The sequence below is a fragment of the Oncorhynchus keta genome, chromosome 34 (genome assembly GCF_023373465.1).
Source record: "Oncorhynchus keta strain PuntledgeMale-10-30-2019 chromosome 34, Oket_V2, whole genome shotgun sequence".
Taxonomy (NCBI): Eukaryota; Metazoa; Chordata; class Actinopteri; order Salmoniformes; family Salmonidae; genus Oncorhynchus; species Oncorhynchus keta.
The window spans coordinates 19,053,982-19,126,070 of record NC_068454.1 but is presented as its reverse complement, the minus strand read 5'-3'; the positions used below and the strand labels follow the sequence as shown (position 1 = coordinate 19,126,070).

Sequence of the window (72,089 nt, the reverse complement as noted above, 5' to 3'; positions counted from 1 at the left end):
TATATATATATATATATATATATACACTTGAAGTCGGAAGTTTACATATACCTTAGCCAAATAAATGTAAACTCCGTTTTACACAATTCCTGGCATTTAATCCAAGTAAAAATTCCCTGTCTTTGGTCAGTTAGGATCACCACTTTATTTTAAGAATGTGAAATGTCAGAATAATAGTAGAGAATTATTTATTTCATCACATTCCCAGTGGTCAGAAGTTTACATACACTCAATTAGTATTTGGTAGCGTTCCCTTTAAATGGTTTAACTTGGGTGAAATGTTTTGGGTAGCCTTCCACAAGCTTCCCACAATGGGTGAATTTTGGCCCATTAATCCTTACAGAGTTGGTGTAACTGAGTCAGGTTTGTAGGCCGCCTTGCTCGCACATGCTTTTTCAGTTCTGCCCACAAATGTTCAATGGGATTTAGGTCAGGGCCTCATGCGCCATCTATTTTGTAAAGTGCACCAGTTCCTCCTGCAACAAAGCACCCCCGTGCTTCACGGTTGGGATGGTGTTCTTCGGCTTGCAAGCCTCCCCCTTTTCCCCCCAAACATAACCATGGTCATTATGGCCAAACAGTTCTATGTTTGTTTCATCAGACCAGAGGACATTTCTCCAAAAAGTACCACCTTTGTCCACATGTGCAGTTGCAAACCGTAGCCTGGCTTTTTTAATGGCGGTTTTGGAGCAATGGCTTCTTCATTGCTTAACGGCCTTTCAGGTTAAGTTGATATAGGTCTCGTTTTACTGTGGATATAGATACTGTTGTAGCTGTTTCCTCCAGCATCTTCACAAGGTCCTTGCTGTTGTTCTGGGATTGATTTGCACTTTTCGCACAAAAGTACGTTCATCTCTAGGAGACAGAATGCATCTCCTTCCTGAGTGGTATGATGGCTGCGTACTATTGTTTGTACAAATGAACGTGGTACCTTCAGGCGTTTGTAAATTGCTCCCAAGGATGAACCAGACTTGTGGAGGTCTGCAATTCTTTTTCTGAGGTCTTGGCTGATTTCCTTTGATTTTCCCATGATGACAAGCAAAGAGGCACTGAGTTTGAAGGTAGGCCTTGAAATACATCCACAGGTACACCTCCAATTGGCTACAATTATGTCAATTAGCCTATCAGAAGCCTCTAAAGCCATGACATCGTTTTCTGGAATTTTCCAAGCTGTTTAAATGCACAGTCAACTTAGTGTATGTGAATTTCTGACCCACTGGAATTGCGATGCAGTGAATTGTAAGTGAAATAATCTGTCTAAACAATTATTTGGAAAATGACTTGTGTCATGCACACAGTAGATGTCCTCACGGACTTGCCAAATCAATAGTGTTTTAACAAGGAATTTGTGGAGTGGTTGATAAAGAGTTTTAATGACTTCAACCTGTATATGTAAATTCCTGACTTTAACTGTATACAGTGTCAGTCACGTCTTTGGTCATGTTCACATTGGTCCCTACTCCCCCCACAAAAGCACCCTAATTATTGGCTGACAGTAGAGCCTACTGCAATGCAACCAAAGACGGTTGAGAAATTATGTTCCACTCAGGCCGTTTACCAATGGAAAAAATGGGCATTTCCGGTCTGCTTAATAGTGGGGTGGCTCTCCAATAGGCACTAATGCATTAGCAGCTGGGTCTGGTCATATTAGTTGACTGTATAGATGGGTTGCTTGTTAAAGGATTTTTAAGCCTTGAGACATTGAGAGGGTGAATGGGCAAGACAAGAAATGTAGATGCCTTTGAACAAGGTATGGTAGAAGGTGCCAGGCGCTAAGGTTTATGTCAAAGAACTGCAGCGCTGCTGTGTTTTTCACGTTCAATAGTTTCCCGTGTGTATTCAGAATGGTCTACCACCCAAAGGACATCTAGCCAACCTGAAACAACTGTGGGAAGCATTGGAGTAAAAATGGGCCAGTATCCCTGTGGAACACTTCGACACCTTGTAGAGTCCATTAGGAAGTTGTTCCTAATATTTGGTATACTGTGTATATAGGGGACCCAAGGGGACCTATATATAAATACACATGTGCTTTGAGTTGCATGGCTCTCGTTGAAGTGCAAAGAAGCCCCCTGTGCACATCCTCATGACAACAAGCACCTTCATATGATCAGACAAAATCACATTTCCATGTGTTTCCATTACTAATGGAAATCTCTCCCCCAAAGGGATGTCTGTATTTGTTTTTCATTTTCCTCCCATCTCCTGTATTCAGAGAGTGACCTTTCACTGGCATGCAGGGATATGAAACCAAAACAAGGGAGGGCTTTTCACTCCAAATGGATGTGAGATCAGAAACCGTTGTAGACCTACAGCACATAATGGCTTAGAATGTCTTGGTATCCAACGGGGATAGACAAACAGTGACAAAGCATTGGAAAATGTAACTGAAATGAAGCCACAATGTACACTGCTAGCTTGCCTACAACAAGACTTGTTTTGTTGGATAGGTCTAAGTGACTGGCTTGTAGTAATAAACACTGACCTTGCCTTTCTGTAAGCCTTTTATTCATCAGGGGCTGAGGGTGAGATATCATCTTAATGAACAGTGTGAAAAGGAACAACTGTAAAATGGTGGCAAACAGAACAGATCCAGAATGCAATTCAGCAATTAATCGTTGCTCCACTCCATTGAGCCTGACACAATGTGAAGCCCCCGCTCGAGCTACAGCGGGGGAGAGAGCAGTAATGATACACACACACACACACACACACACACACACACACACACATGCATGCAAATGGGCAGAAGTCATCTCATTCCCCTTCATCATTGTTTACACAGTACCTGAACCAAACACTTATCAGCCATGGACAGAAATTGGTAAAACTTTATTTGGGTGGTCCGTCTGTGTATGTGCTACAGACTATCTACATCAGTAACATTTCAACTAACTGCTGTATCTCCTAGCCCTGACCTTAGCCCTGACCTTAGCCCTTATCCTAGCCCTAAACTGAACCCTAAGCCTAACAGTAACCTTAGCAAGCAGTTGCTTATCAACAGATAGTTTGTTGATAGTATGACCATGTACAGATGGACTATCCAGACAATAAAAATAAAAGGGCACCCAGAAATGTTAAACAAACATGCCTGTTTGTTTTTATGCCCTTGAGAAATGTAGAAACAGAGAGAGCGTGAGTGTGTGTGCAAGAGGGAGAGAGAGAAAGGTAGGGGACAGAAAATGCATTCCTCTCTACCTTGTAGCCCTACCCAGTATCGAGGGCTTGGCTTGACAATCTCAGAATTAAATTCAACTTTTTGGTGTTTTGTAACAGATGTCTCTTTCCATTCATCAAAAGACAGATGTACAGATTGGATTGATTTATTGGTTTTATTTGTCAGAAGAAATGAAAATCCATGTATACATTCAGAACATTATTATTATTTTATTTTTTAATGTCCTGGATTGCACAATGAAGTTGGGGACTTAATTCCATTGTGGTCCCTATTTTCTGACATAAATAGATATACAATTACATAGATACATACAGACAGATTCCAGAGATATAGACAAACAAAGGCTTAACTTCCAGATGAGCATGAGGGGGGAGTTTGAGTCCAATTCTTCCAAGCTTGTTTTGGCTGGTCTGTAGCTTATTCTTTAGATGTTTGTGGCTGCTGGTGAACCATGACGAGCAGGCATAATCAAAGTGACACTGGCCTAGCACACTGCCAGAGTCTTCATGTCTCTGGCTACTGTGTTCTTAGGGACCTTCAATGCTGCAGAAACTTTGGGGCACCCGTCCCCAGATCTGTGCCTCGACACAGTCCTGTATCGGAGCTCTATGGACAATTCCTTCAACCTCATGGCGTGGTTCTTTCTCTGACATGCACTGTCAACTGTGGGACCTTATATAGACAGCTGTGTGCCTTTCCAACATGTCCAATCAATTGAATTTACCACAGGTGGACTCCAATCAAGTGTTAGAAACATCTCAAGGATGATCAATGGAAACAGGATGCACCTGAGCTGAATTTTGAGTCTCATAGCAAAGGGTCTGAATATTAAGTCTTTAAATGTCTTTGAGTGGCCCAGCCAGAGCCCAGACTTGAACCCGATCTAACATCTCTGGAGACCTGAAAATAGTTGTGCAGCGATGCTCCCCATCCAACCTGACAGAACTTGAGAGGATCTGCAGAGAAGAATGGGATAAACTTCCCAAATACAGGTGTGCCTCGCTTGTAGCTTCATACCCAAGAAGACTTGAGTCTGTAATTGCTGCCAAAGGTGATTCAACAAAGTACTGAGTAAAGGGTCTGAATACTTATTTAAATGTGATATTTTCTTTTTTTCCTTTTCATAAATGTGCAAACATTTCTAAGAACCTGTTTTTGTTTTGTCATTATGGGTATTGTGTGTAGCTTGATGAGGGAAAACAACTATTTAATCCGTTTTAGATTAAGGCGTAACAAAATGTGGAAAAAGGCAAGAGGTCTGAATACTTTCTGAATGCACTGTATAGCGAATGTACCCACTCTGGTCATGGCACTTGTGCTCTAGCCAACAGCTCACAGATAGAGTGTGAGTATAGACTACATGAGATTATTATGGACAAAATAACAATATTATTTGTATTTGTCAAACTGCAGCCAAGCATCGATGAAAACATCAAGACCATCAATATTTATTGAAAAAGAGCATCAAGCTCATCACCCTGCATTTTCACCACCCTGCGAAGTTCATCATAATTTGTTTCATCTGTAGCCTAATAAACCACATGCTTTCCCGGGTCGTAGTGGCAGGACTACATGTCATCGCGTGACTACAATTTTACTTTGATATGATGGTAATTATAACAAAATGTGTGCATAAAGGCATTTCTACCGCCAATTCTCATATAATGAATTTTACCGTCACAAAAAGATCTCTCTTTGTCTTGAGTATTTTGTTTCGTCAACATTTGGAAAGTTTACAGACACAAATGCTGTTTCCATCAGGCCTGTCATTTTTCAACCGACATGTGCTGTACTTTCATAAAAAGGTTGAATGGGAACCTGGTTAGTGTTCAAGTGTTTTGAGGATGCTGGAATTAGATTTTGGACAAACTTGTACATACCTACAGGAGACTTTTGAAGTAGCCTAATCAGATTAAAACATTTGACTGTTTGGCCACATATAAAATGTAATAGATTTGAAAAGTTACATGATAAATATTTAGGTTCTAGGTTCCAGGTGTGTGGTGAATAGCTGGTCGGATTGGAGAGGAGGCAGAGCGGCAGTTAAAGCTGTTGAAATCGCTCTGCCATTTGCCTGGTTGCAAAAATTCTAATTCAAATTTCTGTTTTTGTGACAAAACAAGCAAGTATAGTGTAGATAATCATTGTACAATCTAAACCGCTGTGAAATATATTTTCCATAACCAAAAATATTGTGTTTTCAGCTGGTTCAAGCTGGTGAAAAAATCCGGAAGTAAAAGATGCAAAAACAAAACTTAGAACACATAGAACAGATCTACTGCTTCATAGACTCGCTTTCAATCAGAATGACAGATCTATAACTCACATTTCTCTGCAAATTTGTTTAAGGCGCCCAAAAAGTTACATATTGCATCTTTAAGCTTTCATGGGCAGGGTAGCCTAGTGGTTAGATTGTTGGACTAGTAACCGAAAGGTTGCAAGTTCAAATCCCCGAGCTGACAAGGTACAAATCTGTCGTTCTGCCCCTGAACAGGCAGTTAACCCACTGTTCCTAGGCCGTCATTGAAAATAAGAATTTGTTCTTAACTGACTTGCCTAGTAAAATAAAGGTAAAAAAAAAAAAAAGCTTCCATGAATAACTCTGCCTGCAGGGGGCATATGTGGCCACGTTATTTCAGGATGGCTTGATGATCTGCAATAGGCAGCGCATCTCAGTACCAGAAGTAAAAATACAGCCAGACTGGCCTGCTACTGTGCCTTTCTAGACGTTATATACTGTCCAGAGTAGACTCACTACTTATCCAAATGTAAGGAAACATTCACATCACAGGGATTTCTGCACCGTTATTCAAATGACATTTTCACTGCAGCCTAGAGTTGAATTTTGTACTCACTTGAAAACAATAAACGCATATATTCATTGCATTGTGGTGTTGTAGGCTAGTCTACGTTATTAATAGGGGAGCTTTTTGAGCTGTGTGTCTCATGTCTTCACTGTTCTTTCATGCAATCTTTCATGGACACAATCCACCTACTGCTATTGTCATAGATAGACAGTTAGACTGGAAGACTATATTGACCTGTGGTATAGTAAAAGTTAGCACACGGAAAAGTGTAGTGCAAAAGGGAAGCACCAAAACAGATGAGGAAATTTGGCTAAGATGGAAGAAACTATCTAGTAAACCTTTTGGTAGCAAGATTACAATATTGTTATATTTATGCACCAAATTGTTGTTTTATTTAACAGACTAAGGTTCTTAGGACACTCTCTCTCTCCTTTCCGAGTTAACACCTCCCTCTGCAACTGGATCCTGGACTTCCTGATGGAACTCCCCCAAGTGGTAAGAGTAGGCAACAATACGTCTGCCACCCTTAACACTGGGGCCCCTCAGGGGTGTGTACCGTCCCCTCCTGTATTCCCTGTTTACCCACGACTGTATGGCCAAACACGACTCCACCGCCATCATTAAGTTTGCTGACGACACAACAGTGGTAGGCCTGATCACATCAGAGTGAGCTTCCTCAATGTGAGCAAGACAAAGGAGCTGATCGTGGACTACAGGAAAAGGCGGGCCGAACAGGCCACTATTAACATTGACGGGGCTGTAGTGGAGCGGGTCGAGAGTTTCAAGTTCCTTGGTGTCTGCATCACCAACAAACTATCATGATCCCAACACACCAAGACAGTCGTGAAGAGGGCACGACAAAACCTTTTCCCCCTCAGGAGACTGAAAAGATTTGGCGTGGGTCCCCAGATCCTCAAAAGTTTCTACAGCTGCACCATCGAGAGCATCCTGACCAGTTGCATCACCGCCTGGTATGGCAACTGCTCAGCATCTGACTGGAGGACGCTACAGAGGGTAGTGCGAACGGGCCAAGCTTCCTGCCATCCAGGACCCATATAATAGGCGGTGTCAGAGGAAAGCCCATAAAATGGTCAGAGACTCCAGTCACCCAAGTTATAGACTGTTTTCTCTGCTACCGCACGGCAAGTGGTACCGGAGCGCCAAGTCTACGACCAAAAGACTCCTCAACAGCTTCTACCTCAAAGCCATTATACTGCTGAACAATTCATAAAAATCGCCACCGGATCGCCATTGATTTACATCCCACTCTCCCCTCTCGTACACTGCTGCTACTCGCTGTTTGTTTGTTACTTATGCATAGTCACTTTGCTCCCACCTACATGTACAGATGTACCTCAAATAGCCTGTACCCCTGCACACTGACTCATTACCGGTGCCCCCTGTATGTAGCCTCGTTATTGTTATTGTGTTACTTTTTATTATTACATTTTATTTTAGCCTACTTGGTAAATATTTTCTTCTTCTTGAACTGCACTGTTGGTTAAAGGCATGTAAGTAAGCATTTCACAGTAAAGTCTACATTTGTTGTATTCGGCACATGTGGCAAGTAAAGTTTGATTTGATAACTGAGAGGAGTGTTTATGGAGCTTGGGCTGACAAATGATTAAGTGATGTCTCGGTGATAAAAAAAAAACTAAACAAACCTGATGAAAGGAAAATTCCAATCTAAAAGAATTCAGTGATGTAATTTTTACAATTTTTAAATTTCACCTTTTATTTAACCAGGTAAGCCAGTTGAGAACAAGTTCTCATTTACAACTGTAACGTGGCCAAGATAAAGCAAAGCAAAGCAAAGCAGTGCGACACAAACAACAACACAGAGTTACACATGGAATTAACAAGTGTACAGTCAATAACACAATAGAAAAAAAGAAAGTCAATATACAGTGTGCAAATGGTGTGAGGAGGTAAGGCAATAAATAGGCCATAGTAGCAAAGTAATTACAGTTTAGCAAATTAACACTAGAGTGATAGATGAGCAGATGATGATGTGCAACTAGAAATACTGGTGTGCAAAAGAGCAGAAAAGTAAATAAAAACAATATGGGGATGAGGTAAGTAGATTGCGTGGGCTATTTACAGATGGGCTATGTACAGCTGCAGCGATCGGTTAGCTGCACAGATAGCTGATGTTTAAAGTTAGGGAGGGAAATATAAGTCTCCAGCTTCAGCAATTTTTGCAATTCGTTCTAGTCATTAGCAGCAGAGAACTGGAAGGAAAGGCGGCCAAAGGGGGTGTTGGCTTTGTGGATGACCAGTGAGATATACCTGCTGGAGCGCGTGCTACGGATGGGTGTTGTTATCGTGACCAGTGAGCTGAGATAACGTGGAGCATTACCTGGCATAGACTTAGAGAGCTGGACCCAGTGGGTTTGGCGACAAAAATGTAGTGAGGGCCTGCCCACTAGAGCATATAGGTCGCAGTGGTGGTAGTATAAGGGGCTTTGGTGACAAAACGCATGGCACTGTGATAGACTGCATCCAGTTTGCTGAGTAGAGTATTGGAAGCTTTTTTGTAAATGACATCGCCGAAGTCAGTGGTGACAGTGTTACCTAGCTTCAGTGCAGTGGGCAGCTGGGAGGAGGTGCTCTTATTATCGATTGACTTTACAGTGTTCCATAAACTTTTTGGAGTTGGAGCTACAGGATGCAAATATCTGTTTGAAAAAGCTAACCTTTGCTTTCCTGACTGACTTTGTGTATTGGTTCCTGATTTCCCTGAACAGTTGCATATCGTGGGGACTATTAGATGCTAGTGCAGTCTGCCACAGGATGTTTTTGTGCTGGTCGAGGGCAGTCAGGTCTGAAGTGAACCAAGGGCTATATCTGTTCTTAGTTCTACATTTTTTGAAAGGGGCATGCTTATTTAAGATGGTGAGAAAGTTACATTTAAAGAACGACCAGGCATCCTCGGCTGACAGGATGAGGTCAATATCCGTCCAGGATACCCGGGCCAGTGATATAAAGAATCATTACCTCAATACACCAGAGTATTGATGACAGCGTTCTATCAGCATAATCGCACTAATGGTACTATTTGTGAAGTAATTTGAGTATGGACATTGTTAAATGGGGTACTTGATAAATTCGCTCAGGCTATTTTGTTCGGATTTTAGAGCACTGGTTTGAATGTTCCAGAGCGTAGAATCGCTGATGAATTCATGAATGCTCAATGGCTGTTGAATATGGCCGGTGTCAGTAAATGTTAGGGAAATAACGTAATTTGATTTATTTCCAGCAGCACAGTTAGTCACCAATGTTTTGAATAAATATGTAAAGAGCCTAACCAGCTCTGTTAGGTGAGTAGAATGGAGAGTGAAGAGGTGTTTCTTGTTTGTGTCTGGAAGTAGCATTAGCTAGCAAGCTAAGCCAACTTTAGCCAGTTAGCTTGGGTGTGAGGCAAGAAAAGTATTATAGTTTTGGGAGAATAGTGAGTGAAAGGACCCGTGTGTACCATTCACAAACGGACGGGCTCGTCCAACTCTTCAATTACACCCTAAAGCAGATGTTGAAGAAGGCAATCGAGAGAGATGGTAGGAACTGGGACCAGCTGCGGCTCCACTTGATGTTCTTGGTGCATGTGGTACCCTAAGTGTCTACTGGATTCTCCCCCTTTGAGCTCCTGTATGGCCGTCAGCCCGCGGATTGCTGGATCTAGCTAAGGAGGTCTGGGAGGACCAACCGACACCCCTTCGCAGTGTGGTGGAACATGTGGAAGAGATGAGGGAGAGGATGAAGGCGATTTGGGCAGTGGTGAGGGAGCACAAGGTGCAGGCACAACACACCCAGGAGCATGTATACAACTGGGGGGCCCTACCATGAGAGTTCCTACTGGGTGAGAAGGTCTTGGTTCTTATCCCCACAACAGAGTGGGGATGATCCCCACAACCGCTCAACATCGTCTGCCAACCGGGGCAGAGAAAACCCCTTCAGCTTGACCATGTGAATCTATTGAAGAAGTGGCACGCGCGAGAGCAACTGTGCGCAACGTGGACCTGGCCACAGCAGAATCTACCCTCTGTCAACGTTTCCATGGGGGAAGACCTCAGTCCGAGCCAATGACAATCGCTCCTAGAGTTGGTCCAGTGGAGTACAGCAGTGTTAGGTGCCAGAGCATACGGATTTCATGGAACATCATATCCACTAACGCCCGGAAGAAAAAGTCGGTAAATGATCATACCGGATACCAGAAGCCTGGAGGGCGGTTGTCCAGTGGGAAGTGACTCCAATGCTAGAGATGGGGGTACTGGAGGAGTTCCACAGTGAGTGGTCTAGCCCTATAGTAAACCGGAATGGAGCTCTATGTTCACACCCGGTACTCGTCACCCCGGACTATTCAAAAAACCTCCTGGTTTAGACAGACGCGTCTGACACGGGTAAGGGCCCTCTTGTCCCAGGAGCAGGAAGGTGAAGAGCACCCCATCATGTATGTCAGCAGGAAGCTCCTCCCGAGGGAAAATAAGTACTTGATTGTCAAGAAGGAGTGCCTCGCCATGAAATGGGCGCTGGACACCCTCAAGTATTACCTCCTCGGGAGTAAGTTCACCCTAATTACTGACCATGCCCCCCTTGTGTGGATGGCAAGAGGTATGGACACAAATGACTGCGTCACCGTCTGGTTCCTGTGATTGTTTTTCTCTTTCAGTCACAGGTTGGGGGCTTGTCATGCCAAATAGTGTCCTTCTGCCAAATAGTGTCCCCCTCTACGTCACAATGGGATTCGATGAGTTCTAGCTTCTGTTGCAACATTCTGACCGGATCACGTAATGAACCAAAGCGGGCAGTTCGAGTTCTATTTCAGCACATAAAAGCTTGCTCAGTCCGTGCAAAATTATTACCTCAGTATTGCTCTCCAAGGACGGTGTTTTTGACAGTGACAACCTGCTGCTTCAGAGCACCGAAAAGACTGGAAAGAGAACAATTTCTTTACCATGTATTTGTCTTAAGTACGTACATATTACATTTACATTTAAGTCATTTAGCAGATTTGACATATTGTTAAATAGGAATACATCTTTAAGCTGTTTTTATAGATTGACATGGCTAGCTACTGTACTTTTTACCTCAGCCTGCCTAGCTAGAAAACAAGCTACTGTAATTGTTATTACAGCTTTCAGTTTTTATGTAGTTTATGTAGCACTCCAATGGCATCCCTCGAGGAGATTTACTTTTCTCTTTCCAGGCGAAGTACTATGAAAACACCCCTGATCTCGACAAGAGGCGCAACATTCAGAGAAATTCACAATTCAGGGTAACGTTAAGCAGTTAACTTCAATTAGATAACTGGATGGATTTAGCTATGTACAAACATTTTTCAAACACCATTTTCCATCTAACGTTAGCTAGTTGCTAGCTATACATATAATTCAGTGGAGAATGCTGAGGGGAGGATGGCTCATAATAATGTCTAGAATGGAGTGAATATAATGGTATCAAACACGTGGTTTCCATGTGGTTGATACCATTCAATTGACTCCCTTCCAGATATTATTATGAGCCATCCTTCCCTCAGCAGCCTCCACTGATATAGTTATGTCTGTCATATTGAGGTGCCTAGCTATAAGTTAAACCTAATCAATCAAATGGATAGGTGTAAACTAAGTGTCTTCGAGAGACAGACACAGAGAAAGTGGGGGGGGGGGTGAGAAAGAAAGGATGCAAGTGAGAGAGGTGGGAAGAGGGTGGAAGACAGACAAAGAGAAAGACAGCAGTGCAAATATACTTAGACTTGAGTATTTCAACAACTCTTCTCTTCCAACTTGTCTAGGCAATCATATCTACCTACGGGGAAGGATGGCCAGCCACACAGGAGGGTGATTTGTATTAAGGAGAAGGAGGCTGTGCTGACCGAGATGCATGCTGGCCATTTCGTGTGAGTGAAGCGCATGAACGCCAAAATCAACCTATGCTTTTTCTGACGGGGAATTGTCTAGGAGGTGGACAGCTGGGCAAGTGAAATAAATAACATTTAGTCAGTTTTTGCTTAAAGGTCTGAACCCTGTGTAGTCTGCCAGAAGTTTTAGATCACTGAAACCCACCTGATGTGGTGGAAGTTGTCGATCCAGATCAGAACGGCTTCGAGTACTACCTTCAGGCACAGACTGAGAAGGATGTGGAGGTTTTTGACCAGGTAAAAATGATTGCCCGCTGTTAATTTATTTTATAACACTGCACTAATCCATCACATTTTCTCACAGTTAAGTGTAACCTGTGTGTTTGCTTGTTTAGGTCTCTGTCTCCTTCCCTGTTTGGGATAGTGGGCAGCATTTTCACGTTCGGATGAAAAGCGTGCCCAGAGTAAACTTCCTGCTACTTAGGCCCAGAAGCTAATATATGCATATTATTAGTGTATTGGATAGAAAACACTCTGAAGTTTCTAAAACTGTTTGAATGATGTCTGTGAGTATAACAGAACTCATATGGCAGGCGAAAACCTGAGAAAAATCCAACCAGGTAGTGGGAAATCTGAGGTTTGTAGTTTTTCAACTTATTGTCTATCGAATATACAGTGGCTATGGGGTCAAATTGCACTTCCTAAGGCTTGCACTAGATGTCAACATTGTTTGAGGCTTCTACTGTGAAGTGGGGGCGAATGAGAGCTGATTCAACCAGAGACCTGCCAGAGTGTCATGAGCTGATCACGTGAAAGCGACCTGCGTTCCATTGCAATTTTAAAGACAAAGGAATTCTCCGGTTGGAACATTATTGAAGATTTATGTTAAAAACATCCTAAAGATTGATTCTATACATCGTTTGACGTATTTCTACTAACTGTAAAATATATTTTTGAACTTTTCATCTGAACTTTCGCCTGGACTTGCCCGCGCCTTGTGAGTTTGGATTTGTTTACCAAACGCGCTAACAAAAGGAGGTATTTGGACATAAATTATGGACTTTATCGAACAAAACAAACATTTATTGTGGAACTGGGATTCTATGTTTCTAGTATGGCCTAGTATGGTTCTCAATCAGAGGCAGGTGTCATTAGTTGTCTCTGATTGAGAATCATACTTAGGTAGCCTGGGTTTCACTGTGTGTTTGTGGGTGATTGTTCCTGCCTCTGTCTTTGCACCAGATAGGACTGTTTTGAGTTTTCACATTTCTTGTTTTTTTGTAGTCAGTTGTTCATGTGTACCTTAACGTATTAAAAAGAACCATGGACACTTACCACGCCGCGTATTGGTCCTCTGATCCATTTCGCCTCTCCTCTTCAGAAGAAGAGGAGGAAATTCATTACACACGATGGCTAGATTAACAATAAGTGTATCTTTAATTTGGTGTATTGCACTTGTGAATGTATGAAAGTTACATATTTAAAAAAATAAAATTGAATTTCGAGCTCTGCCTTTTCAGTGGAATGTTGTCGAGAAGTTTTTAAAACTCTGCTCCTGTTCTCCAGGAGCTAGGGGTTCTGCCCAACACCCAGACGTGGATTCACCGGATGTCCTCCATTACCAACCACCCTCCAACTTTTCATTACATCATCTACAGCTACTGTTGTTGTCATGTTGTCATTATCTGCTGAGAAAAGTTTCTTGCTCTATCGTATTGGGCACATAATGTGTGAGATGCACAGATTAACTAAAAACACTAGCACTGCAAACATTCAGAACAGAGAGAGCAGCAGTGCCTAGACTTTGCAGTCTCCCTTTTATTCAAGTTCCCCTTCTGAGACTGGCTGCCTGTTGAGAACAAGTGACAGGCAGAATTCCACACACCTTAATTCAGTATTTTTGTCTATGATTGCCATGTTAGTGCGCAAAAAAATCTGTGAAAATAAATTAATGACACAACTGTACCAAAAACTATCAACGTTTATGTATTCGGATCTTAAAAATTGCCAGGTTGGTTTTCACAGCTGTTTCACAAGGTGTTCATTTTTGTAAGTTGTAAGGTATCCTTTGATGGCATTTATTTGTTCCACATTATTCATTGTTGTATCCTAGGACCTACAATAGATACATATATGAGCTATGTGAGATAGAAAAAAAGAATCATAAAAGAGGACCTCTGAAATGATATTTCAGTGTAGATAAGGGAAGGGCAGGCTAAAATAAAAACATGACATCAAATCCAATTTTTTTTAGTCATATGCGCCGAATACAACAGGTGAAATGCTTACTTTACAAGCCCCTAACCAACAATGCAGTTTAAAAAAATGAATAAGAAATAGAAGTAACAAGTAATTAAATAGCGAGACTATACACAGGGGGTACCGGTACAGAGTCAATGTGCGGGGCCACCGGTTAGTCAAGGTAATTTAGGTAATATGTACAGTGAGGGGAAAAAACAAGAATACTTTTTCCCCCTGCTGACAAAGAAATGATCAGTCTATAATTGTAATGGTAGGTTAATTTGAACAGTGATAAACAGAATAACAACAAAAAAATCCAGAAAAACGCATGTCAAAAATGTTATAAATTGATTTACATTTTAATGGAGGGAAATAAGTATTTGACCCCTCTGCAAAACATGACTTAGTACTTGGTGGCAAAACCCTTGTTGGCAATCACGGAGGTCAGACGTTTCTTGTAGTTGGCCACCAGGTTTGCACACATCTCAGGAGGGATTTTGTCCCACTCCTCTTTGCAGATCTTCTCCAAGTCATTAAAGGTTTTGAGGCTGACGTTTGGCAACTCAAACCTTCAGCTCCCTCCACAAATTTTCTATGGGATTAAGGTCTGGAGACTGGCTAGGCCACTCCAGGACCTTAATGTGCTTCTTCTTGAGCCACTCCTTTGTTGCCTTGGCCGTGTGTTTTGGGTTATTGTCATGCTGGAATACCCATCCACGACCCATTTTCAATGCCCTGGTTAAGGGAAGGAGGTTCTCACACAAGATTTGACGGTACATGGCCCCGTCCATCGTCCCTTTGATGCGGTGAAGTTGTCCTGTCCCCTTAGCAGAAAAACACCCCCAAAGCATAATGTTTCCACCTCCATGTTTGACGGTGGGGATGGTGTTCTTGGGGTCATAGGCAGCATTCCTCCTCCTCCAAACACTGCGAGTTGAGTTGATGCCAAAGAGCTTCATTTTGGTCTCATCTGACCACAACACTTTCACCCAGTTGTCCTCTGAATCATTCAGATGTTCATTGGCAAACTTCAGACGGGCATGTGTATGTGCTTTCTTGAGCAGGGGGACCTTGCAGGCGCTGCAGGATTTCAGTCCTTCACGGCATAGTGTGTTACCAATTGTTTTCTTGGTGACTATGGTCCCAGCTGCCTTGAGATCATTGACAAGATCCTCCCTTGTAGTTCTGGGCTGATTCCTCACCGTTCTCATGATCATTGCAAGTCCACGAGGTGAGATCTTGCTTGGAGCCACAGGTCGAGGGAGATTGACAGTCCTTTTGTTTCTTCCATTTGCGAATAATCGCAACAACTGTTATCACCTTCTCACCAAGCTGTTTGGCGATGGTCTTGTAGCCCATTCCAGCCTTGTGTAGGTCTACAATCTTGTCCCTGACATCCTTGGAGAGCTCTTTGGTCTTGGCCATGGTGGAGAGTTTGGAATCTGATTGATTGATTGCTTCTGTGGACAGGTATCTTTTATACAGGTAACAAACTGAGATTAGGAGCACTCCCTTTAAGAGTGTGCTCCTAATCTCAGCTCATTGCCTGTATAAAAGACACCTGGGAGCCTGAAATCTTTCTGATTGAGAGGGGGTAAAATACTTATTTCCCTCATTAAAATGCAAATCAATTTATAACATTTTTGACATGCGCTTTTCTGTATTTTGTTGTTGTTATTCTGTCTCTCACTGTTCAAATAAACCTACCATTAAAATTATAGACTGATCATTTCTTTGTCAGTGCATAGATTGTAACAACAGAGAGTGGCAGCGGTGTAAAGGAGGGGGGCAACGCAAACAGTCTGGGTAGCCATTTGATTAGATGTTCAGGAGTCTTATGGCTGCTTAGAAGCCTCTTGGACCTAGACTTGGTGCTCTGGTACCACTTTCTGTGCGGTAGCAGAGAGAACAGTCTATGACTACGGTGGTTGGAGTCTTTGACAATTTTTAGGGCCTTCCTCTGACACCACCTGGTATGGAGGTCCTGGATGGCAGGAAACTTGGCCCCAGTGATGTACTGGGCTGTACGCACTACCCTCTGTAGTGCCTTGCGGTCGGAGGCCGAGCAGTTGCCATACAAGGCAGTGATGCAACCAGTCAGGATGCCAAAACTTTTCAGTCTCCCGAGGGCGAATAGGTTTTGTCGTGCCCTCTTCACGACTTTCTTGGTGTGCTTTGACCCTGTTTGTTGGTGATGTGGACACCAAGGAACTTGAAGCTCTCAACCTTCTCCACTACAGCCCCGTCGATGAGAACGGGGGCATGCTCTCGTTTTCTGTAGTCCCCAATCATCTCCTTTGTCTTCATCACGTTGAGGGACAGGTATGCCGGGAGGTCTACCCCGGGGGTTGGTGATAGAGGGGAGGGACGTGCTGCGATGGTGGCTCCCTATGCTAGGAGTACACGGGCTGGGCAGCCCGACACTGATGGCCCCAAGTAGAAATAATTAGGGGAGAGTGCCAACCAGCCGTCCAGGCTACATAAAGGGAGCACCGTGGCACACCGTGAGGGAGACAAAGAGAGAGGCAAGGAGTGAGCCTAGAGATGGGAACGAAGCTCCCGGAGGCTCAGAGCAGAATATAAACAGATCAGAATATAAGGAGGACAGAGCCAACCCTTAGTTATTTTGTTGTTATGTTTATTTTGTTGACTAGTAAAGTCGTGTTTTCTCACTAGAACCTTCCAGTCTCTGTGTCCATCTATGCATGCTCAATCCAACACAGTACCTCATAACGATAAAGTGAAAACAGGTTTTCAGAAATTTTTGCAAATGTTTTAAAAATAAAATAAAATACCTTATTTACATGAGTATTCAGACCCTTTGCTATGAGACTCAAAATTTAGCTCAGGTGCATTCTGTTCCCTTTGATCATTTTTGAGATGTTTCTACAACTTGATTGGATTCCATCTGTGGTAAATTCAATTGATTGGACATGATTTGGAAAAGGCACACACCGGTCTATAAGGTCCCACAGTTGACAATGCCTGCAAGAGCAAAAACCAAGCCATGATGTCGAAGGAATTGTCCATAGAGCTCCGAGACAGGATTGTGTCGAGGCACAGATCTGGGGAAGGGTACCAAAACATTTCTGCAGCATTGAAGGTCCCCAAGAACACAGTGGCCTCCATCATTATTAAATGGAAGAAGTTTGGAACCACCAATACTTGTCCTAGAGCTGGCCGCCCGGCCAAACTGAGCAATCGGGGGAGAAGGACCTTGTTCAGGGAGGTGACCAAGAACCCGATGGTCACTGACAGAGCTTCAGAGTTTCTCTGTGGAGATTGGAGAACCTTCCAGAAGGACATCCATTTATGTGGCACTCCAACAATAAGGCCTTTATGGTAGAGTGGCCAGAAGGAAGCCAGTCCTCACTAAAGGCACCTGACAGCCTGCTTGGTGTTTGCCAAAAGGCACCTAAAGGACTCTCAGACCATGAGAAACAAGATTCTCTGGTCTGAAGAAACCAAGATCGAACACTTTGACCTGAATGCCAAGCGTCACGTCCGGAGTAAATCTGGCACCATCCCTATGTTGAAGCATGGTGGTAGCAGCGTCATGCTGTGGGGATGTTTTTCAGTGGCAGGGACCCCAGGATCAAGGGGAAGACGAATGGAGCAAAGTAAAGAGAGATCCTTGATGAAAACATGCTCCAAAGCACTCAGGACCGCAGACTGGGGCGATGGTTCACCTTCCAACAAGACAACAACCCTAAGCACACAGCCAAGGCAATGCAGGAGTGGCTCTGGAAAGACCTGAAAATACCTGTGCAGCGATGCTCCCCATCAAACCTGACAGATCTTGAGAAGGTCTGCAGAGAAGAATGGGAGAAACTCCCCAAATACAGGTGTGCCAAGCTTGTAGCGTCATACCCAATAACACTCGAGGCTGTAATCACTGCCAAAGGTGCTTCAACAAAGTACTGAGTAAAGGTGCTGAATACTTGTGTAAATGAGATATTTACGTTTTTTAATTTAATTACATTTTTGGACAAAAACAAACTGTTTTTGCTTTGTCATTATGGGGTATTGTGTGTAGATTGATGAGAGGAAAAAACAAATGTAATCAATTTGAGAATAAGTCTAACATAACAAAATGTGGAAAAGTCAAGGGGCCTGAATACTTTCCAAATGGTCTGTATATGTAACTATCATCTCACTTGTGGCACTGTCATACCTCCACCCTTATCTTGGTCTTCCCCTCTTTATCCCCCTCTCCTCCACACTCTTTCTATATCTCCTTTCTTTTAACCCCCTCTTTCTCCTGTAATATAAACCTGTAGTATTGTTTTTAGTTTAGTTTATTTATTTTATTTTTATTTTTACAGGGACAGTGCACATTAATCAACGTTTCAGTAAAAGTGCCGGTTTTAGCCAGCCGGCTAATTTTCAACCGCAGTCCCTGGGCAGGTTATTAAAAACAATTACAATATAGACAATAGCACCATAGACATAGCAACATAGGACAAGAAAGACATAGCATACAGACAGAGCAACATAGAACAAAAAGCAGCAAGACAAAATTCATAAAAGCAACAAAGTGTTTCCATACCTCACAAGCTACAGACAACATGGAAAGCGACAACACACAGCTAGGGACCATGTTCACAAATCTGATTGACCTTTAGCCATGTCTTCAAGCATTTTGTGAAAGTGTGATATGTGGTGCAGTTATGTGTGTCTGATGGCAGTGTATTCCAGACATGGGAAGCTCTCACAGAGAATGCAGATTTACTAAAGGTGCTTTTCCTTAGGGGAACTATACAGTCACCTCTCATGGCAGACCTTGTGGATCTGCTGCCATATGTCTGGGTTTTCTGTTTAACAAAAATATTGAGTGGAGGGGGAGCCAGGCCATTAAGGATCTTGAATACAAGACATGCGTCGGTGTATTGCACAAGATTTTCCCAACTCAAGAGCTCATGTTTTCTAAGGATGTGACAATGATGATGGCTATTGGGCTTCCTATCAAGCACTTTGAGAGCCTGTTTGTAGACAGACTGAATAGGTTTTAATGTTGTACAGCAAGCTTGGGCCCAACTAGTCAAGCAGTATGTTAAGTGGGGGAGTATCATAGATTTGAAGTACAGTTTTGCTACCTCTGTAGTCAAACAATTTCGTATAAATCGGAAATTAGCTAGATTGAATTTAGTTATTTGAATTACCTTTTTCACATGCTTTTTAAAAGAGAGGTTGGAATCAAGTATGATGCCAAGGTACTTAAAATCGGATACCACCTGGAGCTTCTCCCCTGACACATAGACATCTGGCTCAGTAGCATCTGTTGCCCTCTTTGTGAAGAACATGCAAACAGTTTTTTTCACATTGAGATGCAAACACGAGTCACAGAGCCACTTTGTAACCTGGACCATTACAGTAGTGAGTTCTTGTGCAGCTTGTTGTTTGCTCTTTTAATTGTTTTTATTTCACCTTATTTTAACCAGGTAGGCCAGTTAGGAACAAGTTCTCATTTACAACTGCAACCTGGCCAAGACAAAGCAAAGCAGTGCGAACCAAACAACAACACAGAGTTACACATGTAATTAACAAACGTACAGTCAATAACACAATAGAAGAAGTATAAATACTACGTGTGCAAATGGCGTGAGGAGGTAAGGCAATAAATAGGCCATAGTAGCGAAGTAATCACATTTTAGCAAATTAACACTGGAGTGATAGATGTGCAGATAATGATGTGCAAGTAGAAATACTGGGACATATAACATCAGCCATTTTTGCAATTCGTTCCAGTCATTGGTAGCAGACAACTGGAAAGAAAGGTGGCCAAAGGGAGTGTTGGCTTTGGGGATGACCAGTGAGAAATACCTGCTGGAGCGTGTGCTATGGGGGGTGTTGTTATCGTGACCAGTGAGCTGAGATAAGGCGGCGCTTTACCTAGCAAAGACTTATAGATGAGGCGAGGGCCATCTATATGTAGCGAGGGCCAGCCTACGAGAGCATACAGGTCGCAGTGGTGGGTAGTATATGTGGCTTTGGTGACAAAATGGATGGTGACAAAATGGATGCCACTGTGATAGACTGCATCCAGTTTGCTGAGTAGAGTGTTGGAGGCTATTTTGCAAATAACATCGCCGAAGTCCAGGATCGGTAGGATAGTCAATTTTACAAGCGTATTTTTGGCAGCGTGAGTGAAGGAGGCTTTGTTGCGAAATAGGAAGCCGATTCTAGATGTCATTTTGGATTGAGATGTTTAATATGAGTATGGAAGGCGAGTGTACAGTCTAGTCAGACACCTAGTTATTTGTAGTCCACATATTCTAAGTCATAACCGTCCAGAGTAGTGATGCTAGTCAGGCGGGCGGGTGTGGCCAGCAATCGGTTGAAAAGCATGCATTTAGTTTTACTAGCGTTTAAGAGCAGTTGGAGGCCACGGAAGGAGTGTTGTATGCCATTGAAGCTCGATTGGAGGTTAGTTAACACAGTGTCCAAAGAGGGGCCAGATGTATACAGAATAGTATTGCCTGAGTAGAGGTGGATCAGGGAATCGCCAGCAGCAAGAGCGACATCGTTGATATATACAGAGAAAAGAGTCGGCCGAGAATTGAACCCTGTGGCACCCCCATAGAGACTGCCAGAGGTCCGGACAACAGGCCCTCCGATTTGACACACTGAACTCTATCTGAGAAGTAGTTGGTGAACCAGGCGAGGCAGTCATTTGAGAAACCAAGGCTGTTGAGTCTGCCGATAAGAATACGGCGATTGACGGAGTCGAAAGCCTTGGCCAGGTCGATGTAGGCAGTGTCTGGTTAGCTAACATTAAAGCAGATAAAAATGGTTGATGCAAGAGTCAAAACCACTATCTGTATGTGATGATAGAACTATGATGCATAGGTGGAGAATTTGATTTGAATCACAGAAAGTTTACATAAGTCAACTTTTATAGTTTACTTCAACGTTATGATTGTGTGTGTTTCTGTGGTTGTGTGAATGGTGTACTTAAGTGAACACGTTTACTGTTTGTTCCATGTGCATGAAGTATGCATTACTTGCTGCCCCGCTTACAAGTGAACTTTCAGTGTTTTCAGGAAGTGACAAACAGTTACTTCCTCTGACCTGAACCCATTAGCTCTCCACAGATGCCCATCTCTCTGTCAAAGTCAAGGCAGCACCTGAATGGAATTGATGAGTGCATGTTCCAAAATGTAACCTCACACCCTTTATTTACACTGTGGTATTTCCTCAGAACACTGTTTCAAAGAAGAAAAAAACACACAGAAAAACATTCTCTCTCTCCCTCAGTCTTACACTCTCTCTCTACCCCCCTCTCTCTAAGACCACACAAACACATCCTGTATCAGTTTGACTACCCCAGCCACTCTTATGCATGATTGTCTCACACCTCTGTATGTTAGACTAACAAAAAATTGTCAACAGTTATTTGGGACAGTACACACATAAACTAATAAAATAGCAAAACGAATAGTTCCCCATGGATCGCGTGAGTATATAGGCAGACTCTTGAGTTGATCATTTCATGCCAAATGTAAAGATCAAAAACCAAAACTAAATGGTCAAAAGCATTGAAAAACACCAAGTGATTTAATGTGATTGAGCCAATGTGAAACTGATCTTAATGTCATGTACTACATTCTACACTGAGGTAGTTCAGAATGTCGTATGTTCTGGGGTGTCAGACCTCTTACAGTTGCAATACTTTGTGGTTTCTTTTATGAAATGACTGTGAGAAATACAGAGAGGTTAGATAGAAGGGCCTTAGATAATACATCATTTAATATAATCTATTTCTATGGCTCAGACAGAGTGGCCAAGACAGGGCTCAAATCCCTGTTGCCAGGGGGATGTGTGATATGGAGTGGGCAGCGCTACCACTAGGCCAGACTCCTGCACTCTCTTGATGCATTTCCACTGAGGATTTACCCCAGTGTTTTACCCAAAAGGCTCTGACTTTTCTGTTTCCAACTGCCTGGGCTGGCACCCGTGTCTCACTGGGCCATGGCTTCGGCGGACACAATAACAATAGAGTTAACATGAACATAAAACACTGGTGACACCCTGGTGTGTGGGTAAGTTCAGGTGGCAGGTGGGGGACAGGGGAAGCAGATAGCTGCTTAGTGGCTATTCAGCAGCCTGATGGTCTAGGGGAAGAAGCTATTGGCCAGTCTGACAGTTTTTGGGGACGGGATCATTAATGGGGGATGGGGTTTTTGGATATGAAATCCACCTTGAAATCTAACTCTGAGCACACAGCAAATCACTCAGTAATAAAATGCTGAGTACCTGTGGGATGTTACGGGAATCAAAACATTCTCACACTGTCCTTTAAAGTAAAATACTTAAAACATTGTCTTTCTTGTTTCCTTTCCAATAGAGTCAGCAGGTGACTCAACAAAATATCTGAAAAATAAATCAGCTTCTTTGGGAGAAATTGTTACTTTGGTTTGCAATAACTCAGAGACGAATGCATCATACATCTGGAAGAAGGACACAGTTCTTATTTTCTCTCATAGTGACACACTGAATAAATCTGAACGAAAATTCACCTCTGACAGGATGAGTGTTGATCCACCTACAAAGCTGACTATCTTTAATGTAGAGTTAAATGACACCGGGAGCTACAGCTGTCAAATAACAGATGATCAAAGTGGTGTACGGACAATGGAGTGGAATTTGACCATCACTAATAACCTCACAGGTAATGGAAGTAATGTTCTGTTTATACTGTAACATGTGGAGAAGAAACTGTATTCTGTCATGCCAGATATAAATTTCCAGAATTTTGACTAACAAAAATATAAATTATTGTGATAATTATTGCAAACCCTCAATACTGAATGTTATAATGTTATTATTTGGTTATTATCTCCCAATTGTTTACTATATTGTTATAAAGCAAAGGAATATAACACTTGTTTTAGACTTGTCAACTCTCCTGAAAATCCCAGTTGTTTCTGTCTTAACACAGATCATGCTGAATATAACCTACGGAGGTTATTGCTCTTCACAATTCCATCTGCTATTGGAGGAGTGGTTCTCTGCATTAACATCTGTTGTATGGTCTGGCTGTGTAGGTGAGTAGCTCAAAGTAGTGTACCTAAGAGCTCAGTTCAATCACATCTGCATTGCCTAAAGCACTGTGGTCTCATCTTGTATCTATAGTTGAGCAGGAGTTATATTTTCAATAAAATACCTAATTCATGTTACCTTGTTTCTGCAGGAAACGAAAACAGGAACAGACAAGTCATTGTGATAAGCGCAGAGAGGTCAGTAGCTTAACTCAGATGGGTTGGGTTAAATGAGGAAGATATTCGTCCCACCAGCCGGATGCCTTTTCCTGTTTCTAAAACTCCCAATGTTCTGCTCATGTGTTTCTTTTACGCACTAAACACTTTGAGGCCTCCTGCTTATGTTTATGTTGTCTTGAAAATGTGCACAATGTAAGGTTTTAGAAAACAGGAAATGTCTTCCTGAAGGAGGAGCGAACATGCCTTTTCTGAAAGGCCAGGCTACGAATACAGTTTTAATGAATCTTTTTGATATTGCCAAATTTGTGGCTGTGGTAACTAGTGGAAACCAAACTTAGGATCCGAATCACATTCTGCCCATGTGTTATTTTACACGTAATTTCAAGTTTCTCACTTTACTCTATCAAATCAGATGTATTTATAAAGCCCGTTTAACTTCAGATGTCACAAAGTGCTTGTACAGAAACCCAGCCTAAAATCTCACACATCAAGCAATGCAGATGTGGAAGCACGTGGCTAGGAAAAACTCCCTAGAAATGCATTCTTCAAGATGTTCATAGATGACCAGCAGGGTCAAATAATAATCACAGTAGTTGTAGAGTGGCAACAAGGTCAGTACCTCAGGAGTAAATGTCAGTTGGCTGAGCATTCAGAGGTTGAGACAGCAGGTGTGGTAGAGAGAGCGAGAGAGAGGGAGGGTCGAAAACAGCAGGTCCGGGACAATGTAGCACGTCCTGTGAACAGGTCAGTGTTCCATAGCCACAGGCAAAACAGCAGAAACTGGATCAGCATCACGACCAGTTGGACTGGGGACAGCCAGGAGTCATTATGCCAGGTAGTCCCGAGGCATGGTCCTAGGGCTCAGGTTCTCCTCGAGGTCCTGGTTGGCTTGCTCCGACTAGGCCGTTGGACTGGAACCCGGAGGACAGGCTGGCCAACAACCCAATGAGGGTGCAGAACGCCTTCTAGAACTGGGACGAGAACTGCGGATGGAGTCAGGAACGAACTTCCGGGGTGTGGGTTGTCTCGCTTCCTCTTCCGTCTCTGGAGCAACTGCAGATAAGTGTAGTCGACTGCAGTCAAAACGTCATGACCTTTGATCACATGGTTTTTGTAAAGTTCATGCAGTCAACATGTTGGCTCAAGTCAGACAATTGTTATCCCCTTTGATAAGTGGTGACCAACCATTTTCACCGACTGATCTGCTCAAATGCGCCCATTGTCTTGGAGCCGGTTTGTCTTACATCATACAGTCATCCATGATACATGATCTAACACATGACTGAAAACTGTGGGTCAGGTATCCTTACGACGACCACTGACTGACCATATGACCACTGGTGTTGCACATTAGAGACAGACAAAGCCTTGACCAACTCTTTATTATAACCACCACTCCAAAGTCATGTCAACTCCCCATGATGAGACCTAGAACCAATAAACACTCCAGTGTGTAGTGTATATTTGCTCACATGTCCATGCATATAATTTATACACTCAATATAATCAACACATTCCTAAAAGAAGGCACCTACTGTTTCACTCACAACATATCGTAAACAGAATAAATCCCTTTTTAAAAAGGTCCTAAAATGAATGATTCTGAGTGGGTAAACACACACTCTCATACACACCATACATTTTGGTACCCTTGGTTAATGAGCACTATGTACATGAAGTGCTTGGTTTTCCCCTGAGGAGAAGATTGCAGTTTGCTGTGAAGCATTTTGGTTCACTCTCAAAAAAAACAAAGCCAGAACATTTCAGAAAGTCTATAAGCCCTGTCATTTACAGTGCTGTGCATAAAGTAATAACCAGGTAAATGCAGTGTATCTACAGACATAGAAGCACATCACTCTGTGCATAGTACTGTCGCAGAAAGTACATTTATGATTATAATTGGCAACATTTTAGGCATTATAATATCACCAGATTATTTCAATATTATTAAGATTTACTTTGTAAAGTAAAATTTTCTTAATCTTAGTCATTTAGCAGACGCTCTTATCCAAAGCGTGTGCATACATTTTCGTACTGGTCCCCCATGGGAATCGAACCCAGAAACCTGGTGTTTACAAGCACCATGCTCTACCAACTGATCCACACAGGACTGACTATCTTAACCTGTTGAAGCAGTACCACACAGGATGCCTATTGCCCTGGGTGTGGTTTCAAAGCCAGTTATCCACTTTGACAGTGACGCTACCTTTGTACATTTAGACCAGGGACAGGCAAACTCTGGCCCACATGACCATTCAATCCAGCCCACGGGAGATACAAAATAATAAAATAAATGTGGGGGGGAAATGATAATTTAGGTTAACATAAACACTCCAGGCCACACTTGAATGTCTAAAACTAGATAGAACATTATAATGGACCTATTTGATTTGATTTATTTAACTAGGCAAGCCAGTTAAGAACAAATTCTTATTTACAATGATGGCCTACCCCAGACAATGCTGGGCCAATTGTGCGCCACCCTATGGGACTCCCAACCGCAGCCAGTTGTGATTCAGCCTGGAATCGAACAAGGGTCTGTAGTGACATCTCTAGCACTGAGATGCTGTGCCACTAGGGAGCCCAATGGGTTATTTATAATGGACCCATTTTACAATGGACCTATTTTCTGGCCTGCAAATTGATTAAAAAAAATGTATAGATAAAAAAAGCCCCCAAAAATCTGTACGGCCCTTCATCGAATTTCTAAATCCCGATATGGCCCTCAAGACAAAAGGTTTGCCCACCCCTGGCTTAAACAATGAGGTATCCTAACATACTAACTACTCTAATACACGGGCTAATGCTAGGCTAGGGCTGGAGAGTGGATGTTTGGTGGGATGTAAACAGGGTGGCTGGTAACAGTGAGAGTGTGGAAGCCTCAGGGGTCGGCCATGCCCTCTGTGCGGTTGCAGAGCGACTCATAGAGTTCAGAGGTCAGTGAGTAGTTAGAGAAGGCCTGCTTGAATTCCTGCAGGGGGCAGTAGACTCCACTACAGCCTGGAATCAACTGGTCCTACAGACACAAAGAAACAAAGAACATAAGAAAGAGACACACACAAAAAGAGATCACTAACTTTCTCAGAGAGAAAGAGGGTCCTGAAAGTGTTTAAATATGAGCCTTGCCTCTTCCCTAGCTCACTTGCGCCCTAGACCAAGTTCTCAGTTCGGAAAATATGGCACTGGACAATGTGACCGGGAAGATTATAATTTACCGGCCATTTGGAAATGTACCGGACCCATAAGCATTGGATGTATAACCCATTAGGGCAAATACAATTTGTGGGAAAACACCATTCAAAAGAGCGCTTCTGGGAAAACACCATTCTAAACAGCACACCTGATAGCTGTTCCATATGTGAGAGATGGAAATCTCTGTTGGAAACTTAGAAAGAGAGGGAATCTAAAGTGGCAACAACTAGGATGGGTTGCTATATGATGTGGATTGTTTCAAAAATCACACGGTCGTAGTCCGATGTCTATTTGGGAAACACGCTTGGCAATAGGCTTAGCGGATTATTGAATTGCGGCTGTCAGTGAAAAACATCTAAAATGTGTGTGAAGATAATGCGTCTTGAGCATAATTGTAAAATGTTGAGACAAGGGGGGGGATGTGTGTCTCTCCAGAACGGCTCAGCTGTCTCCTGTCAATTCTTGTGCATTCATTGTTTGTGTGAATTGTTTGCCCTTACATAAAAAAATGATTCCCCAGAACATGTCACCAGTGGTAAATGTAAAGTGTTTAACATCCAATGCAAATGATAAAGAACTATAGTTTTAATATGTTAAGGTAAGCTATTTCAATCAAATGTATTTATACATTTATAAAGCCCTTTTTACACCAGCTGATGTCACAAAGTGCTATATATTTAAAAAATCTTTCCAACAATCTTATCCTCAATAATCACCAATCCTTGGTGTGTAAGAACAAGGGCAGTTATAGGCTATGAGCTCTATGCACTAATTTCTTTAGCCACCAATGGGTCACGGTGTGTCAATACGGCAGAGGCTGGTGATCTCGCATTAGTTGATTTTTAACTTTTAGATTTTAATCATTTCAATTCAGATTATGATTAACCACATGACAATGATTTTGAGAAACAAAAACGTTATTGATAAAATAAAACTAATCCACAAAAATGATTATATGAAAATCATAACTGGCATGCATAACGGTAGACATGGCAGGATAAATTGTAAGCTTCCCCAAACTTGAAACTCATGTGCCACCTATGAAGTCTTAATAAAAATAATTGCCTACACGTTTCTATGGTCAGATTTAGCATATAGGCTACTTTGAAGCAAGGTAAAACAGGCCTCATAATATGAAATAAAACATTCAGGTTTCAAACAATTAAGTATGTTTTCAAAATGCATACTGCCTTCAGCTCACATTGTAAAGTGGAGGGTGACACACTGATAGCCTTTTTGACTGCACTTGAAAGGTGAATGGGAGGCGATCTTTTAATCATACACCAAAACTGTTTTAACACACGATACACACAGGCCAATTTAATTCCATAAAATTATGCTAGTTAACCTATAGACCAGTGTAGGAAGGCTCCTAATAATGTCTGAAACGGAGTGAATGGAATCAAACACATAGTTTCCATGTGTTTGATACCATTCAACTGATTCCACTCCAGTCATTACCACAAGCCGTTCCCCACAATTAAGGTGCCACCAGCCTCCTGTGCTATAAACCGATAAGCATGATGGTCAAATGTATTTCCATCAACTGGTATTTCCATCAATGAATAAAAAGCATTATTTTGCAATGGGATTTTCTTTCTGGGTGGCAACAGTTTAATTGATCGGTTTTTCATTTATTTAATTTGGGCCAAAATCGGGAAATTGCCGGCTAACGGAAACCCTGCCCTAGACCATACCTTGCCAATGTAGGACACTTTGACAAAGGCCTCTTTGGTTTGCCTGTGTTGATGCAGCTCCAGGGTGATGTCAGCGGCGTACGGTGGCCATTGCATGTCAAAAACCCCCAGAGCCATGAGACAGGGCATCAGAGTGGTGTCGTGGGCAGAGTACAGGAACAGCTTCCTGAGAGAAAAAACACATATGTGAAAATGCCCTCAGAACATTTCTGATGTTCAGCAACAAGTAGGGGTAGGGAACGAAAAATGAAGAATGTGCCATTTAGAAAATTACATTTGCTACCATCAAGTGGTTGGGTTGAGATCTGCAGCTCAATAAATCTCTTATTGGCTGTTTTATATTGCATACCTCTAGTACCCCCAAACAGTACATATTTTGTTTGTGGCCCTGGACAAGCACACCTGATTCTACATGACAACTAATCATCAATCCCTTGCAGGCACTCCCTTCTCAAATCAAACCGTAATCTGCACCACTCATTCATGTTGTCACCAAGGCAGCATGATGCATCGTTCAGAAACATGCATCTCTTTTTCCCATAAAATACAGTGGGGCAAAAAAGTATTTAGTCAGCCACCAATTGTGCAAGTTCTCCCACTTAAAAATATGAGAGAGGCCTGTAATTTTCATCATAGGTACACTTCAACTATGACAGACAAAATGAAAAAAAAATATCCAGAAAATCACATTGTAGGATTTTTTAATGAATTTATTTGCAAATTATGGTGGAAAATAAGTATTTGGTCAATAACAAAAGTTTATCTCAATACTTTGTTATATACCCTTTGTTGGCAATGACAGAGGTCAAATGTTTTCTGTAAGTCTTCACAAGGTTTTCACACACTGTTGCTGGTATTTTGGCCCATTCCTCCATGCAGATCTCCTCTAGAGCAGTGATGTTTTGGGGCTGTTGCTGGGCAACACGGACTTTCAACTCCCTCCAAAGATGTTCTATGGGGTTGAGATCTGGAGAATGGCTAGGCCACTCCAGGACCTTGAAATGCTTCTTACGAAGCCACTCCTTCGTTGCCCGGGCGGTGTGTTTGGGATCATTGTCATGCTGAAAGACCCAGCCACGTTTCATCTTCAATGCCCTTGCTGATGGAAGGAGGTTTTCACTCAAAATCTCACGATACATGGCCCCATTCATCTTTCCTTTACACGGATCAGTCCTGGTCCCTTTGCAGAAAAACAGCCCCAAAGCATGATGGTTCCACCCCCATGCTTCACAGTAGGTATGGTGTTCTTTGGATGCAACTCAGCATTCTTTGTCGTCCAAACATGACGAGTTGAGTTTTTACCAAAAAGTTATATTTTGGTTTCATCTGACCATATGGCATTCTCACAATCTTCTTCTAGATAATCCAAATGCTCTCTAGAAAACTTCAGCTGGGCCTGGACATGTACTGGCTTAAGCAGGGGGACATGTGTGGCACTGCAGGATTTGAGTCCCTGGCGGTGTAGTGTGTTACTGATGGTAGGTTTTGTTACTTTGGTCCCAGATCTCTGCAGGTCATTCACTAGGTCCCCCCGTGTGGTTCTGGGATTTTTGCTCACCGTTCTTGTGATCATTTTGGCCCCACGGGGTGAGATCGTGCGTGGATCCCCAGATCGAGGGAGATTATCAGTGGTCTTGTATGTCTTCCATTTCCTAATAATTGCTCCCACAGTTGATTTCTTCAAACCAAGCTGCTTACCTATTGCAGATTCAGTCTTCCCAGCCTGGTGCAGGTCTACAATTTTGTTTCTGGTGTCCTTTGACAGCTCTTTGGTCTTGGCCATAGTGGAGTTTGGAGTGTGACTGCTTGAGGTTGTGGACAGGTGTCTTTTATACCGATAACAAGTTCAAACAGGTTCCATTAATACAGGTAACGAGTGGAGGACAGAGGAGCCCCTTAAAGAAGAAGTTACAGGTCTGTGAGAGCCAGAAATTTTGCTTGTTTGTAGGTGACCAAATACTTATTTTCCACCATAATTTGCAAATAAATTCATTAAAAATCCTACAATGTGATTTTCTGGATTTTTCCCCCTCATTTTGTCTGTCATAGTTGAAGTGTACCTATGATAAAAATGACAGGCCTCTCTCATCTTTTTAAGTGGGAGAACTTGCACAATTGGTGGCTGACTAAATACTTTTTTGCCCCACTGTATATGTTCAAATTTTCAAAATCGTTTTCATTGGGAAGGCAGCTAAATCAAAAGCAATCACTTTTGCATGTGAAAACACTGAATCCTGACCTGTTCACTGGACGTGCTACCTGTCCCAGACTTGCTGTTTTCAACTCTCTAGAGACAGCAGGAGCGGTAGAGATACAATGATCGGCAAAGAAAAGCCAACTGACATTTACTCCTGAGGTGCTGACTTGTTGCACCCTCGACAACTACTGTGATTATTATTGTTTGACCATGCTGGTCATTTATGAACATTTTAATATCTTGGCCATGTTCTGTTATAATCTCCACCCGGCACAGCTAGAAGAGGACTGGCCACCCCTCATAGCCTGGTTCCTCTCTAGGTTTCTTCCTAGATTTTGGCCTTTCTAGGGAGTTTTTCCTTGCTTCTACACCTGCATTGCTTGCTGTTTGGGGTTTTAGGCTGGGTTTCTGTACAGCACTTTGAGATATCAGCTGATGTAAGAAGGACTATATAAATACATTTGATTATTATTATTTTTTTGTTGTTGATTAATCCACATGCTAAAATCTAGGTCACTTCGTCGTTGGCCAGAGCGGGGCACCCGGTTCACGGCCGGGAGGCAGCTCCGGTTCACAGCCCCATTCAAAATGAATGCAATCAAAAGTAAAACTAACTCACCTGTTGGACTCTGAGGTTGTGCCCTGTATATGGTCTTCAATGTTGCCCATCAGGGTGTGGAAGAGGGGACCCACACACAGCTGCAGGTTCTCCCTGATCACAACAAGCAAGCCTCAGACAAGATGAAGGAAACAACAACTGTCTTGGGGGAATTTATTTCTGAATGTGGAATAAGAAAGCAGTTTATGCTCATGAAACAGGGAACTATATTGTCTCTGTTCTACTACCTGGCCCTCTACACAGGCCCATCTGTATTTACATCCCACTACCCTTTGACCCCTGACCTCTTGCTGGGTTCGTAGATGTGACAGATCATCTCCACAGCTCTCTGCTCCACTGTGTTCCTCCAGGAGTCCAGGATTGGTGGGCAGGGCAGTCCGTGTGTCTGATATAACACACACACACACACACACTTTGTCATGGTAACATCTCCATGCAATGCAAACAAAATGACTAAGTCATTTTTGCTGTAACTAGCAAAAGGGAAGGGAAGTAAGGCGCAGGAGAGCAAAACTGGGTATTCAACAGAGCAGTTATATTCATAAAACCCCTGGAAACCAGAACAATAAACAAATGGGTACAAAACTCGTCGCGCACCAGAGAAAATGTGCACATGCACTTACAATAAACAATTCTGTACAAAGACATGGGGGGAAGAGGGTTAAATACACAACATGTAATGAGGGATACTGAGACCAGGTGTGTGAGAAGACACGACAAAACAAATGGAAAATGAAAAATGGATCGATGATGGCTAGAAGATTGGCAACACCGGGCGCGGCCCGAACAAGGAGAGGAACCGACTTTGGCAGAAGTCGTGACAATGACAGTATCACTATTTATACCTTTGGATCTCATAATACATTTTGTCAAGAAAAGGTTTGAAATTAAGAATATATATATTTGTTGCATTGTGTCACCTCTCTGGCCACCATGTCATCCCTGATGAGGATGAAGTCAACCCGTTGGTGGGCAGCGATGCCCAGAGCACTCTGGATGCTCCTCAAGTCCGCAGCGATGTCTGGCAGAGTGGACGACTCCGCCCAGCGATGACTACAGCACACACAGACACAGCCAATCACAAAAATCAACAAGACAGAAACAACCAATCACGAACATTAAAGAGTGAGAGGTCCAGCCAAACACAAAAATGTATAGGAAAGGGACCCAGCCAGTCACTCACTAACCCGCTGAGGTGTTTGAGCAATCTGCACCCATGGTAGTTAGGGTACAGGATCTCTGACTCTGCCTCAGTCGTCAGAATGGAAACCATGTCTTCAGAAGAAGAGAGGGGGAGCAACATTAGGAGATCGGAAATACTGGTCTTTGACACACACACCTCATACGCACATAAACAAACAAACATACAGTGACACCTACCACTCTGGCTTTGCTGGAACAGCCCTGCCACCAGGCACTTGGCAGACTCTATGGTCCTTACAATGTTAGTGGAACGCACACTGGGAGAGAGACGAAACGGCATATATATTAGAAGAATATATCAATGTCTTGTACATGTACTGTGGTATTATGATTTCAACCTTTATGTTACCTAGCCTGATGTTACCTAGGTAACAGCTCAGGTGGGCCTTTACGCTTCAGCAAAAAAGGAAAGGAGTGGTGCTCAACAACAATGACAAAATCAATCTCTGTCTTGTTTTGTTGAGTGCTCCAACTCCTTTTTACCTCGAATTAGTCCATTTGGAAGTTTTTCTGAGTAAGCCATTCTCGTTACCTAGGTGACCTATACGTTAGCTAGGCTGATGTTACTTAAGTTACCTTCATGTTACCTAGATGCGGATCTGAGTTGGCTACAGAACGTGACTACCAGGCTATTGACAAGAGCACATGTGGCTGTGGTACATATCAGACCTCTGTAAGGCTGAAGGTGGGGGTTGAGGAAGGTTGTGGTACTTACTAGACCTCTGTAGGGCTGAAGGTAGGGGTTGAGGAAGGCTGCAGTACTTACTAAACCTCTGTAGGGCTGAAGGTGGGGGTTGAGGAAGGCTGCAGTACTTACTAAACCTCTGTAGGGCTGAAGGTGGGGGTTGAGGAAGGCTGCAGTACTTACTAAACCTCTGTAGGGCTGAAGGTGGGGGTTGAGGAAGGTTGTGGTACTTACTAGACCTCTGTAGGGCTGAAGGTGGGGGTTGAGGAAGGCTATGGTACTTCCTAGACCTCTGTAGGGCTGAAGGTGGGGGTTGAGGAAGGTTGTGGTACTTACTAGACCTCTGTAGGGCTGAAGGTGGGGGTTGAGGAAGGCTGCAGTACTTACTAGACCTCTGTAGGGCTGAAGGTGGGGGTTGAGGAAGGCTGCAGTACTTACTAGACCTCTGTAGGGCTGAAGGTGGGGGTTGAGGAAGGCTGCAGTACTTCCTAGACCTCTGTAGGGCTGAAGATGGGGGTTGAGGAAGGCTGCAGTACTTACTAAACCTCTGTAGGGCTGAAGGTGGGGGTTGAGGAAGGCTATGGTACTTCCTAGACCTCTGTAGGGCTGAGGGTGGGGGTTGAGAAAGGCTATGGTACTTACTAGACCTCTGTAGGGCTGAAGGTGGGGGTTGAGGAAGGTTGTGGTACTTACTAGACCTCTGTAGGGCTGAAGGTGGGGGTTGAGGAAGGCTGCAGTACTTACTAGACCTCTGTAGGGCTGAAGGTGGGGGTTGAGAAAGGCTATGGTACTTCCTAGACCTCTGTAGGGCTGAAGGTGGGGGTTGAGGAAGGTTGTGGTACTTACTAGACCGCTGTAGGGCTGAAGGTGGGGGTTGAGGAAGGCTGCAGTACTTACTAGACCTCTGTAGGGCTGAAGGTGGGGGTTGAGGAAGGCTATGGTACTTCCTAGACCTCTGTAGGGCTGAGGGTGGGGGTTGAGAAAGGCTATGGTACTTACTAGACCTCTGTAGGGCTGAAGGTGGGGGTTGAGAAAGGCTATGGTACTTCCTAGACCTCTGTAGGGCTGAAGGTGGGGGTTGAGGAAGGCTATGGTACTTCCTAGACCTCTGTAGGGCTGAAGGTGGGGGTTGAGAAAGGCTATGGTACTTCCTAGACCTCTGTAGGGCTGAAGGTGGAGGTTGAGAAAGGTTGTGGTACTTACTAGACCTCTGTAGGGCTGAAGGTGGGGGTTGAGGAAGGCTGTAGTACTTACTAGACCTCTGTAGGGCTGAAGGTGGGGGTTGAGAAAGGCTATGGTACTTCCTAGACCTCTGTAGGGCTGAAGGTGGGGGTTGAGAAAGGCTATGGTACTTACTAAACCTCTGTAGGGCTGAAGGTGGAGGTTGAGAAAGGTTGTGGTACTTACTAGACCTCTGTAGGGCTGAAGGTGGGGGTTGAGGAAGGCTGCAGTACTTACTAAACCTCTGTAGGGCTGAAGGTGGGGGTTGAGAAAGGCTATGGTACTTCCTAGACCTCTGTAGGGCTGAAGGTGGGGGTTGAGGAAGGCTGCAGTACTTACTAAACCTCTGTAGGGCTGAAGATGGGGGTTGAGGAAGGTTGTGGTACTTACTAGACCTCTGTAGGGCTGAAGGTGGGGGTTGAGGAAGGCTGCAGTACTTACTAAACCTCTGTAGGGCTGAAGATGGGGGTTGAGGAAGGTTGTGGTACTTACTAGACCTCTGTAGGGCTGAAGGTGGGGTTGAGGAAGGCCGTGTCCTTGATGTACCTCTTCCTCAGCCTCTCTCCCAGCTCATACAGCTGTTGCATGCCCACCGTGGTCAACTGACCTGGGTACGTACCCCCCTTCAGGGGAAAAGGACAGGGGTCAAAGGTTAGATTTTATTTATTCACACCAAAGAAAATAAGTGAAAGACAAAACAGTACAGATAAAAAAAACTGGAAAAAACAGTGTGCAAGTGAGGCATGAAAACCACACCACAAATAAACAAATATATATATATATATATATATATATATTTGTTCAATCAGTTAAAAGCATTTGAATTATAATTGTACATGACATACTCAGTATAAAATAAAAAACATTTTGATTACAGTGGGGCAAAAAAGTATTTATTCAGCCACCAATTGTGCAAGTTCTCCCACTTAAAAATATGAGAGAGGCCTGTAATTTTCATCATAGGTACACTTCAACTATGACAGACAAAATGAGAGAAAAAAAATCCAGAAAATCACATTATAGGATTTTTAATTAATTTATTTGCAAATTATGGTGGAAAATAAGTATTTGGTCACCTACAAACAAGCAAGATTTCTGGCTCTCACAGACCTGGAACATGTCTAATAAATCCATTTGGTCTGACGGAGCAGTGGACATACTCGGTATACAAATCCTAAAAGAAAGACATGATCTCATGCCAATAATTTTTATTGAAAGTTAGCAAAAATAGACAAGATCTTGCTACCATGGAAAGGAAAATACCTGTCTATTTGTGGAAAAATCACCCTGATTAACTCTTTAGTTTAATCACAGTTTACCTATTTGCTTATGGTTTTGCCTATACCTAGTGACCTGCTTTTTAAATTATATGAACAAAAATTATTCAATTTTATTTGGAACGGCAAGCCAGATAAAATTAAAAGGGCCTATTTATATAATGAATATGAATTCGGATGGCAGAAATGATTAAATATTAAAGCATTAGACCTCTCACTAAAGGCAAGTATAATAATAATAATAATATATGCCATTTAGCAGACGCTTTTATCCAAAGCGACTTACAGTCATGTGTGCATACATTCTACGTATGACAACCACTGCCTTGCTAAAGAAGCTGAGGGTAAAGGTGATGGACTGGCCAAGCATGTCTCCAGTCCTAAACCCTATTGAGCATCTGTGCGGCATCCTCAAACGGAAGGTGGAGGAGTGCAAGGTCTCTAACATCCACCAGCTTCGTGATGTCGTCATGGAGGAGTGGAAGAGGACTCCAGTGGCAACCTGTGAAGCTCTGGTGAACTCCATGCCCAAGAGGGTTAAGGCAGTGCTGGAAAATGATGGTGGCCACACAAAATATTGACACTTTGGGCCCAATTTGGACATTTTCACTTAGGGGTGTACTCACTTTTTTTTGCCATCGGTTTAGACATTAATGGCTGTGTGTTGAGTTATTTTGAGGGGACAGCAAATGTACACTGTTATACAAGCTGTACACTCACTACTTTACATTGTAGCAAAGTGTAATATTTTCAGTGTTGTCACATGAAAAGATATATTCAAATATTTACAAAGATGTGAGGGGTGTACTCACTTTTGTGATATACTGTATATATTTACCCCAAAAATGTATGGGGGATTGGAAATGATGCAGACAATTACATTGATGGAAGCAACATTCTTTCCGCAATATTAAGCTGATCCACAAAAAAATAAAAATATTTTTTAATTTAAAAATAATAATAAAATAAATCCATTTAATAAAACAATAAATCATTTTTTAAAAGAGAGATCTAAAGAAACATGATATGAAGAAAATGTAGTCCATTTCAGAAGAACATAAGTTGTCCTTATGTTGTGCCCAGAACTGGCTATGCCATATGGCTGTGGGCTACACTAGTTCATATAGCTGACAAGATTTGCTTAGAATTCCGTGGCATTTTCTTATATTATGAAGAAAACAATTGAACATAGCTGAATAAAATAGAAAGGATATTTTCTCCAAACGATTTGAGGGAGTGAGCACATGTAGCTATTCTGTGTATTGCGGTTAGGAAATAAACAGGTCCTCCTATATGCCTAATTTAGTTATTTATGCTACTTTAGTTGCGATACAAATGTTGGGCTATTTGTTTTGATTATTAATACATTCTAAGGCTGGATGATGTGACTCTAATGATGATTTGAAAACAGTTGCATGAAAGTTATGAGCTCTGCTTTGTTATTTGCACAGGCTGTACACACTTTATCAGTCTCTCATTCACAATTTGACAAGCATGTTAAAGCCTCAAAATTCCCGGCAGCATCCCGTTTGTGTGGCCTTAATGCCCCATAAAAAAATCCATGCCTTTTGCAGCCAGTGTACATTGTGCCATTGGGCTGAATATACAAATTATAATTCCCTTCTCCTGGCTGCATGCTCTGAAGCACCTCTCACTCACATGGCTCTCTCAAATAGCTCAATTCTTATTAGCCAATGCCCGTCAGGTGATCGATCGGGTCTTTCTCAAATGCTACAAGTGAAAAACACATCTGGGATGCAACTGCGCACGTCCTTATCTAATTCCGAGCATAATATTGAAGATATTGGAAGAACTGTCCACATTTACTTTATGGCAGCCAACAAGATGAGTAGGCCTAACGAACAGCAAAAGCACTAGCCTATGTCAATCTACCATCCCCCATGGTACAAAGGTTGACCTATTCTATTCTGTGCGAGAAATACATATTTTAAACATAGTCTTGGACAGTTGTGGGCTGCGATAGAGCCCAAATGAATACAACCACTAGCATTTTTAAGCAATGAGGACTGATGCAACAGACCAGAACGTTTTGCTTAAAATGTTGATAAACTATTAGGCTATTTCTTTACATTATAAGAGCATCAATGCGCACATTGCAGTAGGCTATAAGCGCAAATGATCCAAAATGCAATCAATTAAAAGGAAAACACCATTTTCAAAAGTGACCGCAAACACGATTATGCATGCAATTTTATTTTAAAGGTGCATTTTCATGGTGAAAATTATCTTCCCAAAACTTGAAACTCACGCGCTGCTTATGCATGCCAATTAGGCTCTACAGCCGTTGCAAAGTGGATTAATGTGCTTAATTTTAAGAAGCCATTTGGCCACGTTAGTTGTGATACAAACCGTATCAAAACATATAGGCCTATTGGCTACGTTACATGGGGTGATCAACTATGATTCGAAAAAAGGGCATGCACCGTTTCTTGCCTTACTGCACAAAGCTGGGCATTTACTTATTTTATATATGCTTCATTCACAAGTGATAATATATACAGTACCAGTCAAAAGTTTGGACACCTACTCATTCAAGGGGTTCTCTTTATTTTTACTATTTCCTACATTGTAGAATAAGACATCAAAACTATGAAATAACACATGGAATCATGTAAAAAACAAAAAAGTGTTAAAGAAATGTATTTTATATTTGAGATTTTTCAAAGTAACCACCCTTTGCCTTGATGACAGCTTTGGACACTCTTGACATTCTCTCAACCAGCTTCATGGGGAATGCTTTTCCAACATTCTTGAAGGCGTTCCCACATATGCTGCGCACTTGTTGGCTGCTTTTCCTTCACTCTGCTGTCCAACTCATCCCAAACCATCTCAATTGGATTGAGGCCGGGTGATTGTGGAGGCCAGGTCATCTGATGCAGCACTACATCATTCTCCTTCTTGGTCAAATAGCCCTTAACACACCTCCAGGCTGTGTTAGTCATTGTCCTCGAATGGAGGACGCTTTTCCTGTGGTTCATTTTCATGCCAGCCAGTTAGGCTATACTCTTGTTGTAAAGGTAAGAAATGTGCTTAATATTAGGAAAGTTGAGAAATAAATGTAGTAGGTCTAGCCTATAGAAACTGATGGGATATGCCTCTTTTTAAATAGAGGCCATCACATTCTCACGCAATTGCATAGCCTGTAGAAATGTTGCGCAACATGGGCTCTCATGAAGTGTTTGATAAGATTTTCGATTACATTTGCATTGATGTCAGTGATTAGATAAGAACAATAGCGTGCTGATCACAAGACAGTTAGCAAGTTTGGCAGACTACTAATGACCATCAGCAGCATCAGAGCTTGGAGAAGCCTAATTACTGTGACTAAACAGTCCTGTGGAATTTGACTGCCTTCATGACTCGTGACAGCCGGTGTGGCAGAAATACGGTCACCGTAACGGCCCTAACCATACTTATCAAAGCGCCTACTCCTCGCCCTGACCCTATCTCTCTAGGTACAACTTCCTCTACACACACACACACTCACACTCAGTATGTTGGCCCGGTAGCTGTCCTCCACCGGTGAGGAGGGGCGTGGACCTCCTTCCAGGTCTGTCACCACATAGTTGATATGTGTGTGTGCTGGGGGTTCCAGGAGATTAGGCACCCACTGGGCCTGAGAGACAGGACAAGGAAGTATTTGAGCTTTTCAGATACTGGTGACCATACCTTTAGCATGCATTGTCTTGTCAATGAGGCTAAACGTTTAAAAAAATATATATATATTATTTTTTAAACCTTGATTTAAGTAGGCAAGTCAGTTAAGAACAAATTCTTATTTTCAATGACGGCCTAAGAACAGTGGGTTAACTGCCTTGTTCAGGGGCAGAACACAGGCAGAGATGGAAAAGGAAACAAGACATCCCACTCCCTCATTTGTTCTGGTTAATGAATTAAGTGAATACATTAAGTAGATCATTCACACCCAGCTGCTAATGCATTGGTGCCTATGGGAGAGCCACCCCGTTAAGCAGACCGGAACTCATATTGTTTTCTACGGTAAAAGGCATGAGTGGGACATCTTAATGTATTAGTTATTCACCATATTTGACACAAATGGTCCCTCACCTCCATGACATCCGGTATAGACTTCAGCGGAGTTCGGGCTCCGTGGCGGAACAGGACTTGCACGAGTTTGAGCTCATAAGGAGAAGGTGGTTCCGTGCATGCGGTGGTCGAACCCGTCTGAGTCGTTACCGTCTTCTTCTGAGACCAGAACATGGATCCAAACGCCATGGATACCGAGCCCAGAACACCTGCTTTGGTCCAGAGCTTCCTCATCCTCATGATTAATGTGCTGCCGAGACAGACCGCACAAGTACAACATTGAAAACATATTTAGCTAGCACAGTCAATAATTTACAACGAACCAGTTTATGATCTTCATACATTGTAATGTCTGCGACTCCAGAGTTTAATTACCGGGTAGTTATACAACTGCAATATGGTTGAACCTGGCACTTGATATTTTGGTGGCGATGGCAGCAAGTTTTGAAGCAGGAGCTACGAACAAGCTGGCTGCCACTGAGCTAATGACTCTTAGCTAGCTAGCCGTAGCTAGCTAGTTAATGTCAAACGTAAGAAATGAGTCATTCTATCGATTAGGGGTTAGCTAACGTTACATCTCAAGCTACTTGAATGGTACACGGCTTTGAACTCAAATGTACTTACGTTTAATAAGCACTGGAACAGTTAACTAGCCAACAAATTTTTCAGATAAAAATCCCCTATGGACTAACTCAGGCTATTTTGAAAACACTGCACCGGTTAAGGATAAAAGGTTTTTTGGAATATGTAGTCCTTTCTGGTATGATCCATGCTTTCAAAGCGAATCAATGGTAGCGGTAAACTACTCTTCCCGAAAAAGCTGCCCACAAACGTCATTTCCCTCTTCCCCCCTTAACTGTATTAGGCCAGTTTTTAAAATAATTTTATAAGTAAACCAAGATATACAACATTCTTTCGTTTCCTATGGGAACAAATGAGCCATGGAGGGCAGAACATACAAGAAGGGGCAGAGCCAAGCACGAGCTAACGAGATCCCATTGGCGCGCTCTAGCAATATCTGCATATTTCCGTGAGAGAACGCCTAGTCTGTGAAGCGCGCGTGACTCAATTTGCCTTTGTGCTCTTTAAACAACGCGATTTTTGCAAAGGTAAAGTCTACAAACTTTAGTCCACTCCACGTGAATATGTCACAGCAAGCGTAAATCTCCAGCACTCAAATGAGGTTCTAGTGAAGAGGAACATCACAGCACACAGTGAAGCCACACAGAGCTATAATATTAAATACAGCAAGTTAACTACTAAATGGCTGATGCTCAAGGCTAATTATAAAAATGTAGTCCTTCCCCTTTAAAACACACACTGATGTAAATAAAAACCATGTTCCAAGAAAGTAGTGCTTTACCTGAATGAGCTACACGGTGCCACACCTAGAAACAAACTATATATCAAAGTTACTACTTGTAACAAGGCAATCCTGACCCTGTTACACATATATAAGCCAACAGTCTATGGTTTTATGTGTGGAGATTTACTTGACAACTAAGTCTTTAAATGTTTCTTCTGTCTGGAAATGAAATGGCATCAATTCCCCTGCTTAGGCCTACTAACCCTGTTCTGAAGTTGATCTTTAGACCCCTCCCGTGTGCTTTAGTGTGGAAGTTGTAAAAATGGTGCAGTAAAATGTGTTGTTTTACAAGGTTGTTTTAAAGTATATACAAGTTGGATGTTAAGATGTATTCACATCTTCTAATGATGAAGCTGATAGTCATCACTATATGGTCAGACAGGCAATATGGCTAAAAATGAATATCCATTGATGATCATGGTAGCCAATTCATTATATGTAAGGCTATGAGTAGTGTGGATAAAGGCTATTTGAAGGAACGAGTAAAAGCCAATTTATGCTTGATATGAAAATGTGGTCGGAGGCTTCATATGAATGGTGTGACGCAATTGCGGAGGCTCCAAAGCCCAAATCAGCTCTGTACCGCATCGCCGTGCGCCTCTCAAATTTTCTAACAATACGGAGGGCTACGTATAGCTCCGCATTGACATGATTGGTTGACGGTAGGTGGGGGGGTGGTACATCCCGTATAAACACAAACACACTTCCTTGACAACTTCTTTCACAATAGCTCTGCTCTGCTTCGCTAGGTGCAAGAAGCATGAAAGCCCTGAAGTATGAAAGCCCTGCAGAGGCTGCATCGTAGTAAATGCTGTACTGCCTCTTCAAGTTGAGCCTTTAAGATTGCATGTAGACCTACAGTAGACAGGTTAGATATAGGGTGGGAACCATGGTTTTATTTTGTGTTTCCCAGGGGACCCTAATTGAAGAAGGACATGACAGAATGCATAAAACCACCCGGACGGCCAGGGATGGAGTTAGGGATTGAGGCCAAAGGCAGGGCCCAGTCTGCCATACTATTTTTGTCCAAACATCATCAGATACATGGCTACATGTAACAGTATAATTTTAAACCGTCCCCTCGCCCATACCCGGGCGCGAACCAGGGACCTTCTGCACACATCAACAACAGTCACCCACGAAGCATCATTACCCATCGCTCCACAAAAGCCGCGGCCCTTGCAGAGCAAGGGGAACTACTACTTCAAGGTCTCAGAGCAAGTGACGTAACCGATTGAAACGCTATTTAGCTCGCACCGCTAACTAAGCTAGCCGTTTCACATCCGTTACATACACATACATGTCCTCCTCAATGACGATGGCAGTATTATCAGAAGCACCTGTCTTTTTACTAAAGAAATGTGTTAACTAAGGTAATTTAACTGTTAAAATTAAATATGATTTATTTTTCTTTTCTTTGCCCTGCTCTGAAAGAGCCTAATTTCTGCAGTTTAATTTCAATAAAAATCACTTTTGCAATCATATCTCATGAAACAATGAATGGGAACTCTGTCAGGGTGGAATAGTCCATTATTATGAACCAGTTCATAGATGATGAATGACACTTGTTACTTCTATTATAAGAAATACTTGGATTATATTAATATTTATATGAAATATATGTATATGTATGAAAATACATTATTGATCTATTAGGAATTATTATAGATTCATTATTATGGGGGTTGCACAGCTCACAAGGCCCTTTGAGGATGTGAGGCCTGAGGTAATTGCCTCTTCTGCCTAATGGTATGTCTGCTACTGTGGACAACCAGATGAGAGCTTGTCTGGAGGCAAGAGTAGAGGTTGTGCAGCGTTGAAATGTCAATGTATTTCTTTGAGGGCAACTATTTTTAGGACCAGTCTGTTGAGGACAAATGTTTGGGCTGTGGTAGACTTTTTCTGAGAAGGTATGCGTCACATTGACCTCGTTCGGGAGCATCACATCCATGAATGATGCTTTGTGGGTAAATGGTGATTGACTGAACTACAAATAACAATAAGTAGTTATTTATGATGCAAGGGGATTTGTAGATTAGTCAGTCAGCAGATTGCCTGCACTGTTGGCTACAATGTCGAAAAAGCCCATTAACTTCTGGGAGAACAATTTATTTGACATATTCGTTTTATTGCAGACTTTACAAAAACACAATGACATTGAAATGTGCACAGAGAAACGTCAACCAATCACCCGTTTGTTGGCATTCCAAAATACTATTACTGTAAATTACTGGTTGTTGCTCTCTATAGAAAAAGAAAATATGATTCATGTAATTACAAAGGGGTCTTTATAGTCCAAACCCCAAAAGGCCTAGTCTAGTGCAAAATCAGTTGAGAACTTCACAGATTGTGGTTATGCCTTCTCTATTAGCCTATAGGCCTAGACATGTCATTTTCTGACCAGCCTCACACAGTTAAACAAAAATAAATCAAATTTAAGCAAAGATGAAAAGATATGGAAGAGAGGTGGATAGCTACTAATGTGACAATCAACAGTTGCACAGTCAGTCACAATGAACTACACTGTATCTTAAAGGTTCAAGGGGAAATTTCTCCACCTAGTGGTTAACAAAAAAAGAAACGCTGAAATATACTGAAGGATGGTCAACTTTTCAAACTTGTGCCTCGTTTGAAGGTAAATTATTTGTATACATAGTGTATATGGCTCTTGAACACACTTTTACATGATATCAGGACATGTTCAAACATCTAATATGGAGCTAATAGACTTTGACTTTGAACATTTTGCAGATTCACATTTTGTAGGCACTTTTGCATAGCTCTTCATTATTTGTACCTGAGTGCATACAACCCTCTGTAATTATTGGTCTAAGCGTCTGTTGAATGGAGAGAAATCAGTTATTTTGGCACAGCTGTCCCTTGTTCTGACTTCTGACTGGAAGATGTTTCTGTTTGTATGCCATCAGGATTAAACACAGAGAAAACAGTTGCTCCTGCTATATTTGAAGGTGATATAATGCACAATGGATTCCATTGCAGGGATGTGTGTCACAATTTCACTTTCCAAACAACATGACAGCTGCAAATAGCCTCCGTCACTGGATGCCAGGGATCGGGGCAACACTGTTTGGTCAGACCCCTGAGGATAGGGTTTTGTCCTCCTATGACAGCAGTGTGTGCATATGTGTGTTTTTGTGCATGCGTGTTTACATTTGCAAGCTTGTAAATGTTTGTGTTATTATAATGGGCAGCTGGACAGACAGTGGGACAGTTTTTAGCATAGTGAATGTGCAAGTTTAAAGTACAATATTCTCAGACTTTAAAGGTACTTTAAAACATCAAAAACATACAATGCAATTATCTGTTATTTATTTGAAGGCTTTTTCCACACAGTGATTTAAAAGGTATATTTATATTTTGCTTCCATGTCAATATTTGATCAACGTTATGAAAGTCCATGTTTCAAGCTTGGCCAGCCACTTGTTGCTCTAACTAAAACAACCAGTTCTCCCAGCACCAACGGTCACAGTCTCAAAGCTCAGTCCAATATGCAGAAGTTCTCAAGATCCATTCAACCCACTCCCAGGGAGCTTACAGACCCCAATGTCTTTCTTCCTATAGCGCTCATGGAGTCCTAGGCCAGGATATCTTCCACAGTTCCCCCAGATTTGGGCTGAATGGAGCCCTTCACTTGGAGTTTGCTAACACATCCATCTTTAGCCCCAGTGTCTGCCTTGCCTGCTCCCCTTCTCTGTCTCTGGCTGGGTATATAGACACAGCCTGCTCCACTCTCCTCTAAGCAGGGCCTTTCTCTCTGTGTGTCTGAAAGTCCTCTCCCTCCGCACCTTCTAAGCCCCTCTCTGTCTCTCTCTCTCCGTCTGTCTGGTTCTACACGGCCAGGTCGTCTGGTCGAACCCGGCTGCTGGTGCTGCTGATCTTACTGAGACTCTGTTTGTCCTTCAGGTACGCGGTATGCAGTAAGGGTGGCGCAGAGCACCCGCTGGGCATCTCCCCTGGCACCTGGGTGTAGTTCATCCTCAGGAAACCTCCCTCTCCCTCCAGGTCGTCATGGGAATGGTGGCGCTCGGTGGCCATGTTGACGGAGTTCTGCTGGTGCGCCATTCTGTTGTTGAAAGGGTGAGAAGGCATGGAGTTCATGGGGTTCACAGGGGTCAAGGGGGTCATTGTCCCCGACAACACCAAGCACTGGCGGAAGTCAGGGGGAGGGGTGCAGCCTGGGGAGTTGTGACTGGTCGGGTTGTCAGGGTCCCTGGTGAAGGGGATTGCCACAGCATTATGAGTGGTGCTTTTGAGGGAGGCACGAGTGCGTCTGCACTTCCTGTACCGCCTGTAGGCCAGGTGGTAGAGCTCGACCACAGAGAGGAGGAGGGAGACACCTGCCACCACCAGCATGAAGACGATGAATACGTTCTTTTCTGTGGGACGAGACATGTAGCAGTTGACTGGGTTGGGGCAGGGCCAGGCCTTGCAGTGGTACAGAGCCCTGAGGAAGACTCCATAAATCATGTACTGGACCACGATGAAGATCACCTCCATCACAGTGCGGATCAGGATGCTCAGAATGTACGTGGATAACAGCGCCCCCCGCAGGCGAACTCGCCCAGATGCGTCCAGCACCTTCCCACAATCCCTCTGCTGGAGATACACCTTCTCCCCCGATACGCTCCCCCCCTCTCCCCTCTCCTCCTCCTCCTCCATCCCCTCTGTCTTCTCCTGCTCCATCCTTTTTCGTTTCTCATCCCTCCGCACTATGTGCATGGCGTGGCCCATGTAGATCAGTGATGGTGTGGACACAAAGACGATCTGTAGGACCCAGTAGCGGATGTGTGCGATAGGAAACGCCCGGTCATAACAGACGTTGGTACAACCAGGCTGCTGGGTGTCGCACAGGAAGTCACTCTGTTCGTCTCCCCATGAGGACTCAGCGGCTGTGCCCAGCACCAGGATCCTGAAGATGAAGAGGACGGTGAGCCACACCTTCCCCACCGACGTGGAATGTTCCTGAACTTCCTCCAGGAAGTTCCCCAGAAGACTCCAGTCCCCCATGTCTGTTTACTCGTCACTGGTCACTGGCACACCTGAGAAAGGAGGAGAGGGAGAGAGAAAGATAGAGAGGGGCAGGGTATGGGTAAAGGAGAGAGAGAGAAATGGGTCAAGGAGGGAGGGAGAGAATGGAGAAGAGATAGAAAGATAGGTTGTGAAGAAAGAAAATGGGCAGAGTAAAGAAAGGAGACAAAATGCAGATTATGATCGACCATGACAGCCTAGAGACCCCTTATCCTGGTGATAAAATGACCAGTGTGTGTGTGGCATGGTATAAATAGCCTGTGATCAGCCTGGAGACTTGGACACGAAACAACGGCCTGAGAATGAACCTTTCCCACATCACACACAAACACAATGTATGTTTTATGGCATTTTGAAGTAAATAGTGAGGTCGTTTCTGAGAAATTATATTTGGATGTTTTTGTTGCTATCCCTGACACTGACCCATTATAACCCAGATAATATATGACAGACAGAGTGGTTGATGGACCATAGGGCAGCACAAGGCTAGGAGCTAATAGTTCCTAATGTTACAAATGGAATTGTGTGTCAATCTTCATCATCTCCAGAGCACCTGGCAACAGTCCTCGGTCACCGTGTTTGAACCGGTTAATTGACGTCTTTGATGTTTGATGTTTTTCACTCTCTCTACACTTTCCATCTCTAAGTTCCACTTCTCCTGTGATTTATATGTGTGTGCGTGTGTGTGTGTATATGTGTGCCTGTGTGTATGTGTGCGTGTGCATGTGATGTTGCCCCTTGACCTCAGTGTGAGAGTTAGGGTGAGACCCCAAAAGGCAGTGACTGGCTGGTGTGTGTCTAATACCCCTATAAGGCATCTCAGTGGACAGCTTTATGGGTGTCATAAACGCCCCAATCATCCAAGGGTTAAACCAGGGTAGCCTAGTGGTTAGAGCGTTGGACTAGTAACTGGAAGTTTGCAAGTTCAAATCCCTGAGCTGACAAGGTACAAATCTGTCGTTCTACCCCTGAACAGGCAGTTAACCCACTGTTCCTAGGCTGTCATTGAAAATAAGAATTTGTTCTTAACTGACTTGCCTAGTTAAATAAAGGTAAATAAATAAATTCATCAGTTGTCAACAGGAAACATCAGAGAGACAGAGAGCTGTCTAAATATATACCCAGAGCACGATTTAGGATGGCAATGAGTAACTAATAACAATGAGTTAGAGCAGAAAGGATGACGGTAGAACAGTCTGAGAGTTTTTTCCACCATTTCAGCCTCAGACTCACTTGTACCACTAAGTACTCACTGAGTGAACTAATCTGAATTTTACTACAAATACTCAACAGGATAAAAAAAAGTATACAAATACACACAAACATATCTTACCGTGTGTGTCATATCCCATTGATAGTTATCCATAAAGCTGGTTTGAAATGTTAGTTGAAATTGTCTTAGAACATGATTAAGACTGTACGTTGAGTAGGACACTGGCTCCATCTTATCTGCCTCTCTCACCCTCCCTGTGAAGTGACCATGACCATGAGACGTTTTGCAGTTCTCTCTCCCTGGTTTATGGCAGCAGGATGGAAACCGGGTGGTGCTCCAAGCAGAGTCAGTGCTCTTATCCCCCAGGCGGATTGCGTTTCAGGGAGGGGTGAGGTGAGGAGGGGGGAGGGGAGGGGATAGGTTCAATGAGACTGGAACACTGGAAAAAGCACCGCTATGAGAACAGGAGAGGGGAACTGTTAGTGGTGTCCATCCATGCCTTGAGCTCAGAACTGATATGTAGGAGAGTTAGCTAGAACCCTTCAATTCCATGCTCCCTAAATGCTCGCAAAGTAATTTAATTAATTGAATTCGCCACAAGGTCTTTAAAAAAACTCAATATCCAACTATCAAATCAACACACAACTTTGGCGAGCTATAATGCTTTCTTGGCATTAGATAATGTGTGTACAGCAAGCCACAAAAAACAGAGGTGTAGCCAGCCTAGACAAGAGGAAGGGAGTGAGAGCCTGGCCTTAACAATAGCAGGAGGTAGGAGTTAAAACAGCCATTTTGCTACCAGGCTGGACTGACAACGGGTTTCCTCACAAGTTTACAACGCAACCTACAGGCTGTCTAGCCTTGCTGGTCAACATTAGTATATAGACTTATATAGCTTATATAGCTCACATCGTATATAGACTTGTTTGTACTGTATTGTTGACTGTATGTTTGTTTTACTCCATCTGTAACTCTGTGGCGTTGTATGTGTCGAACTGCTTTGCTTTATCTTGGCCAGGTCGCAATTGTAAATGAGAACTTGTCCTCAACTTGCCTATCTGGTTAAATAAAGGTGAAATAAAAAAATTAGCTACATTATTAGGACCATGATGAAGTCAGAAGTATACATAGACTCCTATAGACTAATGTTGTGCTTAGTTAGTTGAAGTAAGTTATGGTATGTTCAGACAAAGTTTGCTCAAAGTGGCGAGGTCGTCTTTTGTTATTGTTCTTCATTCTGTGTCTTGAACATTCCAGTAAGCTTTAGACCCACACCGTTAAGAGTCACTCTTGATATTTCTCACTATGTTTATTTCTCAGACTTTATTTGACATTTTTTTTGTTCCAAGACAGAGTTGGCATGGTCAGTCAGAGGAGGGTAAGAGGGGTGAGAGGTAGAAGCACGGGCACCGGGGGCACAGACCTGTCACTGGAGCAATTATTAGTCTGTCAGTCTGTCTGGACAAACACACATACACACCGGCAGTAGAGTGGTGGGAACGGATATCTCGGTTGGAGTAGGCCCGAGCGGTCTCAGTGTCTCCCTCCTTTACTTTACTTCCTGTTCTTATTCTCAGAGGAAGCAATCCAAAACAATATGATTTCCTAAAGACAAGCCACTTAAAAGGAAACCTCCCTCTTAATAACTCGTAGTTGAGAAGAGAGCTAATTTGATATGAATGGAAAAGGAGGAGTGGTTGAGCTGGATGAGAGGAGTTATTGTTTTTTAGGAAGTGGTTTGCTGAAGGTAAGACGGTTTTGTTTAAATACAATGGGGAGGGATGCACTGCATTGAAAAATATGTTAACAAAAATGACAAGTTTTACGTATGTGTTATTACTAGTCAAAAGAGAAGTTCCAGTCATTTGTCCTGATGTATACATAGCACCACCTGGTATCTTCTCATCTTTGCCGTCACATCTGAGATTGTTCCATTCCTAGATGCCCAGTAATAAATAGGGATTTACTGTAATACACTGGTAGCACCATGGATCATCTGTACACTGTCATAGCTGTCGTATTGGTTTATAATATCTGTCTCCGAGTAATGGGCTATGAGGTATGTAACACTGAGCACACTGGGTATTGCACATCACTCAGCTACGTCTCTTTGACATTGATCAGAGCACAGGGGACGTTACAGAGCAGGTAGGCAGATGAGCCAATAGGCTGCGTCGGCATGGAGAGAGTCTGTGGTCTGTATTGTACTGTATAGAGAAAGAGAGTTATTGTCAATAAAAGAGAGTAAGATATTCCTGTATGTTTAGAGATATAGGGATGGAGTTGTGGTTGGACAGTAGGCCTACACACTTTGCATTGAGTGAGGTTGCACTTCATTTAGTGAACACACTGTAAACGGAGGGCTACAGAGGATTGGAAAAGTGGGTGTCATGACTTAACTCTTACCATAGGGACCTGTAGTGGAGCAGCCTATAGACAGAGAGTGGATCAGGAAATAACCAGAGAGACACACAGAGTGATATGGACAACCTGTGGTCCAATATAGTAGAGGTAGAATCTTGGCTGGTATTTACAGCCGTTTATACATACATGGACATTGAGTTGACCTAGGCTGGAGAGCAGCCAGGCTGTATTCCTTAGAGATAAAATGGCTAGCAAACTGCATTGCTAGTGTGTGTTGGTGACTGCTGTTCCACTGCAGTGCAGCTACAGACCCAGCAGCAGCAGCAGGGCTAACAAAGCCATTGGAATGAATGCAGTGTGTTCTCTCCATGCAGGGCAGGGCAGGGCAGGCAGCAACACAACAACAATAAATCCTGTCTGACGCCTCTCCTCTCTGCCTGGGCTCAAAGCATTGCCTTAGAGGGCAGTTAGTCCTTCTCCAGCTGGAGAGCCACCACTCCAAACGCTGAGTGTAAGACTTTTTTCTGCGCTAACAAGTGACGTTTAACAAGTGATGACTCACTTGAAAACCCTAACCCACAAAGTTAGTCCTCTATCAAGTCTTCAATGCTCTATCTTTGCTTACCACAGGTATATGGACTCCCGCAAGAGTACTATCAGAACTGGTCAGTCTACCTTACTGAACTATATGAGAGAAAAGTGATTCCCTCACACCGACAAGTAAATGAGAAAACTTTACACAGGCTTGTTGAGAGAAATCAGTCTTGCTACAAAACAGCCACCCCCCTCCATCCCCTATTCTTTCCAACCCCTTCCTATCACTACCCTGTTCTCCCTCCCAATCTCCCCCATCCATCATCCCCAATCTCTCCCTCCTCTCATGTATCCACCAGATGAGAACAACAGGGGGCAGGGTTGATTTATACACATACTCCCTTTAATGCTATCAGTAGTCTGACCCACTGACGTGCGCCTTTTCTGTTCTCATAGAGGACAACACTATATATAACAACAACATACAGTATATAACAGCAATATATACAACAAAAATATATATAACAAGAATATATATAACAACAATATCCAGTATATAACAACAATATATAGAACAACAATATAGATAACAACAGTTTATTTATTTATTTTATTTAACTAGGCAAGTCAGTTGAAGAACAAATTCTTATTTTCAATGACGACCTAGGAACAGTGGGTTAACTGCATGTTTAGGGGCAGAATGACAGATTTGTACCTTGTCAGGTCAGGGGTTTGAACTTGCAACCTTCCAGTTACAAGTCCAATGCTCTAACCACTAGTCTACCCGGGCAGCAGCAATAACAACAATATATAGGAAAAACAACAATATATAGAACAACAACATATAGAACAACAATATATATAACAACAATATACAGTATATAACAACAATATATAGAACAACAATATACAGTATATAACAACAATATATAGAACAACAATATGTAGAACATCAAAATATAGAACAACAATATACAGTATATAACAACAATATATAGAACAACAATATACAGTATATAACAACAATATATAGAACAACAATATGTAGAACATCAAAATATAGAACAACAATATACAGTATTTAACAACAATAAATAGACCAACAATGTACAGTACCATTCAAAAGTTGGGACACATCTATTCATGTATGGGTTTTTCTTTTTACTATTTTCTACTTTGTAGAATAATAGTGAAGAAATCAAAACTATGAAATAACATAAATGGAATCATGGGTTAAATATATTTTGATTTGTATATGTAACAACAATATATAGAATAACAATATATAGAAAGTATTCAGACCCCTTGACTCTTTCCACATTGTGTTACATTACAGCCTTATTCTAAAATGTATGAAATTGTTTTTTCCCTCATCAATCTACACATAATACCCCACAAGGACAAAGTAAAAACAGGTTTTTTGATATTTTTGCAAATTTATAAAAAATACAAACTGAAATATTACATTTACATAAGTATTCAGACCCTTTAATCAGTCCTTTGTTGAAGCACCTTTGGCAGCGATTACAGCCTCGAGTCTTGTTGGGTATGAAGCTACAAGCTTGGCATACCTGTATTTGGGGAGGTTCTCCCATTCTTCTCTGCAGATCATCTCAACCTCTATCAGGTTGGATGGGGAGCGTTGCTGCACAACTAGTTTCAGGTCTCTCCAGAGATGTTCGATCGGGTTCAAGTCTGGGCTCTGGCTGGGCCACTCAAGGACATTCAGAGACTTATCCCGAAGCCACTCCTGCGTTGTCTTGGCTGTGTGCTTAGGGTAATTGTCTTGTTGGAAGGTAAACTTTCGCCCCATTCTGAGGTCCTGAGCGCTCTGGAGCAGATTTTCATCAAGGATCTCTCTGTACTTTGTTCCATTCATCTTTTCTTCGATGCGGACTAGTCTCCCAGTCCCTGACGTTGAAAAACATCCCCAAAGCATGATGCTGCCACCACCATGCTTCACCGTAGGGATGGTGCCAGGTTTCCTCCAGACGTGAAACTTGGAATTTAGGACAAAACGTTCAATCTTGGTTTCATTAGTCCAGTGAATCAAGTTTCTCATGGTCTGAAAGTCCTTTTAGTGCCTTTTGGCAAACGCCAAGCGGGCTGTGATGTGACTTTTACTCAGGAGTGGCTTCCGTCTGGCCACTCTACAATAAACGTCTGATTGGTGGAGTGCTGCAGAGATGGTTGTCCTTCTGAATGGTTCTCCCATCTCCACAGAGGAACTCTGGAGCTCTGTCAGAGTGACCATCGGTTCTTGGTCACCTCCCTGACAAAAACCCTTCTTCCCCGATTGCTCAGTTTGGCCGGAACGGCCAGCTCTAGGAAGAGTCTTGGTGGTTCCAAAATTCTTCCATTTAAGATTATTATTTATTTTCTTGCCATTGTTTAACCAGGTAGGCAATTTTAGAACAAGTTCTCATTTACAACTGCAACCTGGCCAAGATAAAGCAAAGCAGTTCGACACATACAACAACACAGAGTTAATAATAAAACAAACATACAGTCAATAATACAGTACAAAAACAAGTCTATATACAATGTGAGCAAATGAGGTGAGATAAGGGAGGTAAAGGCAATAAAAAAGCCACGGTGAATGCGCAATGTAGAAATACTGGGGTGCAAGGGAACAAAATAAATAAATAGAGTAGGGGATGAGGTAATTGTTGGATTATTTATAGATGGGCTATGTACAGGTGCAGTGATCTGTGAGCTGCTCTGACAGCTGGTGTTTAAATCTGGTGAGGGAGATAAGTGTTTCCAGTTTCAGAGATTTTTGTAATTCGTTCCAGTCATTGGCAGCAGAGAACTGTAAGGAGAGGTGGCCAAAGGAGGAATGGGCCCTGGGGGTGACCAGTGAAATACACCTGCTGGAGCGTGTGATACGGTGGGTGCCCAGTGGGTTTGGCGACGAGTATGAAGCGAGGGCCATCCAACGAGAGTGTACAGGTCGCAGTGGTGGGTAGTATATGGGGCTTTGGTGACCAAACGGATGGCACTGTGATAGACTGCATCCAATTTGATGTGAGTCTGGAAGGAGAGTTTACAGTCTAACCAGACACCTAGGTTTTTGTAGTTGTCCACATATTCTAAGTCAGAACCGTCCAGAGTAGTGATGCTGGACGGGGGGCAGCGATCGGTTGAAGAGCATGCATTTAGTTATACTTGCATTTGTATTTAAGAGCAGTTGGAGGCTACGGTAGGAGAGAAGTATGGCATTGAAGCTCATCTGGAGGGTAGTTAACACAGTGTCCAAAGAAGGGCCAGAAGTATACAGAATGGTGTTGTCTGCGTGGAGATGGATCAGAGACTCACCAGCAGCAAGAGCGACATCATTGATGTATACAGAGAAAAGAGTTGGCCCAAGAATTTAACCCTGTGGCACCCCCATAGAGCCTGCCAGAGGTCCAGACAACAGGCCCTCCAATTTGACACACTGAACTCTATCGGAAAAGTAGTTGGTGAACCAGGTGAGGCAATCATTTGAGAAACCGAGGCTGTTGAGTCTACTGATGAGGATGTGGTGATTGGCAGAGTCGAAAGCCTTGGCCAGGTCAATGAATACGGCTGCACAGTATTGTTTCTTATCGATGACGGTTAAGATATTGTTTAGGACCTTGAGCGTGGCTGAGGTGCACCCATGACCAGCTCTGAAACCAGATTGCATAGCAGAGAAGGTACGGTGGGATTCGAAATGGTCGGTAATCTGTTTGTTAACTTGGCTTTCGAAGACCTTAGAAAGGCAGGGTAGGATATATATAGGTCTGTAGCAGTTTGGGTCAAGAGTGTCCCCCCCTTTGAAAAGGGGGATGACCGCAGCTGCTTTCCAATCTTTGGGAATCTCAGAAAGAGAAGTTGAACAGGCTAGTAATAGGGGTTGCAACAATTTCGGCAGATAATTTTAGAAAGAAAGGGTCCACATTGTCTAGCCCAGCTGATTTTGAGGGGTCCAGATTTTGCAGCTCTTTCAGAACATCAGCTGACTGGATTTGGGAGAAGGAGAAATGGGGAAGGGTTGGGCGAGTTGCTGTGGGGGGTGCAGTGCTGTGGACCGGGGTGGGGGTAGCCAGGTGGAAAGCAAGCCGTAGAAAAATGCTTATTGAAATTCTCAATTATAGTGGATTTATCAGAGTGTCCTATCCTCAGTGCAGTGGGCAGCTGGGAGGAGGTGCTCTTATTCTCCATGGACTTTACAGTGTCCCAGACCTTTTTTGAGTTTGTGTTGCAGGAAGCAAATTTCTTCTTGAAAAAGCTAGCCTTGGCTTTTCTAACTGCTTGTGTATATTGGTTTCTAACTGCCCTGAAAAGTTGCATGTCACAGGGGCTGTTTAATGCTAATGAAGAATGCCTCAGGATGTTTTTGTGCTGGTTAAGGGCAGTCAGGTCTGGAGAGAACCACAGGCTATATCTGTACCTTGTTCTAAATTTCTTGAATATGGCATGCTTATTTAAGATGGTGAGGAAGGCATTTGTAAAGAATAACCAGGCATCCTCTACTGACGGAATGAGGTCGATTAGAAAGGCCTGCTCGCTGAAGTGTTTCAGGGAGCGTTTGACAGTGATGAGTGGAGGTCGTTTGACCGCTGAACCAGTACGGATACAGGCAATGAGGCAGTGATCGCTGAGATCTTGGTTGAAAACAGCAGAGGTGTATTTAGAGGGCAAGTTGGTTAGGATGATATGGTACCTGGTGGGTTCATTGATAATTTGTGTGAGATTGAGGGCAACAAGCTTAGCTTGTAGGATGACCGTGGTGTTAAGCATGTCCCAGTTTAGGTCACCTAGCAGCACAATCTCTGAAGATAGATGGGGGGGCAATCAGTTCACATATGGTGTTCAGAGAACAGCTGGGGGCAGAGGGTGGTCTATAGCAAGTGGCAACGGTGAGAGACTTGTTTTTAGAGAGGTGGATTTTTAAAAGTAGAAGTTCAAATTGTTTGGGTACAGACCTGGATAGTAGGACAGAACTCTGCAGGTTATCTCTGCAGTAGATTGCAACACCGCCCCCTTTGGTCATTCTATCTTGTTTGAAAATGTTGTAGATAGGGATGAGGATTTCAGATTTTTTGATGGTCTTCCTAAGCCAGGATTCAGACACGGCTAGGACATCTGGGTTGACAGAGTGTGCTAAAGCAGTGAATAAAACAAACTTAGGGAGGAGGCTTCTAATTTTAGCATGCATGAAACCAAGGCTTTTACGGTTACAGAAGTCAACAAAAGGGAGCGCCCAGGGAATAGGAGTGGAGCTAGGCACTGCAGGGCCTGGATTAACCTCTACATCGCCAGAGGAACAGAGGAGGAGTAGGATAAGGGTACGGCTAAAAGCTATGAGAATTGGTCGTCTAGGACGTCCGGAAGAGAGAGTAAAAGGAGCAGGTTTCTGGGGGCGATGAAATAGATTCAAGGTATAATGTACAGACAAAGGTATGGTAGGATGTGAATACAGTGGAGGTAAACCTAGGCATTGAGTGATGATGAGAGAGATATTGTCTCTAGAAACATAATTGAAACCAGGTGATGTCATCGCGTGGTGGAGTTGAAGGGTTGGATAAGGTATATTGAGCAGGGCTAGAGGCTCTACAGTGGAATAAGCCAATAAACACTAACCAGAACAGCAATGGACAAGGCATATTGACATTAAGGAGAGGCCTGCTTAGCCGAGTGATCATAAGGGTCCAGTGAGTAGTGAGGTTGTTTGGGGTCACGGGCGATTCAGACAGCTAGCTGGGCCATGGGTAGCAAGCTAGCATAAGACGGAGGTCTGTTTTTAGCCACGTTGTGCGTTTCCGTTGGTAGATTAGTGGGGTTCCCTGTGGTAGAGGGGACCAATCCAATTGGAAAAATGGTTATAGTTATAGTGGCCCAGGAAAATTGTCCCATAGACCTATTCAGCTAGCAGCTGATATGCTCAAGACAACTAACGAATTATGGGCCACAGTTAGCAGATGGACGTTCAGGTTATGTCGCAACGGAGGGGCCAGTTGAATAACTCCCTCGGGCAGATAACGTTGGTAGTCCAGTTGTGAAGGCCCGGTGGGGCTACGCTAGGTGATTGTAGCCCAGGAGTGGCTGATGGAACTCTTCAGCTGGCTAACTCCAGGATAATTGGTATTTGCTCCGAGACCGACGTTAGCCAATAGTCACTCGGATAGCAGCTAGCTAGCTGCAAGCTCCAGGTGAAAATGTCCAGAGCTTGCGTTAGGAATCAGGGTATATGGAGAGAAAATATATCTGGTATGCTCTGGTCTGAGTCGCGTTGTACAAGACTGGCGATAGCTTTCTGAGCTAAGGATAGCTGATGGCTGCTAGCCGTGGTTAGCTGAATACTAACGTTAGCTAGTGAACTGGCTAACTTCCGGCTAGCTTCTGTGTAGATTTCAGATTTGAGGTGAATAATACTTTTAAAAGAAACAAACTGATTTGGTGAGGCGGGTTGCAGGAGAGTGTTTTGAAGTTACGTTTTTAGAAGAAAAAAAATATATATACATGGGATACGACGAGGACAGAGGACATCTGACTGCTACGCCATCTTGGATGAAGTGATGGAGAGAATGATTGTGATAATGTTGTGTCTAGGTGGTAGGTGTAGGAGTCAGGCGCAGGAGAGCAAGGATGTCTGAGAAGCGTGTTTTAATAAGAAAGTCCACCAACACAGGAAAGGCACAATTTAAAGGTACAACGCCCTCGACAACAGAGAACCCGTACAAACGCATGGAGGAACAAACAAAGTTTCGACAATCACACACTTAAGAATCTGTGAAAACAAATAACGGTATAACCTCACGGAGCACATCACAATGAAAGACTAATCCCGCACAAACTAGGCAGGCAACAGGGTACATATATACACACATAAATGAATGCAAATGAAACCAGGTGTGAAAAAGAACCATAGACAAAACAAACAGAAAAGGAAAAAGGGATCAGTGATGGCTAGTAGACCGGCGAGCGCCGCCCGAACAGGGAGAGGAGCCACCTTCGGTAGAAGTCATGACAATGATGGAGGCCACTGTGTTCTGTTTTTTATTTTGATTATATATGCAAAAATGTCTAAAAACTTGTTTTTGCTTTGTCATTATGGGTTATTGTGTGTAGATTGATGGGATTTGTATTTATTTAATCAATTCTAGAATTAGCCTGTAGCGTAACAAAATGTGGAAAAAGTCAATGGGTCTGAATACTTTCCGAATGCCCTGAGGAACAACAATACTATACAACAATATATGGAACAACAATATAAATAACATCAATATACAGTATATAACAACAATATATATAGCAACAATATATATAACATCAATATAAAGAACAACAATATATAGAACAACAATATACAGTATATAACATCAATATATATAACAACAATATATATAACATCAATATAAAGAACAACAATATATATAACAACAATATACAGTATATAACAACAATATATATAACAACAATATATATAACATCAATATAAAGAACAACAATATACAGTATTTAACAACAATATATATAGCAACAATATATATAACATCAATATAAAGAACAACAATATATAGAACAACAATATATATAACATCAATATAAAGAACAACAATATATATAACAACAATATACAGTATATAACAACAATATATATAACAACAATATATATAACATCAATATAAAGAACAACAATATACAGTATTTAACAACAATATATATAGCAACAATATATATAACATCAATATAAAGAACAACAATATATAGAACAACAATATACAGTATATAACATCAATATAAAGAACAACAATATATAGAACAACAATATACAGTATATAACAACAATATATAGAACAACAATTTGACTGCCACATCTTAAAAACATTTAGACACTCGCTTTAAGAGCCATAGGTTTACACTGGGAGATTCCAGGCAATGCTATATGTTCAAATGAAACTCCTAGCAAAGAAGCAATATGCCTTGTCCATTAAGTATGTATGAGTGCCATTATGTATGGCTGAAAGGGCCCGTTTTGTCAGATGGTATATGTTACTGTATGTCTGGTTGGTAGACCAAGGATTGTAATGTCCTGTATCCATGTTACTGCATGTGCCTGTTTAAGATGGAAGATATTGACAAATCTGGTAACATACTGAACTAAACACCCATGGCCATTAACAAAGTTTTCTTTATTATTTTTATGTAGTCCTTGACCTGGATGTTTTAAGGTCTATCTATACCACTGTAGAAACAAAGCATACCATGTCACTGTATGCCACAGTTTGCACTTTAAGTAGATGTATACAAACCTCTGCCAACGACGCTTTGAAACCGAAATATCCCCACGAATAACAGTCCCGCTTGCATGTACTGTGCAGTGACAGCATAGCAACAGCGGCACAACCTCAGGGAAATATTAAGAAAACTTCAAATCCCCCTCCTCCCACCTTTCTCTTTGAAGTCCCAGTGCACTGCTTGGTGTACCATTAGAGAACAAAGATGTTGGATAAGGATGCCACACTCACCCTGAAATAAACCAGGTGCCCAATCGTTGTTTTGGTTTTAACAGACAGTACCAGTAAAAGGGCTTTTCTTTATTTTTACTATTTTCTGCATTGCAGAATATTGGTGAAGACATCAAAACTATGAAATAACACACATGGAATCATGTAGTAACCAAAAAAGTGTTAAACAAATCAAATTGTATTTTATATTTGAGATTCTTCAAAGTAACCACCCTTTGCCTCGATGACAGCTTTGCACACTCTTGGCATTCTTTCATTCAGCTTGATGAAGTAGTCACCTGGAATGCATTTCAATTAGCAAGTGTGCCTTGTTAAAAATTATTTGTGGAATTTCTTTCCTTCTTAATGCATTTGAGCCAATCAGTTGTGTTGTGACAAAGTAAGGGTAAAAGACCAAGTCCATATTATGGCAAGAACAGCTCAAATAAGCAAAGAGAAATGACAGTCCATCATTACTTTAAGACATGAAGGTCAGTCAATGCGTAAAATTTCAAGAACTTTGAAAGTTTCATCAAGTGCAGTCACAAAAACCATCAAGCGCAATGATGAAACTAGCTCTCATGAGGACCGCCACAGGAAAGGAAGACCCAGAGTTACCTATGCTGCAGAGGACAAGTTCATTAGAGTTACCAGCCTCAGAAGTAGGTGAACAGATGATATCTGCATGTGTGGTTCCCAACGTGAAGCACGGAGGAGGAGGTGTGATGGTGTGGGGGTGCTTTGCTGGTGACACTGTCAGTGATTTATTTAGACTTCAAAGCACACTTAACCAGCATGGCTACCACAGCATTCTGCAGCGATACACCATCCCATCTGGTTTGGGCTTAGTGGGACTATCATTTGTTCTTCAACAGGATAATGACCCAACAAGGAGATTGATGGAGTGCTGCATCAGACCTGGCCTCCACCCGACTTCAACCCAATTGAGATGGTTTGGGATGAATTGGACCGCAGAGTGACGGAAAAGCAGTCAACGTGCTCAGCATATGTGGGAACTCCTTCAAGACTGTTGAAAAAGCATTCCAGATTAAGCTGGTTGAGAGAATGCCATGGTGTGCAAAGCTGTCATCAAGGCAAGGGGTGGTTACTTGGAAGAATATCAAATATAAAATATTTTGATTTGTTTGACCTTTTTGGTGTGTCTTGGTATGTCTTCACTATTATTCTACAATGTAGAAAATAGTAAAAATAAATAAAAACCCTTGAATGAGTAGGTGTGTCCAAACTTTTGACTGGTACTGTATATGTATGAGATGGAAACTGTTTGAGGTCTGAGTGACCCTCCTCTCTAAGCACCGGGAGCATCCCCTGGATTAACATGGACTATTAGTTTAATCATGAATGGGTGGGGATAGAGGGTGACAGGGGGGCCACATGACTGCTACTTACAGAGCAGTGAGCCACCAGAAGGCCATGGGGATTGGGAAGCCATAAATCAGTCACAGTCTCACCCCTCTAGACACCACACAGCTAGCCAGATGATCTGCTACCTTACATGGAGGTCTGCCTTCTCATCTGCCCACTAACTGTACAGACCCACATGAGCTATTGTTTTAACTGCATAGTGTTACTGGGTCGCTCAGACCAGACACCAGCCTGTTGCCAGAGGGGAAGACAGTTGATCTTATCTATTTGATGTTTGATTATCAAGTACCTTTATTTAAGTTAAGTTTTGAAAGGAAATGTTCTGTTATTGCACATATTTCTAGTTTGATTATAAAGTTGAGGTTCATATTTTCTGTGGTTATCAGGATGATCAAATTGGATTAAATCCATAATTTAATTGTTTTTATGTCACTAGTTTGTTTTCATGGAAAAGAGGGTAGAGAGTGAGGCAATGTCAGTTGCATACAGAACAGAGACCAAGTGTTACTTCAGATGTTTTACTGTTATCACTCAGTTTCCAAAGGCTCTTCTAGTGAACAGGGTTGTATCAGACCATGGAATGTTTGTGCCATACATTAACACTATTATAATGCTCTTTCTTATCAATAGCATCAGTATTTCCATCTGCACTGAATTGCATGCTTGTTATCATTTACTGTGTCCGTTTTCTCTCTTGTGTTTAGAAATGATAGGAAGTGAAGATTGCCCATCTCTGCCTGGCTTCTATATAAACTCTAATGACAAGATGCTGTGTCATGTGTCATGAGACTATGTGTGTCTATGAGGTAAACAAAGAGCTATAGCTACAACACTGAAAAAGGTAGACATCTGGCACCTAAGCTGTAGAACATATGGGTACTCTTTAATGCCAAATTGGTATGTGTCTTGTATTTGTTAATGATGCCGTTTTGATATTTCATGATATTTCATGCCTTTTTAGTTTACTTATTTGATGACAATTGATAATTTATTGTAGATTTTTAATGGTGGTGTAGCTGTATGAATATCCCTCATTGTCAGCAGCATACTGATAAACACAAGAAAGAAACCTTTTGTAATATACACTGAGTGTACAAAACATTAAGAATACCCCCCCTCCCTTCTGGACCCTTCTTGATACGCACAGAAAACTGTTGAGCATGAAAACCCCAACAGCGTTGCAGTTCTTGAAAACAGTGCGCCTGGCACCTACTACCATACCCTGTTTAAAGGCACTTATATTTTTTGTCTTGCCCATTCACCCTCTGAATGGCACACACACAATCCACGTCTCAATTGTCTCAAAGCTTAAAAATCCTTCTTTAACCTGTCTCCTCCCCTTCATCTACACTGACTGAAGTGGATTTAACAAGTGACATCAATAAGGGATCATACTGTATCTTTTACTTGGATTCACATGGTCAGTCTATGTCATGGAAAGATGTTTTGTACACTCAGTGTAAGGTTGGATATTTCAGCTGTGTCATCTTACACAGCTGAACGTTGAAGTAGTTTGTTCAATCAAATTTCAATCAAATGTATTTATAAAGCCCTTTTTACATCAGCTGATGTCACAAAGTGCTACACAGAAACCCAGCCTGAATCCCCAAACAGCAAGCAATGCAGATGTAGACACATGGCGGCTAGGAAAAACTCCCTAGAACAGCAGGAATCTAGGAATAAACCTAGAGCGGAACCAGGCTTTGAGGGGTGGCCAGTCCTCTTCTGGCTGTGCCCGGTAGAGATTATAACAGTACATGGCCAAGATGTTCAAACGTTCATAGATGACCAGCAGGGTCAAATAATAATAATCACAGTGGTTGTAGAGGGTGTAACAGGTCAGAACCTCAGGAGAAAATGTCAGTTGGCTTTTCATAACCGAGCATTCAATGTTAGAGACAGCAGGTGCGGTAGAGAGAGAGAGAGTCGAAAACAGCAGGTCAATACATTGTTAAAGTATATTTGCCTCTTGAGCTGCTGGCTGGATGAATTATACTCTGGAGGAGAGGTATATGACTGGAGCTGGTGTCACAGAGAAACACAGCCAAAGAGTTTGAGTGAGGGAGAGAGAGAGACTAAAAAGTGAAAGGCAGAGAGAGCGAGAGAGATGGAAAGAACGAGAAAAAGAGAACGGGAGACCGGGGAGGAGAGGGACTGAGAGTAACAGTGTTTCTGGGACAATAGAGCTACTAATGCACACCAAAACCCCTAGAAATTGCCCCTCCACTCTTGTCTGTGACAGAGACTTCACGGCTATGGACCAGCGCCCTGTAAATGCTCTGTGTCAAATAGTAATTGACAGAGACACTGCGTAAGATGCTTTAGTGGCAGCGCAACAATACAGAATTAATAAAAGAGACAGATGTTATTTAGCATGCCTCTATACAACCCTCACACACACACTCACTGAGTAACACCTGTATGATGCCTTTGGAGTGCACCTAAGAAAAGAGACTCTTTCCCTCCCACTGGGCAAAAACTGGTTGAATCAACATTGTTGTTTTCACATAATTTCAACAAAATAAATATACGTGATGATGTTGAATCAACATGGAAAACTGATTGGATTTGCAAGAAGTCTTCAACGTAAGGGAAGTGTGACTTCTTTTCCCCCTTTAACCTAAATTCAATGACATGGTGAAATGTTTAGTTCATTTCACATTGAATTCACAGTAGTTGACAACTCAACCAAATGTAAATCACAACTAGATGTTGAAATGACGTCAGTGCCCAGTGGGCTGAGTTTCCTTTATCTCCTTTGAAGTGTCCCCCTTATGTTTGTATGCACGATCGAAGGTGATGTGGTGGTATTTACCTGTTCTTGCTGCAGATGGTGATGGCTGTCAACACTGAGGAAGAGGGTCTTTGGAGCTGCTTCCTAGCAATGTCTTCCCCTCAGAGATGGATGGAGTGGAGGATGGAGGATGGGACCGGGACGTAGAGGAGTGGTGACCTGGTCGGATGAGTGGAGATGTGCTGGCTTGGAGGACAGAGGTTGGTGGAGGTCAGTGATGCTGAGTCGTACCTCTTGCAGACAGCATCAGATGTCATCAAAAGGAGCTGGGTAAAGTAGTGTAGAGTAAGATATGTGCAGAGTATAGTAGGATCTGAGTAGATTAGAGTAGATAGGATAGGATCTGAGTTGAGTAGATAGGATAGGATCTGAGTAGAGTAGATAGGATAGGACCTGAGTCGAGTAGATAGGATAGGATCTGAGTAGAGTAGATTAGAGTAGATTAGAAAGGATCTGAATAGAGTAGATAGAATAGGATCTGAGTAGAGTAGATAGGATAGGATCTGAGTAGAGTAGAATAGAGTAGAGTAGATTAGGATAGGATCAGAGTAGAGTAGAGTAGGATCTTTGTAGAGTAGAGTAGAGTAGAATAGAGTAGAGTAGAGTTGAGTAGGATCTTTATAGCGTAGAGTGTAGTAGTGCTGGAGCACTGTGCCGTCCCAGGGTGAGAATGCTAGCCTGCGCAGGGGGCATGGGAAGAAAAGCAGGGGCATCACGAGAGAGCGTTTCCTCTATGCCCTCCTCCCTCTCTCTCCTCCTCCATATCCTCCTCCTCTTTCTTTCCTTACTTCCCTCCCAGTCTCCTCAAGCTACATCCCTCTCCCAGATTCCCTGGTTGGCTTCCTGCCACTTAACAGTATTTTGGTGGGAAGAATTCCTTAACATCAGGAAGGAAAGTATAATTGTGTTCAGGGATCAATAGGAATTCTGTTCTGACAAAGATTCCAGCTGCATTATTTAGTTTTTATTGTGTTTTTGTTTTGTTTACTACCATCAAGAGTATAGTCTGTATGTGGCAGTCAGCACAAACCTCAGACAGCAATACATTCTGTCCCAGCTTACTATATAACTACTGCAATTTTTCAGTTGTGAAATGTGTAGGTAACATGAGTAGTTATGTCAAGGAATATACGTAGTAGAATCACTCTACTGGGAAATAAATAGGATTTCAGATGACTGCAAGTAGTTATGAAATATTGTGTCTTCGAGCTTTAAAAAAGTTTTGTGGAAAATGTTTAGTGTTGCAAAGTTTCAAGTGTGTTATTTGCAGTAGATAATGTCATTGTTATATTTGAAACAGGTTGAATGTTTATGATACATTTACAAAAAAAATATTGATTATGATTAATAGGTAACAAACTTTTAAAAATATGAACGTTGATCAGAATTCAATAACCATTTTAAATGAGCCAGAATCGGATATCTTGTTCAACTACTCTGGAAACATGAAGTCAGCGATATTACAAGCATATCTGGCCTACTGTATAATAATGCCCCACAGATGCCAACAACAATCCACCCCCTCCACTCTGTGGTGAGAATACCTGTTTTGGTCATGTCTTGTCTCCTCTCCCTCCTCCCTTGCTGTCAAACACGGTCCTGCTCTCGAGTCAGGAGACAAAGTTTGGGATACCGGCCGATACTCCTCTTCACCCTCTTCCTCCTCCTCATTTTTTCTCTCCTCCTGTCCTGTACACAGAGCCAGTGTCTGGCCTGGCTGGTTCCACTGTTGTAGATGTATGAGCCCGTGGATATATGACAACATTATATAATGGCAATCTTTTATGTGATTCCTCCTTGCTGCAGGGCTCGAGTGTGCACAAATGCAGCCTGTTCAAACAACTGTAATTATGTGGTGGGGGCACACACACACTGAATGTCACACACGCCGAATGCCACACATGCACAAGTGTGCACACGTGTACATGGTCACGCATGCACACACAGTACACGCACATAAATCATGTTAATTTAGTGACAGGGGCACCTCTGTCGAATGTGACATTGCTTTCCATCACCTTGTGGGAACTCTGTTTTCATCTATAATGAGAGGAGTGAGAGGAGACATGGAAAAAGACCTTGTCCCGACAACACACATGCACACATAGAAAATGCTGGAAGGTGGGTGTTATCACCTTCCATCTTTCTTGCCAGCTCTAATCTACCATTGATTAGCCTCCTAAAGGTTATAACGGCTTAGGCCACCTGGACTTCCCCTCACTCACTTTTCCCATGTATGGTTAGTTTAGTCAAGTAATATATCAATATTTTTTTGCCATTTAGTTGATATCATCCCAGAGACTATACTGCTCCCTACAGTAGGTGCTGTCTGTGCTGGCCTCAGAGACTATACTGCTCCCTACAGTAGGTGCTGTCTGTGCTGGCCCCAGAGACTATACTGCTCCCTACAGTAGGTGCTGTCTGTGCTGGCCCCAGAGACTATACTGCTCCCTACAGTAGGTGCTGTCTGTGCTGGCCCCAGAGACTATACTGCTCCCTACAGTAGGTGCTGTCTGTGCTGGCCCCAGAGACTATACTGCTCCCTACAGTAGGTGCTGTCTGTGCTGGCCCCAGAGACTATACTGCTCCCTACAGTAGGTGCTGTCTGTGCTGGCCCCAGAGACTATATTGCTCCCTACAGTAGGTGCTGTCTGTGCTGGCCCCAGAGACTATACTGCTCCCTACAGAAGGTGCTGTCTGTACTGGCCCCAGAGACCATACTGCTCCCTACAGTAGGTGCTGTCTGTGCTGGCCCCAGAGACTATATTGCTCCCTACAGTAGGTGCTGTCTGTGCTGGCCCCAGAGACTATACTGCTCCCTACAGAAGGTGCTGTCTGTACTGGCCCCAGAGACCATACTGCTCCCTACAGTAGGTGCTGTCTGTGCTGGCCCCAGAGACCATTACTGCTCCCTACAGTAGGTGCTGTCTGTGCTGGCCCCAGAGACCATACTGCTCCCTACAGTAGGTGCTGTCTGTGCTGGCCTCAGAGACTATACTACTCCCTACAGTAGGTGCTGTCTATGCTGGCCCCAGAGACCATACTGCTCCCTACAGTAGGTGCTGTCTGTGCTGGCCTCAGAGACTATACTGCTCCCTACAGTCGGTGTTGTCTGTGCTGGCCCCAGAGACTATACTGCTCCCTACAGTAGGTGCTGTCTGTGCTGGCCCCAGAGACTATACTGCTCCCTACAGAAGGTGCTGTCTGTGCTGGCCCCAGAGACTATTACTGCTCCCTACAGTAGGTGCTGTCTGTGCTGGCCCCAGAGACCATACTGCTCCCTACAGTAGGTGCTGTCTGTGCTGGCCCCAGAGACCATACTGCTCCCTACAGTAGGTGCTGTCTGTGCTGGCCTCAGAGACTATACTGCTCCCTACAGTAGGTGCTGTCTATGCTGGCCCCAGAGACTATTACTGCTCCCTACAGTAGGTGCTGTCTGTGCTGGCCCCAGAGACCATACTGCTCCCTACAGTAGGTGCTGTCTGTGCTGGCCTCAGAGACTATACTGCTCCCTACAGTAGGTGCTGTCTATGCTGGCCCCAGAGACCATACTGCTCCCTACAGTAGGTGTTGTCTGTGCTGGCCCCAGAGACTATACTGCTCCCTACAGTAGGTGCTGTCAATGCTAGTCCCAGATCAGCCAGATCTCTGTGGGTAAGATCTGCAGAGTCATGCTAATGTCACAGCCTTATGGACCATCTAAAAGAGCCTGTTGTCTCCCGTTCTCCCTGTAACAAGTGTGTCTTTGATGGCAGCCTGTAGATAATGCCTCTGTGTGTATATATATATCTGGGAAACTAGTTCATGATGCAGATCTCATGCCGTTCCCCCCAGCCATGCTAGGCTCCTCGTGACCCTGTGACATCAGCACTCCTGGATCTCTCTCCCTTTCTTTTTCTCTTCTCCTCAATGTGTTCCTCTTCATGTCTGCTATCTGCATCTTTTTGATCATCTTCCATCTTAGGAATGAAGATATGATAACAAATGACACCATAGCTTACAGAGAGAGGATATAAGGTAAGATATACTGTACATAATGGCATTTACAAAATAGCCTCCAACACTACTCAGCAAACTGGATGCAGTCTATCACAGTGCCATCCATTTTGTCACCAAAGCCCCATATACCAGCCACCACTGTGACCTGTATGCTCTAGTCGGCTGGCCCTCGCTACATATGCGTCGCCAGACCCACTGGCTCCAGGTCATCTATTTAATTTGTATTTCATTTTTTTATTTTACCTTTATTTTACTAGGCAAGTCAGTTAAGAACAAATTCTTATTTTCAATGACAGCCTAGGAACAGTGGGTTAACTGCCTGTTCAGGGGCAGAACGACAGATTTGTACCTTGTCAGCTCGGGTTTTTGAACTTGCAACCTTCCGGTTACTAGTCCAACGCTCTAACCACTAGGCTACCCTGCCGCCCCATCTATAAGTCTTTGCTAGGTAAAAGCCGCCCCCCAAAAAAAGCCGCCCCATCTATAAGTCTTTGCTAGGTAAAGCTCCGCCTTATCTCAGCTCACTGGTCACGATAACAGCACGCGCTCCAGAAGGTATATCTCACTGGTCATCCCCAAAGCCAACTCCTCCTTTGGCCGCCTTTCCTTCCAGTTCTCTGCTGCCAATGACTGGAACAAATTGCAAAAATTGCTGAAGCTGGAGACTTATATTTCCCTCACTAACTTCAAACATCAGCTATCTGAGCAGCTAACCGATCGCTGCAGCTGTACATAGCCCATCTGTAAATAGCCCACCCAATCTACCTACCTCATCCCCATATTGTTTTTATTTATTTTTCCTCTCTTTTACACACCAGTATTTCTACTTGCACATCATCATCTGCACATCTATCACTCCAGTGTTAATCTGCTAAATTGTAATTACTTCGCTACTATGGCCTATTTATTGACTTACGTCCTCACGCCATTTGCACACACTGTATATAGTCTTTTTATTGTGTTATTGACTGTACGCTTGTTTATTCCATGTGTAACTCTGTGTTGTTGTTTGTGTCGCACTGCTTTGCTTTATCTTGACCAGGTCGCAGTTGTAAATGAGAACTTGTTCTCAACTAGCTTACCTGGTTAAATAAAGGTGGGGGAAAAATACAGTTGTTTTGGCAATGAGGTGACAGGGGTAGGATATATCTGTCTGTATGTCTGTTCCAGCCTGTGTCAGTGTGTCTGTGTCAGTGTCTATGTCTTCTCCCCCTATAGCTCCGTTTGGCCAGGTGGCCAGCTCTAGGAAGAGTCTTGGTGGTTCCAAACTTCTTCCATTTAAGAATGATGGAGGCCACTGTGTTCTTGGAGACCTTCAATGCTGCATACATTTTTTGGTACCCGATCTTGTGTTGGTGCTCTACGGACAATTCCTTCGGCGGCATGTCTTGGTTTTTGCTCTGACATGCACTGTCAGCTGTGGGTCCTTATATAGACAGTTATGTGCCTTTCCAAATCATGTCCAATCAATTGAATATACCACAGGTGGACTCCAATCAAGTTGTAGAAACATCTCAAGGATGATCAATGGAAACAGGATGCACCTCAATTTCGAGTCTCATAGCAAAGGGTCTGAATACTTATGTAAATAAGGCATTCCTATTTCGTCAAATGTATAAAAAACAGTTTTCGCTTTGTCATTATGGGGTATTGTATGTAGATTGATGAGGGGAAAAAAATATTTGATACATTTTAGAATAAGGCTGTAAGGTAACAAAATGTGGAAAGAGTCAAGGGCTCTGATGTCACTCCCTGGCCATAGAGAGGCTTTTTATGCTCTATTTTGGTTAGGCCAGGGTGTGACTAGGGTGGGCATTCTATGTCTTGGCCTGGTATGGTTCTCAATCAGGGACAGCTGTCTATCGTTGTCTCTGATAGAGAACCATACTTAGGTACCCTTTTCCCCCACCTGTTTTGTGGGAAGTTAACTTTGTCTTCGTTCAGGACACATAGCCCAAAGCTTCACGGTTTGGTTTTTTTGTTCTTTGTTTTGTCGGCGTCATTTTTAAATAAAGTTCAAATGTACACTTACCATGCTGCACCTTGGTCCTTCAGCCAGCCGTGACATCTGAATGCTTTCCGAGTGCACTGTAGCTGTCTTCATGCATGGACAGGCACACGCACGCATACACACACACACAGAAAATAATCATATACAGTATTTGACTTTCACCTAATGTAACTCCAGTACAACCCCAAAGCAAATTCAGAGCCAATCAGAGCTAAGTCTCTATTACTGTAAAAACCAAACAAATCTTCCCTTTAGCTTCTTGAGGCTCAATCAATCAGTAATACTCTTAATGGAAATTTTCAAGGAAAGGAAAGATGTAGTTAATTCCTAATCACCCTCTTTTCATTCTAAGGGATATTCAACCCTGTCGTTCCCCTCTTTAGTGTTCATCAGGCAGGATTATGGTCAGAGCACAGTTTGTTTACTCAGTCAAACAGCATCAAGTGATCTGGAACAGAGAGGTGACGCTCCACAACTTAACTTAATCTCACCATTTACAACATAACAGCACTGCCAGGGTGTGGGCTGTGTGTGGGGAAGAGTGTGTGTGTGTCTCTGTTTATGTATGTGTGTGTGGGAAAAAAACAACCTGCCAGATCGGATTAACATAACCACACAACCCCTCCACCTACCACCCCTGCTTGTGACCCGACCCGATATCAGCCCTGCTGCACCCGTATCTGAGGAAAACCAGCCCTGCTGCACCCGTATCTGAGGAAAACCAGGCCTGCTGCACCCGTATCTGAGGAAAACCAGGCCTGCTGCACCCGTATCTGAGGAAAACCAGCCCTGCTGCACCCGTGTCTGAGGAAAACCAGGCCTGCTGCACCCGTATCTGAGGAAAACCAGGCCTGCTGCACCCGTATCTGAGGAAAACCAGCCTGCTGCACCCGTATCTGAGGAAAACCAGCCCTGCTGCACCCGTATCTGAGGAAAACCAGGCCTGCTGCACCCGTATCTGAGGAAAACCAGCCCTGCTGCACCCGTATCTGAGGAAAACCAGGCCTGCTGCACCCGTATCTGAGGAAAACCAGGCCTGCTGCACCCGTATCTGAGGAAAACCAGGCCTGCTGCACCCGTATCTGAGGAAAACCAGGCCTGCTGCACCCGTATCTGAGGAAAACCAGCCCTGCTGCACCCGTATCTCAGGAAAACCAGCCCTGCTGCACCCGTATCTGAGGAAAACCAGCCCTGCTGCACCCGTATCTGAGGAAAACCAGCCCTGCTGCACCCGTATCTCAGGAAAACCAGCCCTGCTGCACCCGTATCTGAGGAAAACCAGCCCTGCTGCACCCGTATCTGAGGAAAACCAGCCCTGCTGCACCCGTATCTCAGGAAAACCAGCCCTGCTGCACCCGTATCTGAGGAAAACCAGCCCTGCTGCACCCGTATCTGAGGAAAACCAGCCCTGCTGCACCCGTATCTGAGGAAAACCAGCCCTGCTGCACCCGTATCTGAGGAAAACCAGCCCTGCTGCACCCGTATCTGAGGAAAACCAGCCCTGCTGCACCCGTATCTGAGGAAAACCAGCCCTGCTGCACCCGTATCTCAGGAAAACCAGCCCTGCTGCACCCGTATCTGAGGAAAACCAGCCCTGCTGCACCCGTATCTGAGGAGAACCAGGCTTGATGGACACTCTCTGTGTCTCCTAAACGCACCTCATCCCCAGTCACCCTCCAAAATGCCCCCAAACTCCCTCTCACACCACTGTAGGCCTAGGTTACACCACTGTGGAACATCTAAGGCACACAGACAGACAAACGTTCAGTACAACACACACAATTTGCACAACTGCCATGAGCTGACCTGACTATGGTTTTTAAGTGACACGAACAGTGATATGCTGTGATACACAATGATACAATCACCAAACCTTGCACATGTGTGTGTATATGTGTGTGCATGCATATGTGTTCACACAGACTGTATGTAGGTGAAATAAGTGCTCTATTTAAGTGTGCGCTGAGTGATTTGCCAGGGTGTACTGCTTTCTTCTCCCATGTGGGGTCACACACCAACTTCACACACCCTACCTCACATACTGTAGAACACATAGTGACCTGAGTAGGCATCCTGTTAACGATGTTGTTCTACTGTAGCCTCTCTCTCTCTCTGTCACTCCACAGCCACACCTGGAGAGAATACATAATGTTGCTCCTATTCCTGCATGGGCCCTGTTGCTTTCTCTTTTTTTAGTTGTGTCACAAACACTGACAGTAACATGATCTGTCTGATAAGACTGCTGTTGGTTAGTAGGACAGCCACTCTATCTAGATAACACTGTGTTATAAGACACGGGTGCTTGACATTAACAAACTGACAGCAATCAGTCTTTAGATGGAGTGTCTGGTGATTACAAGTCTGATAACACTGTATGTAAGAGTAAGTATAAGACACGGGTGCTGTTGGTTAGAGTAAGTGTCTGATAAGACACGGGTGCTGTTGGTTAGAGCTTACCTTAATGCACACACTGACAGCCACTCTATCTAGATAACACTGTATGTAAGAGTAAGTGTCTGATAAGACACGGGTGCTGTTGGTTAGAGCTTACCTTAATGCACACACTGACAGCCACTCTATCTAGATAACACTGTATGTAAGAGTAAGTGTCTGATAAGACACAGGTGCTGTTGGTTAGAGCTTACCTTAATGCACACACTGACAGCCACTCTATCTAGATAACACTGTATGTAAGAGTAAGTGTCTGATAAGACACGGGTGCTGTTGGTTAGAGCTTACCTTAATGCACACACTGACAGCCACTCTATCTAGATAACACTGTATGCGTTCCTAACAGTAAATTAGTCAATGCATTGTTTGTTCGCACCATGGGGACACTGTCAGAGCAGGTGAGGTGCAGGTGACCAGTCAGACCAGATGACAGGGATGGAGGGGATTGGTGACAATGTCACAGCGGGCCGCACTTTGCCGTCTCTCTTCTTGTCGACCAGACATGTGGTCGTTGCTCAGATCTGTCTACTGGACCATTCATTTTTAGACTGCTCCTGCTATTCTTACATAGTGACCTCTGACCTCTGTACTCATTATAGTGTTGTTATCCCAGACCTGAGGGATGGAAAGAATATGTGGGTCATGTGAGTCTTATAATGTGTGTCAAGGTTGACTGACAGTTTCCCCCTCCAACCCCATCCCTTCACCTCTCTCATATTGCCGCTAAGCACTGGAGACAGCACATCCTGTTTATGTGTGTGTGTGTTTTCCTTTCAGCCTCTCAATGACCATTCTAGACTTTTTCCATATAGAAAATGATGATGATGTGTCCGGTAAAACACTTTGTTTCTTGAAAGTCCAACATCTTGAAAACTTGACTGCTGACATGCAAGACATTTGGGCACTGTTGTTTCAACAGTGGATCTATGAAGATACCAAAACCAAAATACCAAAATCTAGTTTTTGAGTGGATTTCCCCTTTAAG

At 43.1% G+C, this 72,089-nt stretch overlaps 2 protein-coding genes and 2 long non-coding RNA genes across 6 annotated transcripts; 2 read left to right on the top strand and 2 right to left on the bottom strand.

The window, feature by feature from the left end:
* The first annotated feature begins 22,451 nt into the window (after window positions 1-22,451).
* LOC118396172 (uncharacterized) lies at window positions 22,452-23,306 on the top strand. Its single transcript, XR_004828149.2, has 3 exons — window positions 22,452-22,751; window positions 23,022-23,127; window positions 23,274-23,306. It is a non-coding gene; the product is annotated as an uncharacterized LOC118396172 (long non-coding RNA).
* A 1,358-nt stretch (window positions 23,307-24,664) lies between these two features.
* LOC118395791 (lysophosphatidic acid phosphatase type 6-like) lies at window positions 24,665-40,393 on the bottom strand. Of its 2 annotated transcripts, none has more exons than XM_035789717.2 (11): window positions 40,085-40,393; window positions 39,482-39,710; window positions 38,901-39,029; window positions 34,608-34,738; window positions 32,387-32,466; window positions 32,194-32,281; window positions 31,927-32,059; window positions 31,291-31,391; window positions 31,007-31,099; window positions 28,191-28,356; window positions 24,665-26,317 (listed from the first exon to the last, which is right to left on the bottom strand). In XM_035789717.2, the coding sequence occupies exons 2-11, from the start codon at window positions 39,698-39,700 to the stop codon at window positions 26,183-26,185; spliced, it is 1,275 nt and encodes a 424-aa protein (XP_035645610.1). In that variant the 5' UTR covers window positions 39,701-39,710; window positions 40,085-40,393; the 3' UTR covers window positions 24,665-26,182. The 2 variants fall into 2 exon arrangements, with proteins under 2 accessions (XP_035645610.1, XP_035645611.1); XM_035789718.2 differs by lacking the exon at window positions 40,085-40,393 and adding an exon at window positions 39,836-39,977.
* Window positions 32,473-34,494, top strand: LOC127915046 (uncharacterized). The gene is made up of 6 exons (XR_008090017.1): window positions 32,473-32,945; window positions 32,997-33,149; window positions 33,354-33,455; window positions 33,558-33,608; window positions 33,660-33,726; window positions 34,288-34,494. It is a non-coding gene; the product is annotated as an uncharacterized LOC127915046 (long non-coding RNA).
* Window positions 40,394-42,933: 2,540 nt separating the features above from the next.
* LOC118395792 (gap junction alpha-5 protein-like) lies at window positions 42,934-63,300 on the bottom strand. Of its 2 annotated transcripts, none has more exons than XM_035789722.2 (2): window positions 62,665-63,300; window positions 42,934-45,886 (listed from the first exon to the last, which is right to left on the bottom strand). In XM_035789722.2, the coding sequence occupies exon 2, from the start codon at window positions 45,852-45,854 to the stop codon at window positions 44,676-44,678; it is 1,179 nt and encodes a 392-aa protein (XP_035645615.1). In that variant the 5' UTR covers window positions 45,855-45,886; window positions 62,665-63,300; the 3' UTR covers window positions 42,934-44,675. The 2 variants fall into 2 exon arrangements, with proteins under 2 accessions (XP_035645615.1, XP_035645616.1); XM_035789723.2 differs by lacking the exon at window positions 62,665-63,300 and adding an exon at window positions 47,209-47,399.
* Window positions 63,301-72,089: the final 8,789 nt, after the last annotated feature.

Excerpts from the sequence above, each read along its gene's own strand:
- LOC118395791 (XM_035789717.2), bottom strand. The coding sequence starts at position 39,700 with ATGAGGATGAGGAAGCTCTGGACCAAAGCAGGTGTTCTGGGCTCGGTA. Across the intron at positions 32,467-34,607 it reads TTCAGCCCTACAGAGGTCTA|TGTGCGTTCCACTAACATTG; the intron begins GTAAGTACCACA and ends TCTCTCTCCCAG. Across the intron at positions 31,392-31,926 it reads ATGACATGGTGGCCAGAGAG|ACACACGGACTGCCCTGCCC; the intron begins GTGACACAATGC and ends GTGTTATATCAG.
- LOC118395792 (XM_035789722.2), bottom strand. The coding sequence starts at position 45,854 with ATGGGGGACTGGAGTCTTCTGGGGAACTTCCTGGAGGAAGTTCAGGAA.